The sequence below is a fragment of the Arachis stenosperma genome, chromosome 4 (assembly GCF_014773155.1).
Source record: "Arachis stenosperma cultivar V10309 chromosome 4, arast.V10309.gnm1.PFL2, whole genome shotgun sequence".
NCBI classification, from domain to species: domain Eukaryota; kingdom Viridiplantae; phylum Streptophyta; class Magnoliopsida; order Fabales; family Fabaceae; genus Arachis; species Arachis stenosperma.
This window is the reverse complement of record NC_080380.1, coordinates 41,453,239-41,517,595: the sequence shown is the minus strand read 5'-3', so window position 1 is coordinate 41,517,595 and position 64,357 is coordinate 41,453,239. Positions and strand designations below refer to the sequence as shown.

The window sequence follows — 64,357 nt, the reverse complement described above, 5'->3', positions numbered from 1 at the left end:
CTCTGGAGGTCTCTCTCGCCTTCCTGTTGATGCTCGGCCTCTTTTTCGAGCTGTTTGAGATGATCCTCTTCAGCTCGTAGGGCATCTAAAATTCTGTGTTTGGAGAATGCTTATCTCCGTTTGGCTGAGACGTATCTTTCGTTGCGACGTCCGTGTTTTTATGCGGTGTCATATTTTCCAGATCAGAATCGTGGTCGTTGTCAAGGTTGTCCGCCATGATGATGGGATGACTTCCAGGTTCCCCGGCAACGGCACCAATGTTCCGAGGGTTACCTGAAATTGTAGGTCGATCTGAGACGAGATCTGTGGTAGTGGTCAGAGCTGACGTGTCCGACTTGTTGGACTTGGTGGTGCTGCTGATCCTTCGTCACCGGAGGGTGGTTGTACCTGCAAGAGACTCCGATGCTTAAGTTAGCACGTGCTTTAAGCAGGTTTTTAGTAGAATCAGAGTATGAGTTATACCTGGGTGCTCCAATGTATTTATAATAGTGTTGAGTGACCTTTCTGGAGATAAGATAGTTATCTTATTTTATCTTTGAGTGAAGTCATGTTATCTTTAAGGGGAACCGCTCTTATCTTTCTAGGCCTTGGCTGCCTTTAGATTTGGGTTGTGTCCCTTTGTCTGGGACTATTTGGGCCTTTTAGTCGATTTGGCCGACCTCTTTTTATGAAGAGGTCGGGGAGCCTGATCTGAAGAGGCCGGTCGACTTATCTCTAACCAGCCCGGGTCATACAGCTCGACCCAGGGCATGAACATCTACAAAATATATATATATATATTTTAATTCATTTTCACTTCTCTTGTCCGTTTATCATTTTCTTCTTCTTTTGTAATAATTTTTGTTGTTACTCATCCGTGAACTTTTTATGTCCCTCCTTATTTTCAGTTTTTCTTTGCTTGAGGACAAGCAAACTTTTAAGTTTTGTGTTGTTGCTTCGCTTGTGGCTTTTCTGTTTATTTTAATGGCACCAAAGAGAGGCGAATCATCTTTACAGAGAAGCACAGCCTGAAAAACGAGACGGCCACTAGGATAACTGAGGTGGTTAAGTTCCTTTCATTCTATATTTCCCTTCGTTCTTATTATGTTATATTCCTATTTTCTGCTATTTTACTTGAATGTCTGCATGATCTTCAGTAATCCTGAGTCCTAGGTTCTAGTTTAATTCTGTTATTTTGAAATTTCAGTTATTTATCTTTTAATTGAAGAGATAACTCATGTACCGCTCACTAAGCTTGAATCTAAAAAGAAAAAGAAAAGAAGTGATTTATTGCATGAAAAATTGAGTTTATATTAAAGATTACTCTTATTTACTTAAATGTGGTGATGTTATCTGTGATTTTGAATGCATGATATGAATAGTGCATATTTGAATTTGAATCAAAGGATGTTGATGTATTAGGAATAGGAATTTAGAGAACTATTATGAATTCTCTGAAGTAAACAAAAGCTTAATCCTTGAAGCAAAAGAAAAATAAAGCAAGGTCCAAGGCTCTGAGCATCAATGACTAGGGAGGACATACATGATTAAAAGCTCAAAGAGTTGTTTTCCTAGTCACATGTTTGTGGTGTAAATGTGTCAAGTAATGCTTGAGACATAGCACTAAGAGTCGAGATCAAGTGCATTTAACAGAGTATGCCAAAGGCTTTGAGAACCACTATCTGGGAGTAACTAAAAAAAAAATCAGAACCAAAAGAAAGTTCCCCAGTCAAGTGCTTGTGGTGTTTTTGTGTCAAGTAAAGCTTGAGACAAAGCATTTAAAGTCACGGCTAGGCTCAAGGTGCAAAGCACCAAAGAAAAGAGAATGAAAGAAATTTTTCTGTGTTCAAGGATTAAACCAAGGTATAATGGCCAGAGAATTCATAATATTATCCGGATTCTAATTTTGAATGACAGTGACATTCCTCTTACTCAAAGGATAGTGAGATGCCAAAACTATTTAGGATTGTAGGGTATAAACCCCACTTTAAGAGGAGACAGGAGCTTAATTGAACACTCACTTCTCATCCAAATTCACATCCTAAGCCTATATTAGTTTTGGTTGCTTGAGGACAAGCAACAATTCAAGTTTGGTGTTTTGATGCGTGAGCATCTTTTCTATCTTTTCCTAGTGAATTTGCATTCAAATTGTTAAGTTTAATCAAGATTTAAACATCTTTTAGCCACTACGGATGCTACTTTGAGTCATGTGCAATTCTATTTATTTCAGGTAGCATTCGGATGGATTTTATGGAGTTTTTGTAGAAAAAGAGAAGAAAGTCCAATTGACATGGTTCTAGTGGCATTGGAAAGCTAACTTCCAGAGCTTTTCAATGATGTATAATAGTGTACACTTCTTCTCCAGAAATTCGGCAAGGGTGGCGCCTAACTTGGGATTCTCCAAGTTAGGCGCCAAAATCCCAAGTTAGGTGCCAAAGGAAAGCTCCACACGCCAAAAGCATGTTGTATAAGTGGCGCCTAACTTGGCTTTTCCTAAGTTAGGTGCCAAGACACAATCAACACACCTAATTTCTTGCTGCCCCCTTTATGATTGTGAAGTTAGGTGCCAGCCTTTAGTGATTGCCATGGTCCCCACGTAGCAAGAAGCATTCGAATATCCTATTTTATATTTTGATTAAGCTTTTATATTATCTATAAATAGGAAACGATATTATTTAGTTTTAGAAAATATAATTTACAATAATTAGGATTAGATATAAAAGGGAAAAGAATCAGCCCTTCGGACTGATCTCTCTTCTCTCATACCTCATTCCGCACTTTACAGTTTTTCAGAACCCTTGTTTTCTCTCTGAACCATGAGCAACTAAACCTCCATTGTTAAGGTTAGGAGCTTTGTTTATTCTATGGATTAATACTATTACTATTCTATTTTAATTCATGTATTGATTTCAATTTCAAAAATTGTTTTTGTTCTTTATCTTATGAATCTCGATGGAACAGAAGTATGACCCTTGTTCTAATTGAGTTCTTGTGAAACTTGGAAAAGCTATTTGCTTGAACAACAGCTTGAAAACAATTTCTCCTAAATTTCTAATTATCTGGACTTAACGGGATACGTGACATATAATTCTCTTATATTTGGATAATTAGAATTTTTGTGGCATATAAACTAGAATTGAACTTAACCCTCTAATTGGAATCAAGTGACCAAGGAATTAGCGGTTGATGAAGGTTAGAGGAGACTAAAAAGGTCTAAGGAATTAGGGTTTAGTCACATATAGTTTGCTATGAATTGAATCTTACATAATTAAATTAGTTGGAAAGAAAAGTTAATCCGGAAAATAAATATCTTTAAAACCATAACTGTTTTCACTATATATTTCACAATCAGTTTACTGCCTGCTTTCTGATTTTGTGAATTTCTATTTGATGCAATTAAACTCTCAAAACACCATTTTCTGTTTGTCTAACTAAGTGAATCACTCAATCATTGTTGCTTAGTCCATTAATCCTCGTGGGATTGACCCTCATTCACTTGAGGTGCTACTTGATACGACACGATGCAGTTGCCGGTTAGTTTGTGGGTTATAAATTCTGCACCAACCAGCAGGCTCAGGAGCTTAACGATTATCGGGAGAGGTATCAGAAGATCCTCACCCGCCTGACATCTACGGATGGGCTCAGGCTGGAGTTTAGGGAGTCGCTAGAGTGGATATAGGGTATAGAGGCTCAGATGGAGGTGTACCAGGCCCAGATGCATGCCGCTGGCATCAACCCTGCTGGTGGCAGCACCGTTGCCATGGCACCGGTCTTGCTGCAGGTGGCAGAGATAGCGCTGGTGGCACACGGATATCGTCATCGCCTCCTGCACCGCCGACTCAAGGCCACAAGACTGACGATGACGACTACATGAATCTGTAAATATTAGGTTTTTATTTTATTGTTTCATAGATTTATTTAGTGTACTTGACATTTTTTAATTTGCATATTGTATTATTTATGAATTGACCATTTATTTTCAAAATAAAAAAATTTGGCATTACCGTCGGAATTACCGTAAGAATAATCTGAGGATAACATGGCGCAAAACAACATGTTTTGGCACCAACATTACCATCAGAAAATTCCGTCGGTAACTAGTTAGTTTCCTAAGCTAGTAATCCGTCACAAAATCTGACGATAATTATCGCCAAACAAAATAATCCAATGGTAAATAGTTACCGACGAGGTTTATACCGTCTGATTGTTTCTGATAAAAAATTGATTACCGTTGGATATATTAGAAGAATCCGACGGTACTCAACATTTTTCTTATATTGTCTGGTAAAAAAAGATTCCATTGAGGAAGAAAATTAGGAAATAAATCTCTTAGCCGTTAGTAATAAAAAAAATCTTATTCCAAAGTCTAATGCCATTAATTTGGAGAATCCAGAACAAAAAAAAGAAAGTCCCTTTTAACCTTGAATGGTGTCAAAAAACCTTAAAGAAAAAAATAAGGATCAAGGGAATTAAATGTACCAAGCAAAATAGGGAAGGTTACAATACCCGATTTGATGCTCTTTGCAATAATGAAGATAATCAAGAAAGAGAGAAAATCACCAAGCATTCAAGCCAATCAAACCAATCAAGTCGAGGTAAAAAAAAGGAAGTTATCACAAGGACAAGTCAGCAATATGACAAGACAAATTTGTAGAGCAAAAATAAAAAATTCATGTTAAAGACAATCCAACAAAGAATAATCAAGGAAAGAGTGCAGAGATCATTGTTATCAAACTCTCAAGTTAACTCGTAAACTCGTACGAGTTTATGAGTTTAGGTAGTGGAATCGAGTTAACTCGGACACAAACTCGTTTATGGGTAGAGTCAGGTAAACTCGGGTAAACTCGCATAAACTCGGTCAAACTTGCGAGTTTACGGGCGAGTCAGCGAGTTTGCTTTGTTTGGCCTTTTTTGCAAAAACGGAGCTGTTTTGACCCCAAAAAAGATGAAAAAAGGGAGCAACATATCAACGTAACTCTAAACAGCTAAATCCCTCACTTTGATCGCCGCACTCACTTAGTCACTCTCTTCTCCAATCCCTCTTTGTGTTTCGTCTGTCCCTCGCCGCCGTTTGCCATTTGCCATTTCCCAAATAGCTCTTCACTCTCTCTCTCTCTCTCTCTCTCTCTCTCTCTCTCTCTCTCTCTCTCTCTCTCTCTCTCCCGCTATTCTCTCATTCTCAGTCTCTCATTTTTCTCTCTATTGACGCTGTTATGCATCAAATCTCGTGGACTTGTGGAGCCTCTGCCGTCGCCACGCTACCGTCATTCGTCACATCCTCTTTCAGTTGTCGCGTCCTCTGCTGGTTCATCGTGTCCTCTACTAGTTCGTCGTGTACTCTGCTATCGTTCGTTCTTGTCTGCTTGCACAGCACAACAATGCCTGGTTCCTCAATTGAGCCTACTCTATTCAGCCATTCAGATTCATTATGTTTTAAAAAAATAGTTACTGAATTGATGCACGTTGTAGTTGTTACTTGTTAATGTTAGTTTAGCCTATTCTTAATTACTACTTCTTGCAATTTGTAATTGTTACTTGTTAGTGTTAGTTAATTGTTACTTGTTACTGAATATGAATGTTTGAAACTCTGAAACCTCAAATCTGAATTTACCAACTTTGATAGTCGATAACTTTGCAACTGTTAGTGGATAAATATGTAATAACTGAAGGATTTGAATGCGTGTTCTAGAGTACTTGTTATAATTGTAGTATTATGTTAATTTATTATGTTTTTTTACGTTAAATTTGTTTAGTTTTAATGCCTATATTTGAGTAAACATATATATTATACACGATATATATATTTTTTACAAAAAAATTATAACAGATAAACTCATACGAGTCTACGAGTTGAGTCTAGGTCAGCTCCACGAGTTTACCTAGACTCGCGAGTTTGACAACCATGGCAGAGATAAGCACAAAATAACCTAATGCACAACTCAAATCGGCAAGTACTAACTAGATTCAACAAAGGAGCAATATCAACACTGAACCAAGTCATAACATGTAGGAGGCAAATAAAAAGAATTAGAAAAACCATCACGAGTATTGGAACCAGTTCCGAAGGCTTACCAAAGAATTTTACACAAAACATCAATAAAAAAACTATATTTCTACCAATGAAACTTTTGATCCTCTCTCTAATGCTTTCGTAACCATGGTTATGGGTGGGAGCAAGCCAAAGGAATATTATGTCCACTACAAATATAAACCACCTGAACTTGGGGAATAGGGTGATGAAAGTGTGAAAATGGCGATTGACATGAATAACTTAGAAGATTTTGTTTCTGATGGGAATGCAGCTGATGTAGAAATGGTCCCTAAGACTATAGAAGCCTGATTGAGGTAGTTTTTGAACCAGGGAGTTCTTTTCTCCTCACTTTTAACCTTTTAACTCTTTTTAGTTTATTATGAATATTTAGTTTGGACTTGTAGAGAGCCTCTATGAAAGGCTTTCTTTATTTGATCAAAGACCTTATATTTAAATACAAAACTAAATTGCGCATTCGTTTAGAAACTCGTGTTTCAGGAGTGAAAGTTGATTCCATTATTAAAAGATTGGGCTTTGTTGCTTGGTGCACCAGTGAGGCTTAAGATTTTTCAAGCAGTATTTGGTGCTTTTGGATAAAGGATTCATGGAATATTAAATCTCTCATCACCCACAAACAATTTTTCCATACGGGCGTTCAGTGGAAAAATGATACTCCTTGGCTTTTCACTGCAATTTATGAAAGTCCAGGAGTAGAAAATTGAAGAGAGCTCTAGAAAAGTCTAGAAGACATTGTTGCCAATTCCAATGGTCCCTGGTGTCAGGAGGAGATTTCAACTCTGTGATGTGCCTCAGTGATATAGGGAGTTCTTCTAACCTTTTCCTGGACACAAATATATTTAATAATTGTGTACATAAATGTGAGCTCAAAGATTTAGGCTTCTCTGGACCCTCCTTTACGTGACAGAGGGGTAAAACCAGAAAAAGGCTAGATCGTTTCTTAAGTAATCTTGATTTTTCTAATGTTTTTTCAGGTATTGGTATCAAACACTTACCTAAACTAAAGTGGACCACCTTCCTATCCTTTTTGATTTTCATATGGCTCAACAGAATGGAGGAGAACGACTTTTAGATTTTTGTTTCCTTGGGTTCTTCACGAGGACTACAATAATATGGTAAAAAAAATAGTTGGGACAGTCAAAGTGATTTCTTGCATAATATAACTAGTTTCATGGAGAAAGCAGAAACTTAGAACAAAGAAGTATTTGGAAATATTTTCCAAAAAAAACAACGTATTCTTTCTAGATTGGAGGGTATTAACAACAAGTTGTCCTTCACTTCCAACTCTTATTTAGACAAGCCCCAAAAGGACTTATGGAAGGAATATGAAGTTATAGCTATCCAAAAAGAAAGTTGTTGGTAACAAATATCAAGATGTAATATTGTTCAATTTGGAGATAAAAATTCAAAATATTTTCATCAAGGGCCAACGGAAGAAGGAAGATAAATAAAGTCATAGCCTTGAAAGATGATAATGACGGGTGGGTTAATTATGTGCACAAATTGAAGGCTTGGGGTGTTGATTTTTTTAAATCCTTATATTGCTCTAGTTTTTATTTTATTTTTTTTCTGTCACTAACAAATTTTCTAGCAAGTTACAGGTTGCTGTTTTTAAAGAAATTGATAAGGATGTCTTTATAAAGGAGATTAAAAAAGCGGTATTTTTTATGGGTAACTAGAAGGATCCGGGTAATGACGGCTTTCCATCAAAAATTTACCAACAAGCTTAGAGTGTGGTGGCTAACTCCCTCATTGATTGGATTAAGATGATTTTTAGGGATCCCAGCAATATTACAAACGTTAGTAGAACTCTAATAGCTATTATTCCTAAAATTCCTTCTCCAAAAATTTTTGGACATTTCAGAACTATTAGTTTATGTAATATTTGCTACAAATTTATCACGAAAATTATTACTTCAAAGCTGAAAAATTTTATGCCTATCCTCGTCTCTAACACACAATCTAGTTTTGTTCCTAGTAAGGTTAGTGTAGACAACATCCTAATCGCCCAAGAAGTCATACATACCATGCAAAATAGAAAACAAAGGAAAGGTCTTATGGCGATAAAGATCGATCTAAAGAAGGCATATGATAGACTAAACTATAGCTTTGTGATGGATACTCTTAAAGAAGCGGGCATCCCAAAAAAGATAATTAGTATCATTGCTCATTGTATTTCAACAATTACAATAAATCTTCTGTAGAGTGGCTCACCGTAAGAGACCTTTCCAACCTACTAGAGAAATTAGACAGGGAGATCCTCTCTCGTATTATCTCTTTGTTCTTTGTATTAAACAGTTTTTCCATTTAATTTATAAGTTAGTAGAGGATAAAAAATGGAAACTTATTATTTTATTCAGAGGTGGCCCTAAAATCTCTCATATATATTTTGCAGATGATTTAGTTATTTTTGCAAAGGCTGACACCCATCAAGTAAGAGTCATGAAGGAGGTGTTAGGACACTTTTGTGAGTGTTCTGGACATAAGATAAGCTTTGGAAAGTCTTGCGTTTTCTTCTCTAGAAATTTGAATGATAACACCAAACAACACTTGAGTTAAAAACTTGGGATATCTCTTACAGCAAACTTGGAAAAGTATATCTAGGTGTCCCTCTTATACATAAAAAATGCAACCAAAATTACTTCCAATTTATTATAGACAAGATGCAAGCTAAGTTCTCTAGCTGGAACTACAAGACTCTTTCTTTAACAAGGAGATGCACTCTCATATAGTTCGTACTCTCAACTATCTCTAGCTATGGCATGCAGACGAGAAAGTTATCGACAGTTGTTTGTAATAAAATTGACAAGATTTATAGAGATTTACTTTGGGAGAGTGGCGAAGAGGGAAAGAAGATTCATCTTATTAATGGGATAACATCTGCAAACAAAAAAAGAAAGGTAGACTAGGTATAAGAAAGGCGCATGATTCTAATTTCCTTTTTCTTATGAAATTGGCTTTGGGGTTTATCTATAATAGAGAATCGTTATGGGTGAAGGTTATGAGAACAAAGTGTGGGTGTGGGGAAGACAACCTTCTAAAGGTTCAACTTAGAGCCAGTAATTTTAATGCTTGGTGAAGGATTACTAGAAAAATTTAGGAGTAATATATGATTTGGAGACTAGGTGACATTTTTGGACTGATCAATGGATTCCAGGCTTTATCGAACTAAAAGAAGTTGCCTTGATTAACCTGGATGAGAATAAAATCACAGAGAAAGTTGTTGATTATAGTACTACTGATGAAAAATGGAATTGGGATGCTTTTTATCAAGATCTACCAGAAAAGGTCACAGAATTACTACATACTATTGCAAGACCAAATGGTCGTTTACAACGACCAGATGCGCGCTGGAGGCAACGGCACTGCTAGTGTGGCACCGACATTAGCACCTAGTCTGCCGCCTCAGTAGGAGGAAGACGACGACAAATATCGTGATCCGTAGGGTTTAGGGATTTAATTTATTTTATATCTATTTCACTGTATTTTACTTCTTTGACTTTTTATTATATTCAGACCCTTGATATTTAATAAAATCATTAGTTGATTTCTGGAAATTTTAAATTTATGCCTAATTTTGTAAACAAAAATTTTAATTTGACTACTAATCGTGCAAAAAAAAAAGCATACCATCAAATTTATCGATGGAATAATCCGATGATAATTGGGTGCCACAAAACATAATATGGCGCCAAAATTACCGTCGAAAAATTTATACTGTAACCAGCTGCTTATTTTCGTCGCATTAATTGCAAAATCTAATGCTGCCGGTAATTAGTGTCGGACGAAATAATCCGCCGATAAAAATTTTTCAGCGCCGTTTATACCGTCGAATTCAATCCGATGGTAAACTAATTACTGGCAAATTTATTTGATAATTTGCCGGTAAATCCAATGATACTCATTATTAGTTGTAGTGAAATTTCTCTAAATCAGACAACCAGTTTCTCTACCATTTTATTAACTGGGAGTCAAAACCTTGATAAAAAGTTACAAACATATAGCGTACCAAGACCTAAAAAAAATCTTGTCTCTCTTTGTCTTCTCTATCCATCTACTTCGGACAATTTCTGCTTCATCTCTCGCCAGAGCCACCACCCCTCTCTAGTTCGCCGCACTCTTTTCTCCTTGCTTCTTCCACTTGCTATTGCTCTTGCCACCATTATATCTGCCTCTTTTCCTCTATTTTTTTTCATTGCAAGGTGTTATACTTCTACTCTTTTTTAATGTATTTTTTTAGCTTATTAGCTTTTCAATCTTTATTATTATCTTATACTTTTTTATTTGATCAACTCATATATAGCTTATTTGCGTTTCCCTTAACTGCATTAGACTAGAAATTGGAAGAATTTGTTTGGATTTAATGTTGATTTAGAGTTTTAAAAGTATTTTATCTATGTTTAATTGTTGATGTATGTCATTGAAGTTGATTATGGTAATAATGGATTGTTTGGATTTGATGTTGATTTGAAATTTTTAGATTTTTAGATTTTTTTAATTTGTGTTTAATTCTTGATATTGTTGAAGTTGATGATGGTGGTGGAGTTTAACTGATGTTATAAAGGTTGTAGTGGCAGTCAAGATGTCAATAGTAGTATTGATTATATTGTGGTGTTGGGTGATAGTGGCGGTAATTATGGTAATTTGAAAGAGTGAATAATAAAGCTGAAATAAGAGAGGATAAAATTGGTAATGAAGAGACGGTGGTGTTTTGAGAATGGAAATGACGGTGGTAGCTGCACTATTATTTAAGGAGATGAGAAGATGAAGGAAGAAGAAAGGGATAAAAGTAGTTGGCATTCAAATGTTATGTTTTGTCTCTGAAAAAAACGATGTCGTTTTTCTTCTCAGCATAGATACTGATTTATCTTCTTCGCAATACGTGAACATTTAACGGTGATATGTGTGCGTAATTAACGCTTCAAGCCAATATTTTCCGTTAGTAAAAAATAAAATAATTTGATTGGGGGCTAATTTGACCAATGAATAAACATCGGGCTCATTTTGTATGTTTAAAAATTTAAGAAACTAAAATGTTCAACTTTAAAGATCTCAGGAACTAATTTGGATAATTACTCTTATTTTATTATTTATTAATAATATTATAATTTTTATTTTTTTATTAAAATTTTAAATTTTATATAATTTTATAAAATTATTTAATTATTATTATATTAATAATTTGACTAATAATTTCTTAATTAAACTACTGCTCTAATAATTTGATCGGTTGATTGTCGGTTCGGTTTAATTAACTATGCTTCGCCGTTTCTTAGCGGAATTCCTTGGTTATTTATTTGATTAGTTTACCAAATTTTATGAATGTCCAAAGCTCCAGCATGAGCACTCACTTTCAATAAATTAGGTTGATGCCCTCTAAAAAGGGAAAGAAAAGTCTTCCTCCGCGAGGATCATTTAGTCTACGTTTCATTTTGAAAATAAAATAAAAAATATTAAAAATAAGATAAAAAAAAACGAAGACATTAAAATTTATATTTTTATATTTTATTTAATAATAAATTAAAATAAATTATAAAATTTTAATTTATTCTATTTTTTTATTTAAAAAATTTTTAAAAAATATAATAATAAAAAATTAATAAAAATGATAAAAATATAAAAATAAATTTTATCTTTTGTTAGAATTTTAATATTTTTTTTATCAAAATAAACACAAAATATATTAATTCAATATCTTTAGACATAATATTTATATTCATATCTCATCTATCAGATATAATTTTTTTGAAAAAATATAAATAACTAACAATATTTTTTAATAATGTGTGAACAATATAAATTATTAGGATTAAAAAAATAAATTAATCTTAAATTTAATTAATACATTAAATTAGAGTGTACTATATTTTTATTTAATTAATAATTGCTCATGTTATTATTTAAAATAATTATTATTTACTTAACACTTCCCAATTTTTTTTATATGTCTGTGTTCCTATCTCAATATATTGTCCTTACAAACAAACGCGCTTTATATAGCATACATTTATATGATGGAGAAAGATACAGAGGGTGATGCGACGTATAATTCTTCCACGCATCCAGGAAAAAGATCTCAATTAACTTAAAATGAGACTCGTCAAAATGTCTTTTATAACGATGAAGTAGTAATTAATAATTTTAAATAAACACACAAATAATAAGTCATTTAACTACTTTTCTCTATTAATATTGAGTGGAAACAAAAATTAACAAAATTCTCAATACAAAATTATTGATTATTATCGTACTAAGAACTACTGTAAAAAGTACTTTTTACTGAGAAAAGATTCTTTTAAAAAACAAAAACTATGCTTTCAAATGCATTGATGATGTGGAACAAAATTTTAGAATTTTTATTATTGGAAATTAGTATTACAGAGAAGTAATTTTTTCCAATTGATCACATTCAAACAATTTAATACCCTTATCATAATAAGACTTTAAAACACACTTGTATACATTATGATCATATCTTTTGGTATGCTGTGATGGCGAGAACGAGGTTGAAGGTGCTTTCAACCCTAGACACGGCTAAGACACAATACTATCACTTTAAGGCCATCATAATTACCGGCATGGGGCTCTTCACCGACGCGTACGACCTCTTCTCCATCACGGTCGTCATCAGGATGATTGGAAGGGTGTACTATAGCGACCACCATAACGGCCAAAATAAGTACAAAACTCCTCCCGTTGTGGAGTCTGCTCTAGTGGCCGTTGCTCTGATAGGCACGGTCATTGGGCAGCTTGTTTTTGGTAGACTCGGCGACCTCAAAGGGCGTCGTTGGGTCTATGGACTTGCCTTGCTACTTATGATATTTGGCTCCTTGGGGTGTGGCTTCTCCATTTGCATTAGAAGAGCATGCGTTCTCCTCAGCCTAGGCTTCTTCAGGTTATTTAATTCTCATTTTTCACTTTAAATAGAATATTAGGTGATTATTATTTATTACCTAGGCGCATCAATCGAGTGATGAAGTGATAATTTATTGAATTTATATATCTTTCATCCTATATTATATATTATATTATATATTATCTTTTCAGTAAATGCTCACTCACTAATTTTTAGGTCATTAAAATGGGTTAAATTTTTTTTTTTTGTTTTCAACTAAAATTAAGTCCATTTAAATTTTGGGATAAATGAGTTAAATTCGATTAATCCAAAAAAAATAATAGATTAAATAGGTTAATTTATAGACTAAATAGGTGATCTGTTTATTTTTTTATTTATATGTTTTAAAAAATTTAGCATTTATAATCGATATTTCTCTTTACCCAACTTAAAAATCTAACCTATTAACTAAAAAAATAGTGTTTGTTTAAGGTTTTTTTATATAAAAGTGATACTTTTTTTAAATTTTTTTTAAAAAATAAAATAAAAAGATAAATAGGCCAGCCCGTTTAATCCATCGAATTAACTATAAACGGTTCGAACTAAAAAATTATTATCTACAAATAAAACGAATTTAAATAAACTGGACCTAAAAGATCCAGGCGGATCCATTTAACGGCCGTACTAATTTTTAAAGAGAAAAATTTAAAAATAAGCAATTTTAATTTATAGTACTTATAGTCAACAATTTAACACTTTTAATATAATTCCATACTATATTTTTTCAATATTTTTAAACTTTAAATAAAATAAATTCTCACTGTTTTTGATTAATTTCTTTTGATGATCAAATATTTTCGATTTTTAAATATTATTGATTAGTTATCAGCAAAAATAATAAATTATATTGATTATGTGTCGCTATTAATTTCAAAATTCGATAATGATGCATTAAACTTTAGAGTTCAACTTTTATAATGCGACTGTGAGATATATGTCTGTATATAAGTAAATAATTTTTACATTATTTGAAGGCTTTTAAATTAAACCCTAAAATTTATGCATGTAACTACATTTTAAAACATATACAGCTTTCATTTAATTTGAAGTTGTTTATATCTCATTGTATAAGAGACTAATTAACATGTGAATGGCCATGAATTCATTTCAATTTGAAGTTAATTTTCTTGTAAATTAGGTTCTTGTTGGGGCTAGGGATTGGAGGAGACTACCCTCTATCATCAACAATCATGTCTGAATTTGCCAACAAAAAGACAAGAGGCTCTTTCATAGCGACCGTTTTCTCCATGCAGGGTTTCGGCATATTGGCAAGTGCCACCGTCACCATAGTGGTGTGCTCCATATTCCGCCGTGCAGCTGGCTCGGATAACCATACTCCGGGACGGCCACCGGCGACGGCTGACTTTGCATGGAGGTTGATACTTATGTTGGGTTCAATTCCGGCAGCCTTGACTTACTACTGGCGTATGTTGATGCCCGAAACAGCCAGGTACATATATACCCCTTTTGGACATTTCACATGCATTTACGCCCTTATCTTTTTTGTTATCTAGATAATTTGATTTTGTTCATTATCGAAATGGTTGGATTAGAAAATACATCTATTTGTGAGTATCACTTTCATCCATCTCATGATCGTATAAATTGGATTGGAAAAGTTGTGTAATTAATTACTAACGTTATTTTTGCCATTAGTATTCGACAATGACGCTGATATATTTACATGCATATAGTTGAACCTCTTTATTAATTATGTACGTATAGTCAATTAGTCTTAATCAGTGGTCCTTGTCTCATAGCTAGCTAGCCTTTAATTTCCAGGAGACAGATTAACATGTTATTAGACATCTTTATATCGTCTAATTACCTATTAGTATGTATTAAGAGTTTAATTTTGATAGATTAATAGTCTAAAATATTTGAGACCTGCTACACATACAAGTCTTTTTGACTTACAAGTCTTACAAGTTGGTACAAGTCCAACAAAAAATACACGTTACACTCCCACATTCAAGAGTAAATAAACGCACGTTATTCAGACACTTTCTGTTTCCAAAACGCGCTACTCACCATGCATTATAAACGACTCTTCTTCTTCTTCATCCATAAAAACGAGTTTCTTGCCAAATTTGAAGATAATGGAACTTCAGAAATACACCCAAACAATTACAGAAATACACTCAAACAATTACAGAAATACACCCAAAGGATTACAGAAATACACCCAAACGGTTACAGGAATTCACCCAAACGATTATAGAAATACACCCAAAGGATTACAGAAATACACCCAAAGGATTACAAAAACTACACCCAAAGGATTTAAGAAATACACCCAAAATTCGTTGAAGTACACCTTATGCATAATTCATAATTCTTTCTCTTTCTCCTCCTCGTCTTTTACTGCTTCTTCTTCTTTAAAAATAATTTCAGAGCTTGATATCAAAAAATAATGGAAATCGAGAATAACGAAGAAAGAAAACAGAGAGAAAAGTGCGTAAATGAAGAAGGAGAAAGAGAAGACAAGAAGAAGAAGAAGAAGAAGAAGAAGAAGAAGAAGAAGAAGAAGAAGAAGGTGCAGTGAAAACGTGCAGTAACGGTTGAAGAAGGAGAAAGAGAAGGCAAGAAACGAAAGAAAAGAAGAAGAAGAAGAAGAAGAAGAAGAGAAGAAGAAGAAGAAGAAGAAGAAGAAGAAGAGGAAGAGGAAGAAGAACGTGCAGCAAGAAGAAGAAGAAGGTGCAGTGAAAACATGCAGTAATGGTTGAAGAAGGAGAAAGAGAAGGCAAGAAACAAAAGAAAAGAAGAAGAATAAGAGGAAGAGGAAGAAGAACGTGCGCAAGAAGAAGAAGAATGTGCACTTGTAAAGACTTGTATAAAAAAACACTTGTATGTAGAGAATTTCTCAAAATATTTTTAGGATTGTCCAATTATATCTATTTATTTAGATAATTATTCACATAATCAATATAAAAGATAATTATATTTTCTTGACCTAGTATTATGATGGACTTTTTATAAATTCGGCAAGTGCATCGAATCATATCAAGTAACACCACAGTGAGTGCGTGGGTTATCGTTCTCACGAGAATTAATGGACTAAGTAAGCAATGATTAACTTATTATTCTAGTTAGACAATTAAAAATTAGAGTTTAGAGATATTCAGTATCTAAAAACGGAGAATTAAATGAAAGCAGTTTGTAAACAGTTAAGAAAGTAATATGAATAAAAGCATTAAGGTTTTGGAGATTTTTAAACTTCAGGAAGAATGCTTTTCACTAGCTATCTTGATCATGCAAAGATGTATATATGGCAAATCATAATTAATCAAACTCCAATCCTTTGGTGATTCAATTTCTCTTAACTAACGAATCGTCAATTCCTTAATCAATCGATTATGATAAGAGGTGAGGGACATTTATTGATTCAAAACCACATAATTCTTAAAAACTAAACCTAGTTGATTTAATGTCACTTATCAAACTAATTTTAAAGCTTAAAGAATTACAAGAAGAAGTATTCATGCTTAATTCCAATAACTAACTTTCCCAAGTTAATAATAAAATTCAATTCTGATTAGAACTATTTTCCAATAGATTCAAACCCTTGTGTTAAAGAATGAAAACTTATTTCTTAAGAAAACATCAATGCATTGATCAAAAGTAGAAAAAAAAAAGCTATAACATTAGTCCATTAGAATAAGCAAAGCTCCTAACCTTAACAGAGAAGATTAGTTACTCATGGTGCAAAAGAAACAAAAACTATGAATAAAAAATGGCTGAAGGAGAAAGCTCACATGTGTGTCTCTTACCATCTTAAATACTAACCCTAAACCTAAGATTTAGCATTCAAAGCTCAATCAAAATAAAACAAAATCAAATTTAATCTAATTAATATTTCTTATATAGTTTTTTCTCTCAAGTTAAGCTAAGTGATTCTCTTTATAACTGACAATCAATGCTTGATATCATGAGCTTGTGCTTAATCTTTAATCATCACATCAAGTGGTTAGAGGTGTGGAGAGATTAGTAAATGACTTAGGAGGCCCTGGAGGTTGACCAAGAGGTACGTTCAACGAATGGAGAGTGAGTTGAACGCATGCCCAAGATTTGAGACCCTTGAACCTCTGTTTCAGCCGCGTTGAACGCATGAAAGCTTGAGTTGAACGCATGGAGGATAAGCAGCCCCTGGAAGTGTAATTGGATGGTGCGTTGACATGGAGTGGCAAGTTGGATGCATGGCTTGGCGCATTAGCCGCACGGCTGCCCACATTGAACGCATGGAAGCTGGTTAGCTACTGGAGGGTGTAGTGAAGTGGTGTATTGAACGCAAGCTTTGGTGCGTTAGACGCATGGGTGTCTTGGCATCCCTCGGAGTCACTGCTTAGCTTGCGTTGGACACAAAGATTGGTGCGTTGAATGCACAACACTCTGCTTGATGCAAGGGTTTCTCTATTTGGTCCAGAAACTTCTCTGTTTGCATGATGTGTTGAGCAGAACTTCTCTGTTTGGCTCTCCCCATTCTTTGCTTCTAGTATTACACTCGCTTGCCTCTCTCCATCCTTGGTATTTTCTAACTTTCTTTCACAATCTCCTATAATCAAAGAATTCAAAGCAACTCAAAGTATATTCGCTAAACCATGAAGTAATTGCTTAAAAAAAGAAGAATCATTAACTTATTGAATGAAATTCTAAGTGAAAAACCACTAAAGATGTGGATACATCACAACACCAAACTTGAGACTTTACTTGTCCTCAAGTAAAAAGAAAAGAAAATAATTGAATTCAATGAAGAATAATTAAATCTCTTGAAAGTTCATGTCCATATTAACAATGGGGTTTAGTGGCCTTGTGATCATAAATCGACTTTTCTTTCTTAATAACTCTTGAAGTCTTGAGAGCGACAATTCTCAAAAACTCAAGTTTGGATGATATTATGAGATCTCTTTTCTTAGTTTTTGGTTGATCCTTGAACCTTTTCTTTTCTTCCTTTTCACAGAGAGAGATATTTCAATTGTTTAACTCTTAGTGCTTCGTCTCAAGACAACTCTTGATTATGGGCTTTCGATCGATAATCCCGAGCTAGTTGGCCCAAGTTACTAGATGACAGAGCACCACGCGGATCTAATTACCCAAGCCTCTCCTTGACACGGTTGCATCACAAGAATATATCTAGAGATTTGATCCCAGACATCAATGTTTCAGATCAAAAGGCACTTCAGCAATGACCTTTTTTTACTTATTGAATTGTAGAAATGGTTCTCATAAAATTTGGAGAGAAACTGTGTTGCATCATGTGAGGGAGCAGTAGGTTCCTTTCCTTTTCTCTTCTTTGCTAAGGAGTCTTGAGACTTGGGTACCATTTCTTTTGTGTAGAGCTTGCTCAACCAAAATAACACTAAACTTAAAAATTTTGCTTGTCCCCAAGTAAACAGAGAAAAAAATAGTGGTAAAAAGAGAAGAAAGAAAGGATGGTGGTGGTTGTATAGGAAGGAATATGGTGTAAAAGAAGTAGGGTGGAGTTTGAAAATTAAGATCCAAGGATGTGCATGTGGGGGGTGTGGTTCGAAGCTAGTGAAGGAAAAAAGATAAAAGTTGTAAGAGAAAAAAGAGGTAAGATTGGATGGTGAAGGTGGTTCTTGGGATTTTTGTTGTGATTAAAGGTGGTCTTTGATTGATTGATGCATGGCTAGAAGTGACCCATACATGTGGACAACTGAATGCTCTTCATTGTTTCCTAGAGGGGTAGGTCACAAGCTTCTTTAATTCATTACCTTCAAAATTCAAACAAAAATAAAGGAAAAAAAGCACAAAATAAAGGCTAAATAGTATGAATGCATGCATGCATGGAATGAAAGAAGAATGTACATGCACAAGACAAAGAGGGGGTGTGCATTGGACACATGTTCTCCTGCGTTAGACGCACCCATACCAAACTTAAGTTTGGTTGTGGTGCGTTGAATGCACCTCTCTATACGTTAAACGTATGGCTAAAGTGATAGCCCAGTTGGCTTTGTTGGGGTAGCGTTAGACGCATGGTCCCTGTGTTAGACGCATGGTAAAAATTGAAAGTCAAATTAACTCTATATGGGGTGCGTTAGACGCACTATGCCCTGCATTAGACGTATGGGCTAGATTGAAAACCATTTGGGTTCTGGTTGGGGTGCGTTGGACACAACCTCTATGCGTTGGGCGCATGGCCAATGTGTATGTTCTAGAGACCCCTGTCTTGTGTATCTCTAAATCAAATTGCTTGCATGAATCATAAGTAAAAGAAAAAGTAATGAAAAGCTAATTAAAACAATAATTCAAAGGATATTAATGATTGGGTTTCCTCCTAACAAGCTCTTTTTTAACATCACCTGCTTGACAGTCAACTCTTTAGGTCAGGAACGGATTTCTGACGATCAATGCTGCCTCCAAGATAGTGCTTCAATCTCTGATCATTCACAGCAAACTTTCTCTAAGAATTTTCCTCAGTAACTTTAATATGGGCATAAGGAGACACCTTAATGATAGTGAAGGGTCCAGACCATCTTGATTTTTCAGGAAAGAGTTTAAGCCTTGAGTTGAATAGAAGCACCTTTTGTCCAGACTTAAAGGTTCTTGTTGAAATCATCTTGTCATCCTATATTTTGGTCTTCTCCTTGTATAGCTTGGAATTTTTATAAGCTTCAACTCTAAACTCATCAAGTTCATTGAGTTGAAGCAACCTCTTCTCGCCCACAACTTTGGCTTTAAAGTTGAGAAACTTGGTTGCCCAATAAGCCCTATGTTGTAACTCCACTCGTAAGTGGAAAGCTTTGTCATAAACAAGTTGATAAGGAGACATGCCAATTGGGGTCTTGAACACAGTTCTATATGCCCAAAGAGCATCCTCCAATTTCCTGGCCCAATCTTTCCTTGAAACTTTCATAGTCTTCTCTATTTAAGACCTTCACTTGGCCATTTATTTGAGGGTGATAGGGACAGACACCTTGTGCTTGACCTCATACTTGTGGGGAAGAGCTTCTAATTGTTTGTTTGCAAAAGTGGCTTCCTCCATCACTGATTAAGGTTCTCGGAATATCAAACCTACTGAATATATTCCTCTTGAGGAACTTGAGTACCACTTTAGCATCATTGGTGGGTAAGGGCACTGCCTCCACCCACTTAGAAACATAATCCACAACCACTAAGATGTAATTGTTTGAGTATGAAGGTGAGAAGGGTCCCATAAGGTCTATCTCCCACACATCGAACAATTCTACCTCAAGAATGAAATTTTGTGGCATCTCATATTTTTTTGGGTAAGTTGCATGTTCTTTGGCATTTTTCATAATGCTCCACAAATTTTCTAGCATCCTTGAAGAGGGTTGACCAAATAAACCACATTGGAGGACTTTCGCAGTAGTCCTCTCTCCACCAAAATGGCCACCATAATTAGAACCATGATAATGCCACAGAACTTCATCAGTTTCTTCATCGAGGATGCATCATCAGATTGTGCCATCCGAACATCGCTTGAATAAGTCTGGATCATTTCATAAGAAGTAGCGAGCATCATGCTATAACTTCTTCTTTTGGTGCCAATTGAATTCTTTTGGAATGATCTTTCCAACTTTGTAGTTTTCCATATTCGCAAACCATGGTGCCTTGTGTATTGGAAGAAGTTGCTCATCAGGAAAGCCTTCATTCACAAAGACTTAATGAGCTGGGGCTTCTATGGGTTCAATTCTTGAAAGATGGTCAACCACTTAATTTTCTGAATCTTTTTTTATCTCTAATTTCAATGTCAAATTCTTGAAGGAGAAGCACCCATCTTATCAGCCTTGGTTTAGCATCTTGCTTGGTCAAAAGATACTTAAGAGCAAAGTGATCAGCATAGATAATTATTTTTGAACCAATTAAATATAATCTAAACTTATTAAAAGCAAAAACCACTGCTAAAAGTTCTTTCTCTGTCGTATAATTCTTTTGTGCATCATTTAAGACACGGCTTTCATAGTAGATAACATACAATACCTTGTCTTGTCTTTTTTCTAAAACCGTACCTATGGCAAAATCACTTGCATCACACATTAATTCAAAAGGTAAAGTCCAATTTGGTGGAGCAATAATGGGTGCAGAGACAAATTTAGTTTTAAGAGTTTCAAAAGCATGTAAGCATTCATGATAAAAAAAAAAAAAAAACATCAGTGACCAAAAGATTGCTCAATGGTTTACAATTTTTGATAAATTCTTTATAAACCTTCTCTAAAAGCCAATATGCCCTAGAAAACTCCTTATTTCTTTCACACTTACTGGAGGTGGTAATTTCTCAATTACCTCCACCTTAACTTTGTCAACTTCTATGCCTTTGTTTGAAATCCGGTATCCAAGAACAATGCATTCAGTAATCATAAAATGACATTTTTCCCAATTCAAAACAAGATTTATTTCTTGGCACCTTTTCAAAACTAAAGCTAGATGTTGTAACCAAGTATCAAAAGAATCACCAAAAATAGAGAAATTATCCATGAAAATTTCAATAAATTTTTCAACCATGTCAGAGAAAATAGAAAGCATACACCTTTGAAAAGTGGCAGGGACATTGCTTACCCCAAAAGGCATGCGGCGATAAGCAAAAACATCAATAGGGCAAGTGAACATCATCTTCTCTTGATTCATAGGGTCCATTGCAATTTGGTTATACACTGAATAGTCATCCAAGAAATAATGGAAAGCATGCCTACCCAATCTTTCAAGCATTTGGTCAATGAAAGGTAAAGGAAAGTGGTATTTTCTTGTGACAGTGTTGAGTTTCCTATAATCAATGCACATCCTCTGACCAGTGATGGTTTTTGTTGGAATGAGCTCATTCTTCTCATTAGCAACTACTGTGACTCCTCCTTTCTTAGGAACAACTTGTATCGGGCTCACCCAAGGGCTATCAAAAATGGGATAGATAATTCCAACCTCGCACAACTTCATTATTTCCTTTTGAACCACCTCTTTTATCACTGGATTGAGCCTCCTTTGTGCTTGCACCACCGGTTTAGAGTCTTCTTCAAGTAAGCTTTTATGCATGCACATAGTGGGATTATTCCCTTGAGATCACTAATGGTCCATTCAAGGACAGTTTTGTGGTCTCGCAGCACCTTAAACAATTCTTGTTCCTCAAACATTTTCAAAGAGGAACTTATGATCTCTGGATAAGTGTCATTATCTCCAAGGAATGCATATTTGAGGGTTGTAGGCAGAGGCTTTCATTAAAGCTTGGGTGACCCCTCTTTCTTACTTCGGATGTGAATAGCTTCCTCTTTTGGTGATGTAACTTCTCCTCTTTGGCCAAATTGATATCTTCAGGGACCTCTAGAAAATTGGTGAGCTCCCCCTCTTCTAAAGCCTCTTGAACCAAAGGAACAATCAAATTAATCTTCATGCAATCCTTTGAGTCACTTGGATATTGCATGCCTTTGGACACATTAAACACTATTTGCTCATCATGAACTCTCAAAGTTAGTTCTCCTTTTTGCACATCAACGAGTGCTCTCCTAGTGGCAAAGAATGATCTCCCCAAAATTATAGAGTCATTTGTATCACCCTCTATGTCAAAAATCACAAAGTCAGCAGAAAATATGATTTTTTTCACTTTAACCAACAAATTTTTTACTACTCCGTATGGGAATTTGATGGAACGTCAGCCAATTGGAGAGAGATTCTTGTGGGCTTTACTTCTTTAATTTGCATTTTCTTCATCAATGAGAGAGACATTAGATTAATGCTAGCTCTCAAGTCACATAGAGCTCTTTCAATAGTGATATCACTAATTGTGCAAGGAATTAAGAAACTTCTAGGATCTTTCAATTTTTAGGACAAGTTCTTTTGGATGATTGCACTATATTCCTTAATGAGAACCACTGTTTTATCTTCTTTTCAATTCCTCTTCTTTGTCATTAACTCCTTCATAAACTTGGCATAAAATGGCATTTATTCCAAGACCTCAACAAAAAGAATATTGATTTGTAATTTTTTAAAAACTTTCAAGAACTTAGAGAATTACTTGTCCTTGGTCTCCTTTTGTATCCTTTGAAGGAATGTAATTCTAGACTTGTATTCTTGCACTTTTGCCTCCTCTGTTGCTTTCTCTTTTGGAGCTTGAATTGGAGGTGCAGTGGCATGTTTTTCCTGATGATTAGTTTTCTCCATGGCTTCTTCAGATTGCTTGTCAGTGCTTATGACTTCTTTACCCATCACCTCTCCACTTCTCAAATTAATGGCCTTATACTCTTCTCTTGGATTTGGAATGGTGTCACTGGAGAAAGCATTTGTCGGTGTCTAAGTAAATTGCTTGACAAGTTAGCCCACTTCACTTCTAAATTTCTAATGGAGGCTTCTTAATTCTTGAAATTGGCTCTAGTTTCTTGTATAACTTTTGAGATTTTTTGGATAAATGTGAATGTATTGAGAGAGTTTCTCCATATCACTTTCAAGAGGGAAGGGCTTTTGAGGGTTTTGGGATGGTTTTGTGGGAGGTGGTTGTTGTTGGTAAGGAGTATTAAAATTGTTAAAGTTGTTGTTTCTTTGGCCTTGATTACCCCACCCAAAGTTATGGTGATTTCTCCATCCAGGATTGTAAGTTTTGAAAAATGGGTCATTGTGTGATGGCCTAAAAAAATTTTTCATGTAGTTCACTTATTCAATAGAGGCTTTATCATGGTTGAGTAGCTCACAATCTTCACTTTGAAAGACTTTACTTTGATGGGTTTATCCACCTATGTCACAGGTGATGCCTTGTGTTTCCACTGCTAAACTTGCATGTGTCCTAGTTGTGTAGTGAGTGCACTGATTTGTTGGGACATAACTTTATTCTGTGCCAAAATAGTGTCTAGTGTGTCTAATTCTATCACTCTTTTCTTCATTATTCTTTCTGAGGAATACAAGTATTGATTGTTGGCCACTATCTCAATTAATTCCAAGGCTTCTTCAGTTGTCTTCATGTGTATGGATCCTCCAGCTGAGGAGTCCAATAAATTCCTAGAAGCATGAGTGATTCGATCATAAAAGATTTGGAGTTGAACCCAATCAGAGAACATATCTTGGGGACACCTCCCTAGCATTTCTTTGTATCTCTCCCAGACTTCATAGAGAGATTCTCCATCTTTTGTGTGAAAGTATAAATATCATATCTCAACTTTGCCAACTTCTATGGTGGAAAGAATTTAGTTATGAATTTATTAACCAAATCATCCCATGTTGATATACTTTTCAGAGACTGGGTCTGGAGACACTATTTGGCTCGGTTCCTCACAGAGAATAGAAATAGCCTCAATCGATAGGCTTTGGCAGAGACTCCATTAGTCTTGACTGTGTCACAAATCTGAAAAAAGGTGGAGATGTGCATATTCGGATCTTGTTAAGGGCTCCCACTAAATTGTCTTTGTTGCACCAAGGAGATGAGTTGAGACTTCAATTAAAAGTTATTAGCCTTCACAGCAAGTGCAACTATGCTGCTTTCACAATTTTCAAAAGTGGGTTTGGTGAAAGACCCAAGAGTCCTCCTAGCATTGGCATTATTGTTGGTATTGTCTGTCATTGTGCCTTGCTCCTCAAACTCTTCTACTTCTTCCACTACTTCAACTTCTTCTCTTTGATCTCTAGATTTCTTTCTTATTCGCAATAGTATTCATTTAATCTCTGGATTAAAGTGGAAAGTTTTTTATGCTTATTACCCTGCATAAACACACATACAATAAGAAAAATTAAAATTTTCTACGTCAGAGTGAAGGAAATTCCCAGCGAAGTGATAAACACAAAAGAAAAAAAAGTCTAATCTAGGTAATCAATTAACTGGTTTGTTGTTAATCTCAATTAATCCTGGCATGCCAAAAACTTGATGGACTTTTGTCAAACTCGACAAGTGCACCGAATCATATCAAGTAATGCCACGGTGAGTGTGTTATCATTCTCACGAGGATTAATGGACTAAGCAAGTAATAATTAACTGATTATTCTATTTAGACAATTGAAAATTAGGGTTTAGAGATATTCAGTATCTAAAAACAGAGAATTAAATGAAAGTAGCTTGTAAACGGTTAAGATTTTGGAGATTTTTAGACTTCAGGAAGAATGCTTTTCACTAGCTATCTTGATCATGCAAAGATATATCTATGGCCAATCATAGTTAATCAAACCCCAAGCCCTTAGTGATTCAATTTCTCTTAACTAACAAATCGTCAATTCCTTAATCAATCGATTATGATAAGAGATGAGGCACATTTATCGATTCAAAACCACACAATTCTTAAGAACTAAACCTAGTTGATTTAATGTCACTTATCATACTAATTTTAAAGCTTAAAGAATTGCGAGAAGAAGTTTTCAAGCTTAATTCCAATAACTAACTTTTCCAAGTTAATAATAAAATTCAATTTGGATTAGAACTATTTCCTAATACATTCAAACCCTTGTGATAAAGAACGAAAACTTGTTTCTTAATAAAACATCAATACATTAATCAAAAGTGAAAAAAAAAAACTATAACATTAGTCCATTAAAATAAACAAACCTCGTAATTTTAACAGAAAAGATTAGTTACTCATGGTCCAAAGGAAACAAAAACTATGAATTGAAAATGGCGGAAGGAAGAAGCTCACATGTGTGTCTCTTATCCTCTTAAATACTAACCCTAAACTTAAGATTTAGCATTCAAAACTCAATCAAAATAACACAAAATCAAATTTAATCTAATTAACGTTTTTCGTATAGTTTTTCCTTTCAAGTTAAGCTAGGTGATTCTCTTCATAATTAACAATTAATGCTTGACATCATGGGCTTATGCTTAATCTTTAATCATCCCATCAAGTGCTTAGAGGTGTGGAGAGATTAGTGAAGGACTTAAGAGGCCCTGGAGGTTGGCCCCAAGAGGTGCATTCAACGCATGGAGAGTGAGTTAAACGCATGCCCAAGATTTGAGATTTTTGAGCCTTTGTTTCAGTCACGTTGAACGTATGAAAGCTTGAGTTGACGCATAACGTAATTCACTTGCTAATTTCAAAATCTCACTTTTTACATAAGAAGCTAGTTTGTCACATCATTTTTTTTCCGTTAACATAAAACATTTTAGTTTATGAATGTGCATTTTTATCACGTTTTTAAATAATTTGATGATAATTTTATCTATAACAAAATTTAGAAACATTTTTGTCAGCAACAGAATAATTCGAATGCATTTTTAGTTTTTTATTGGTTTACTCTTCTTTTAAATAAATTTTGCTCCAAAATTGAAAAGAAATCCTATGTGACCCATGAATTACACCAAAGAAACCCACAATAAAACGAATGGTGAATTACTATTGAATTTGTAACTTTCGTTATATATGAGTCCCACTATTTTAATATAAGAGTAATTAACCACTTATTTATCACTTTACCAACTCTCTCCTTTACACAATAGTAGATTTGACTCAAGTATAAAATTCTAAAGTAGAATGTGATCATCAGGTACACAGCGCTAGTGGAACAAAACGTGATGCAAGCAGCAAATGACATGGAGAAAGTGATGGATATCTCACTCGCTCAGATTGTTGAAGAAAACTTACGTCCACGCTCTAATTACGCTCTGTTTTCTAAAGAATTTTTTCGTAGACATGGTTCTGATCTCTTTGCTTGCACCTTTAATTGGTTTCTGGTGGACACTGTTTTCTACAGCAGCATTCTTTTCCAATCTAAAATATACAAATTCAAAAACACAGATAAGCTAGATGTGTATCAAGAAGCCATTGATATTGCTAAGCTCCAAGCAATAATTACTGCATGTTCCACCATCCCCGGCTACTTCTTCTCGGTGTATTTCATTGACCGTATCGGAAGAGTTAAGATCCAAATGATGGGTTTCTTCTTCATGGCATTGGCATTTTTTGCCATAGGGATTAATTATGATTCATTCTGGACCAAAGAAAGGAACAAATATGGTTTATTGGTCCTGTATTGTGTTGCTTTCTTTTTCGCTAATTTTGGACCCAACACCACGACATTTATAGTCCCAGCGGAGCTTTTTCCGGCCAGGTTTAGGTCAACATGTAACGGTATTTCCGGGGCAGCTGGCAAGATTGGTGCGATCATCGGATCGGTAGGGTTTCTATGGGCGTCTCATGGCAAGAATGAAGATCGAGAGGGGTTTCCTGTAGGAATTGGAATGACTCCATCATTGTGCATACTTGGAGGAGTGTGCATAGTTGGTGTGGTTATCACCACTTTTTTCACCAAAGAAACTATGGGCAGGTCTTTGGAAGATAATGAGACTGAGCCTCTAGAAATTGAAGAAGTAAATGATCTTTGAAATTTAATGAAAGGTGGGGTGGGTGTATGAAAATTTAATGAAGCCATCTTTGAAATGAAAGCATGTAAGCTAGGTATCTTTATACGCACATACTAATACTTGCAAATGAAAATTATCATAACTATGTCTTCCTCTTCTTATCTGTCACTAATAGTCTAATACTATGGTCGGGTTGCTTTAAACCTGTGTTTGTGATGGATAATTGGAGATATTTCTAAGAAAATAGTGGAGTACCTCCCTTACTCCCACAACCCAATCCACCTTTTCAAAAATATACAGATAAATATAGTTAGTGATGCAGGTTTTTGAGCATGCCTAACTCTCTTACAACACAATTGATGGTTTCTACCGGTTAACACCAGAAGCTACAATTTTGAAACTGCAAATGGATAACTAGGGCCAAGTACATGTTTCTCAAAATTTCATGCCTACCTGAAAAATTCAGTTATCTTGATCTGACAAGTTAGAGGGGCTGTCAAGTTCTGCCATGCTAGCAGAAGCAGAAGCAAAAGACTCTGTAGATTCCATTGTAGATAGCGACGAAACAGTATCTGAATCTGAGACAACTTCATGAACAATGATGTGATCTTCATCATCAATATCAGACGCCTCTGATTCCGATACCCCAAGCAAGAGCTTGTTTATTGCGGACTTTGCAGTTTCGACAAACCATTCATCCTCAGGAAGAGCACTTCTGGTAAATGACAAACTGTTGATATCAGAATCTAAGGAAATGAACAATATAAAAATGAAAGCCAGAGAGATGAATACCTTTGTGGCTGAATACCCCGAGCTGAGAAGGTTGTGATGGCACGAGTTATAATAGCTGAAGCTATCTGATGGACATGTCGAGATGGATATCCAGCAAAGCGGGCAATTTCAACAGTAAAGTGCATATCAAGAATTAACTGCCACAAAAGCAACCTAAGGCTAAGAGGAGGGCAAACAACGTAGCCTACCCATAAAGTTTTTCCAAAAATAATATTCGCCACTACTCTCAAATGGGAATTAGAGCCAAATATTACATATTTTTTATTATAGAGAGTAGGCTTATATCATATACTACAGACAAGACAAATGAAATGGAGTTGTTCATAGTTTCAATTAGGGTTAAGTACGATTTTGATCCCTAAGGTATACGCCGAAAAATTTTTCGTCTCGAACCTTTTTTTGCATACAAAATCGTCTCTAAGATTTAACTTGGTTTTAAAATCGTTCTTACCTTAGGAACCAAAACCGTACGGAAGTGGCGACAGAAGCGGAGGCAGAGGCGGATCGTAGACAACTTCTTCTTCTTCTTCCCTTCCCCCTTCACAAGAGCAAAAACGCTCTCTTTTCTCTTCTTTTTTCTTTTTTTTTTATTTTATAATTTTTTTTATTATGAGTAACTTGGTCCAAAATTTTAATATTTAAGTAAAAAGAACGATTTTAAAACTTAGTTTTAAACCTTAGAGACGATTTTGTATGCAAAAACAGGTTTGAGACGAAAAGAAATTTCGACCTATACCTTAAGGACCAAAATCATACTTAACCCTTTCAATTACAACTGAAAATAAGCATTTCAGATGAAATCAGAGACATTGATAACCACAACAATCACTTATGGAAGGAACTGAAAATGTAACGCTATTTGTAACAAAATCTGATGATAACCATAAAACTAAGACCAACTTACAGTGATCAATTGGGAGTCATGACTTTTCAGTAACTCATATCGGTTTTTCAATGTTCAAAAATGCATTTTATCATCTAAAACACCATATTAAATCTCCGACAGCATTTTGACACTACAGTATTCATATTTCCTGTAACATGAGATAACATGAAATTATTAGCACATTATGCATGTAAATAAGTACCTGCTGCAAACCAAGTGGTTGCAAGGGAGCTGAATTATCTTCTAATACACCCCAGAACTCTTGCTCATCAGACAACCACATGACAACAGTCTCGGTCAACCTAGCAAGCAAAATTTTCTGTATTTTCTCTTTCCCAAGCAATACATCTCCAGCCACAGTTGCTAATTGCTGCAGCTTTGCAAACAATGCCTGCAAATATAACTACACATCAGTATTGTAAAACAACACAAGAATTATATTACATATAATACATATAGAGACAGATGACTGATGCATGCACACACTTCTGAAACTAAATAAATATCAGAATGAAAGAAATAAATCAATTAATAATGGCTACAGATACATTCAGGAACTCATGCAATCAAGTATCTGTAGTTAATATTGCCATAAGGGAAGCATGGAAGCAAAGAGGTATTATCCACACAGCAGATAAGAAAAAGTAACTAGAAAACACAAGACAAGTTCAGCAGCAGAAACAGAAGAATAGGATAATGACCTGAAATGGAAGTGAAGGCAATGGGCCCGAATCGTAAAGATCATCTCTGTTATCACTCAAGTAAATATGTGCATTCAACCGTGTTTTTCCCTCTCTTGAATAGATGAAAGTCAAAACGTATTGTCGACAGAAGTGATCTCGAAGCTTGTCAAAAGAATGCTGAAGATGTTTCTTCCACTCCTTTAATTCCACACTAGTATTTGTGTTGAGCACGACATTCTCTGAAGGTTCACTGTTTAATTCCTTACTATCACTTTTCCGCATCCATGTTGACAATACAGCATTTGGTAACAATTCATCCAATATGATAAATGCTACCCCTAATATTGCAAGTTGTTCAGAGTCTGTCTCAGCTCTGAAAGGCACAGCCTCTTTCAGCTCAGGAAGATTGTCATCATCCGATGGACCAGGCAAAGCTTTGATAAGAGCATCCATGTATTTATCAAATAGTTGTAAAATTCTGCTAAGTACATTTCCTCCAAAGTGCAAACTAGCCATTGGTGTTAACTGTTCCAATATCTCCTGTAAATTGCACCATAAGTACACCATTTATGTTACAGCAGAACGAAGCAAATTCAAGCAAATCAACTTAGGGGAGGGGAATTTATGTAGTACTCAACTACTCATGGATGCAGGAAGGCACATAAAAGTCAACATGTCGAGATAGCTACAAAACTATTCACATATGTTGCATGACAAGCACTTGTAAAACCTTCATTTTTCGTTGCAAGTTTTGAAGACTTGGGATATCAAATGCCAATGCTGCTAAATAACTCAGCATAATTGTTTCCAGTCAGAGATATAGGATGGGGAAATGGAAAAGGAAAAATGGGGAAACTAAAGCAAAGGATATTCGTAACAACTTTAATTTTTTCTTATCCATCCTACAACCGTTAAATGATTCAACCATGTAAAAGAGAAAGCATAGGCCATATATTAATAATTTTCCATTTGCTAATAGATATATCATGTTAAGTGTACTTACTTCAACTATGCGCATAAAACGCATTCCACTCTCAACAAGCATGCTACTAGATGATGTTGCTATAGCAGAAAGTGAAGATGCAAATTGTGGCGACAATGGGAAGCATTCCGTAGATTCAGCCATGTCAAGAACTAGTCTTCTAGCGCGTCTAAAGTTTGATTCTAAAACTTCTTCAAAAGAAGGACGAAGTAGTACCAACAGCAGTTTAGACATTTTCAATCCTAGTGACTCCAAGATTGAGCAGTAGTTTAGACTAGCCTGTATACATATGCTAACAGCACGTAAGGCATAAACAGTATCCGCAGATGGTGCATTCTCTTTCACCAACCGTACAAAATATTCAATTTCCCACTCTGCCCACTGAACAATTCTGTTGGTATAAACAGGATTATCTCCAAAAATCAAAGCAGATTCCTTTGTTGCCAGGGAAACTACAGAAAATACAACCTTAGATAATGTATAAGGAAATGTTGCAGGACACAGAGAACTTGACGGAAGCAAAGCTTCGATTCTCTTTTGGAGGTGAGCCCCAAAAAAATTCAGCAGTTGTTGATGTGCAGTAGGACCTTTTCCAAGTTTTATTAAACCATTTAAGGCCTTCTTCAGCTCAGGGAAACTAACTGAAGGTTGTTCGGTGATTCCAATAAGCTGTTCTTCAAGCATTGCCTTTCTTTCCAATAAATCAGACTTGCACGAGGAAATTTCATCAGGTGAGCTATTCCCTGAGCCTTTCAGATCTGCAGAATTTCTTTCTTCGGCATCTAACGCATCCAAAGCTTCTTCAAACTTATGCTCGGCCAGAAGAACATCAAGGTTTTCTAAGAATGTTGTTTTCCGGTCAGTTCCCTCGCTTGGTAACGGCTCAATAATTTCAGATATTTCAGGTTCCAATTGAATTTCAGCAGGATCGCGGCTTGACTTATTCCACTCTTCCAATTCACGGCAGACACCTGTCATTAAGTCCTGTACAAGAATACCTTGAGCTGAGATATGCTTTTGCAGCTCAATCAATTCATGCTTCACTTCTACAGCCTCCTCAGATATCCTAAAAAATCAATAACAAAGGGAAAAATGTCTTATACCCCATAAAGTATGCATGTTGCTACTCAATTAAAGCACTACACACACATAAATATAGAGAAAAACTGGCAATCCTTAGTGGTCAATTTCTTGGAATTTGATAGCACATAAATGTTACCGGATTAATGGATTAGGAATGAAGAATAGATATTGTTTTTTATGTTTACCTTAAGAAAGCCAAGAACTTGGAGTGCATATTGCCACATAAGTTCTCCACAGCATCCTTCAAATCTAAGAGCTCACAGCAAAGTTTTCGAATCCCCTGGTCATATCATCCAAACACAAGAATTAGAGAATAGAAAGGGCTCGTTCAGTGAAATTGAAAAGAGGAGAGAGAGAGAGAGAAGAATGAAGGAATGGAAGGTACCTTTTCGGTGTGAGACTGGTAAAGAGAATCGACCTTGGATTGGGGGATGATGCTCTCAATGGAAGGGAAATCATCTTCTTCCTCGCTGCTCTCCATTACTAACTTCACTTCTCAGCTCACTCAACACTGAAACAAAGATCCTCAACCGTTTCGGCTTTGGACCTCAAACGAAACGGAAAAGACCTCCTCCTTATAAAGTTTCATTCTTTTATCAAGAGAATTTCCAAATCTTTTATCCCTTATTCAATTGCCTTTTTCTAAAGTACTTTTAAGAAAGTACACTTTTAGCTCCTAGTTTTTATTATAAATTAAGATGATAAATACTTCAGAAATTATTTTTAATATGAGAATGGAAATAGTGTTTTGTTTAAATATTAACATTTAAAGTGTATTACAGTAATATGAAAATATTTAACACGCTTCTGAAGTGTTTTAACACGCCCCCACGTGATGGTTGGGATGTTGCCACGTGTTCAACACGCCTTTTACATGTTGACTTCTCACCTCCAAAATCCACCTATTTGTAATTAGGGATTGATCCAGAAATGATATTATGGGAGGCCAAAAATACATATAATATTAAAAATTATATAAAAAAATTATATAATATAAGATGTATTACAAAAATATACCGACAGAGAATATATTTTAAAGTAAAAAAAATATGTGTATACTTTTTATTAACGAAGTGGTCGAATTTTCGTATCATAAAATTCACCGATAATAGAATTTATGTCAAATTTTTCAGTAATTTTCTTTTCAATATAATTAAAAGACAATTAGTAAGAAATTCATCTTTTATTTTGTTTCTAAGTTATTTTTCACAATATTGATAGTTGAAAAAGATCTCTTAATTGTAGCAGTTGAAACAGAGAGAATTAATACCAAATGAATAAAAAAGACTGCCACAAGAAGAAAAAGAATTCACTTTATGAGATTTGAAAATTTTTATTTAATTAAAAAATATTAGTAATAATATCTTTTTCAGATTTTTTTTAATATTGTTACTTATTTTTTAGATATTAAAAATTATTAATATTTAAAGTAGACTGAACTTTCATTTATACTAGACTAAATAATAAATAATTTTTTAAAAAAATTAAATTATACATAATAACTTATTACTATTAAAAAAAGTTGGGGGGCCGAGGCCGCCACTCGCCCCCCTTATCTCCGTCCATGTTTGTAATTACATCAAATAATCATATTTTTAACAAAAACACCAATTTTTTTATAAAAAAAATTAGCCACTTCCCTATTTTTTTTCAAAGATAATACAAGTATTTTATTCAATAAAAAATAAATACAATATCCAAAAATCAGAACAAAAAAATAGAAAAAAATATTTTAAATATTCACAAACAGATAAAATTGTAAAAAAAAATATAAAAAAATAGATAAGAAAGAAATATTAAGACATATGCATAAGGCAAAATAGATAACTTCTTGTTCAACTTAGGCGATATTGCTAGTACCTTTTTTCGGAGGCTCCTGAACATACTCAAAGACTCGCCGACACCTCTCCTTCCAAATATTCCAAGATATAATCAAAACCAGTCGAGCTCTTTGAGGACTTGTCCCTTAAACTCCAGTTTGTAACATCGAATCCCTCCACCAATCGAAGAACAAGAAACATCTATGGTCTGGAACGAGGTAAGTCAAAGGACTCTTCTTCCACAATAGATTTGCGTCTCCACAGAAAAATAGACAGTGCATAAGTGATTTTGGAGCTGACTTGCAGATTGGACAAGTTGCCGGAGTGGATGGGAACCTTTGGTGAATGAGAAACAGAACAGGAAGCTTACCATGGGGAGATTTTTCACAGAAAGAGCAAAATCTTGTGAGGAATTTTCATCTTCCATAAATGGCTCCAAACTAGCCTCTGTTGCATGAAGTTCGAACAAAATTCGGTGGAGATATAATAAAATTGGTAAGCAATCATGTACCCTAATACAACATCATATGTTTTTGCTCTATTCATTACCCATTGAATTTTGTCTTCAACTTCTCCTGGGGTTATGGAGAAGATTCGCTGAACAATTTATAGAGGGAAAAGGTTTGAGATTAATACTTAGTTCTACTATTTATTTGACAAAAGCAGGTCTTTCACCCATAACAAATGGTAACAATCTGATAGTACTGCCAAAAATGGTGGAACAGTGAAGGGGTAAGGAGGAGGGAGCCATGGTTCATTGAAAATTCGGATATCACTAGAACTTACTTTTCAACTAATGCCTTTCTCAATAACTCGCCTCCCTTCAAGAATACTTTGTCAACCCCAAGAAGAGAAAGTTCCTACTTCTGCTATAAGGATAGAATTAAATCTGAAGTATTTACCTTTAAGTATTCTAGAAAGAAGAGAGTTAAGTTGAATCATAATTTTTTAGCACTGTTTATCCAAAAGAGCCAGGTTTTGAGCCTTGAGATATTTGAAACCAAGCCCGCCTTCTTTCTCAGGCTTAGTCATCTTATCCCAACTAATCCACACCATTCACCTTTCAGAACCTTGCTGCCCCACCAGAACTGGGTTAGAATACTATGAAACCAAGCCCGCCTTCTTTCTTTGCCCATTGAAATTCTCATAAGATTCCGATAATTCTAGAATAGAGGCACAACTATTTTTCAAGACTTTACCGAATAGAATAGAATCATCAACAAATAGCAAGTGATTTATAGTTGGCCATCTTCTATTTATTTGCTTTGTGTAGCAAGAAGGAAAGTCTTTCTACATATAATAAGAAAAAAAAGGACATATTGGGTCACCTTGACAGATGACTCTATTTGGTTTAAAAAGATCATAAAGTTGACCTTTCACAATAACAAAGTAAGAAACGGTTATCAACAATTTATGAATCCATTCAATGAATCTCAATTCAAAGCTCATTTTCTCCATAATAAACCATAGAAAATGCCACTTAACCCTGTCATAGGCTTTACTTATAACAATCTTGAGTGTTATTTCGTATTCCAAGGCTCGCTTCTTTTATTTAAGGTAGTGTATACATTCGTGTGCTATAAGAATATTATCATAAATAAGTCTATCTTTCAATAATGCACTTTGAGTAGGACTAATTACCTTGTTTATACACCCTTGAAGTCTGTAGATCAGTACGTTTGAAATCATTCTGTAGACAACCGAAGACAAACTGATGGACCTTATCTGAATCATATCGCTCACATCTGGAACCTTTAGCACTAGACAAATATTGGTGTGATTAAAATTTTTTAAAATTCTACCTCCAGTAAAAAAATGCCACGCAACCCGAAACACATCTTCTCTCACCATATCTAAATAGAATTGGAAGAATTTAGCCGTTATACCAACCTCTCCTGGTGCACATTGAGGGTGGATACTAAAAGTAGCTCTTTTTACCTCTTCTATAGAAACAGGTCTTCTAAGCCTACGGTTCATGTTAGCTGTAATCTTAGACTCAAAATCTATGAAAAAAGGCCCAAAATTCGTCTGATTAGAAGATGTGAAAATACTCTTAAAGTAGTCATCATCCACCTTAGCAATATCAGCATTAGTTGTTACCATATCCCCATTATCCCTTCGTAGATGTCATATCTTATTTTTTTGTTCTAGATTTAAATTTTTTATGGAAGAAATTTATATTTTGGTCTCCTTCATTTAGTCATTTAATTCTAAATTTGTCTTTCCAATACAGTTTCTCGTCTAAATATGCTTTTTTAAGTCATTTTTCAAACTTAAGTAATTCAGTGTCTCCCATGATGTCTGATGCTTGTTTTTGTCTAGAAGAGCAATAACTTATACAATCTCCATTTTAGAATTAGTAGAATTATTCTTTTGCCAGAGAATCAATCGGTGTCTAACCAATTTAAGCTTCTGAAATAATTTCAACATCACTGAACCTTCTATATATGAGTTTCAAACCTTGCTGATGAAATTACAAATTTGTTTTTCATTACACCAGCGAAATTGAAACTTGAATCTCCTCTTTGATCTCTTCGGTTGGTACTGTGTGTCCAAAGAAAGGGGTGTGATCAGAACCTATCTATGATAATCTAAAGACTATGGGATGAGAGTATAATTGGGACCAAGATTCATCAACAAGCACTCTGTCAAAACTTTTCTGAATTAGTTCACCTTTTCTGCGTCTGTTACTCCAAGTAAATGGTCTACCCGCCATTCCCAAATTAATCAACAAGTTATCTCCAATAAAGTAATTAAAGACAACAATAGAAGAATGAGATTTAAGATTACCACCAAGTTTCTCACCTTGATCAATAATTAAATTGAAATTACCAATAATAATTGATTTATCTTGGAGTTGGGAGAGCACCAAAGAAATTTCTTAGAACTGGGATAGTTGAATATTCTCATTGCAATTTAAATAAATACCTATAAATCTCCATTCAATGTTGAGAGGGACATCTTTTATCAAGGCAGCAATATAGAACTCAGAACAATTGAAAATCTGAACAACAAAGTCATCCTTTCATGTCAACACAAGTCCACCCACACTACCAGAAGGATCAACAATAATTTGCCAATTAGAGTAGCTACAAGCCTTGAATTTTTTTTCCACCTATCGAGATTGATTTTTTGTTTCACAAAGAAAAATTAACTTAGGAGAGTGGGATTAAACAACCCCTTTAAGGTTATAAATTGTCAGAAATCTTCAGAAACCCCGACAATTCTACGATAACATTCTCATGGGTCTTAGGGTGCTATTGATCGGCTGACACTCTCCACCCTATGATCAGCAATTAATTCTTGTTCAACACATATCTTCTTGGTCACAAGTTCTATACATGCCTCTAGTCTTTTAGAGAAGTCTTTCTCTGTTCCAAACATCAATTTCTCCTCTTCTTCCTTGCTCCTTTGGTTCGGATGTAGATTTACTCTCCTTTTGGATTCATAATACGAATAAGGATGTTATGATAGAATGAAAAAAAGATAAGAAGAATAAAAAGAGTGAAAAGAGAGAAAGTTATAAGGAATGGATTCAGATGAAAAAATTCGAAAAATAAAAAGAAAATTAAAGAATAAGGTTGAAAAGAAAGAAAGAAAAAGAAAATTTCTTGAAAGAATAGTAAAAATCCTAACAGAACAATTTAAAAGAATACATACTCTTCGTACTCCACTTATTTTTTATGTTTTGTTAAATACTTCCGTCATTAAATCAATGATTTTAGGTTAAATTAATTGATCCATTCTTAATAATTTTTTTTAAATTAATATCTTTTGTTATGTACATTTATTAAATAAAGGTATTTTCTAATTAAGATTTTTAAAAGATAAAATTTTAAACAAATACAACTTTTATTAAATAAAGAGTTTAATTTTGATATACACATAGTATAAAATATTTTATTTTTACTATATGATATTATATAAATAGATATTAGTAAGATAATAGTATGTCTAAGATCTAATATATTATAATTGACTCTCATGTAAGTGAGAGATTGTTAAAAATAAATAATATAACCACATTTTAATCTATTATGTGTCAAATAATTTGTTATTATTATTATATTACACTACAAGAAGCAGTATAATTATCGACGCTAAAAATCAATGGTCAAATCTTTGTCGATAATTTTTGACGATTTATTGTCGACAAAATAATTAAAAAAAAAAAAAAATAAAATATTAAAATCGACGACACGGTCGCCTATTATTTTAAAAACTTAGAACATTTCAGTGTTAGCGTTGCATTGCCGAAGGAGGATGGGGTGCGATAATTTTTTCTTCGACAAAAAAAATTGTCAATTTTAATATTTATTATATCGACGGCCAAAAATTTAAACGATGAAGATACTTTTTAAAATTAAATGGATAATTTAAATTTATTATATAAAATAGATGGGTGCATGTTTTTTTTTTTTTTTCAAATAAAATCGAGGAACGACCGTCCATTTTTATCAACAAAATTTTTTTTCCGCGTTTACTCCCGCGTCACTCGTTTCGCCCCAATTCACCTCAATTTACCTCAGAAAAGTTAACCCCAAATCGCGCTTCTCCATTTCACCTCTACCATTTCACCAACCTTCCCTCTCTAATGCCGCCGCGCCTCTTCGCTCTGCTGCCACCGTGACGTTGTTCTGCTGCTCCCGCACCCGTCATCGCCCCGTCACACTCGCGCCGCGTCTTTCCGTCCCCTATTTCAAATAGAAAACACGTCGCAGCACCTCCTTCTCCATATGAAGTATTACGAGTGCTACTTTAATTCGCAACACATGATTTCACAGTTCCATTAGTCTTGCAACATCGAATAAGGTTCATTTTTCCTTTTCTCTTTACTTTTCTATGTTGTTTTTCCTTGTTTTGTGAATTGTGATTCCAAATTTCTGATTTTCATTCTTCTTCTCTGCTCTGTGAATTGTTGATTTCTTTCTTTTTCTTTTTGTTCTCTGATTTTTCTCTTAGCTGCACAATTGACTGAGTTTCGTTTTCTTCTCAAATGATGTGATTCGTTTTGTTAATTGTAACTTGTGAGCATGTGATTTCAGTTAATATGCGATTCGTTTTATATTTCATGATTCAAGAGCTTAGTTACATTAACTGGAATTCTCTTTTCTTACACAATTTCCAGTGCTTCTACCTGTCCTGCAGAAAATCAATTTACCAGTCCTCCATTGTTCTGTTCCTCTGCACCTATCAAGGTTTGCACAAAAATCTTATCCATTTTTTAGCCTAAAGAAGACCCAAAAAGATGTTTAACAATAACTGTTTTTTCTTTCCTTTTTGTTTTATATTTTTTCAATATCAGTATGCAAATTTCTCCAGTCCCAATTATAGGAAATCAGGAAAAGATTACTTGAAGCTTCAGTTGATTAATCAAAGATCAAATTTCTCATTTGCTTTTTTCAAAGGTGGCTTGACAAATGTATTCTCCTAAACTCTACTAAATTTTTTGTTTATTTGTTTTAATAAGATTAGTCAATTTTATCAAACCTGAAAGTTTGCCTAAACTTGTGGAGCCTAAGTAAACTTGAATCATGAAACTCAAATTGTAAACTTGCAAGTGTTTATGAGTTAACTCTAGAGTTGGATATCTTTGAATTAGTTCTTATTTGAAACAAGCTTACATACATCATGTTGAGTTCTACTGCAAATTCTATTGAGAAACAAGCCAAGAATTCCGTAGCTACTCACCCCCAGGTTATTATAACTACATATCCTTTAATTGAGATATGAGCAAAGTATTGAATAATTTGTCAAACTTGGAGTTGTGCCTTACAGGATGGACCGAAATTCATGGCAGAAGAAGCTAAGTTGTTTAGTTATCCTTTTCCATACTTGTATGATGGTATGCTTCAGCACTTAAGTGGCCTTTTATTAAGTACCGTACCTACCTACATGTACATAACCAACCGATTTGTTTGCCATTTTAAAAGAATGTTTAGAAATTACTAATGATTGTTAACATAAAATAATTGATAAAATGGGACGATCCAAGTTCACAGGAGAGAAAGACTCAAGCCAAAGCCATTCTCCAACTTCACAAAATGCTAGTAAAAGACTAGTTGGCCTGGGAGGGTAAGGTTTAAATCCTTAGCTTCTTTGTCCTTTTCTTGTTGGTGTTAATTATTATTGGATTAATCTATGGTACAAACATTAGTGCATATGGAGAAGATGATGGTTATGAGGTAATAAAAAAGGCGATCATCAACCTATCGCTTGGTCACAAGGAACACATTATTGCATATGGAGAAGGAAATGAGAGAAAGTTGACAGGAAAGCATGAAACAACCAACATTGATACTTTTTCTTGGATATGTAACTAGGCATCAAAATCATAAATGCCTATTCTGATTGAAGATTGAAACTATCATAAACTGTACTAAAAAGATTGAACTTGCAGGGGGTGGCTAACCGTGGTTGTTCAATCAGTGTTGGAAGAGACACTTAGAAGAATGGAAAAGGTAGGATTAATGCATTACAAACAATACTTTTTGTTTGCAGGTATTTGATAAGTCTAACTGAATGATGAATAGTGGAAACGTTTTGAATCCTTAATCTTATTCCAAAGATTTTTCAAAATAAGCAATGTAATAGCAAGGTCATATATTTACAATTTACATTTTCTTGGTCATCATAGGTTACATGGAGGACCGGCGCGCCCGGCTTCAAACATGGATCCATGTTGTGACAGCATTACTGGCAGAAACTTCCATATTATGGGAACCTACTCGAGGCTGAAGCTCTTGCGGCTCAGAACACGATCCTTGAAGGTCTAAAATAAATTCATATTCTGAATTATTTGTAAAAGTATATCTTGTTAGTAGTTTCATTTGTATCTTATAAGACTCTTTATTTCTATAAACATTACTTTTTTGGTAGTGGCATAATTAGTGTATGCTTATTAATTTGTTACAATATGATATGGAAAAAACTATTAATATATGGCTATTAAAATATATTAGAGATCTTGTAAAAAGAGAAATAAGACATGAAAAACTAATAATATATGGCTATTAAAATCGATCGCAATGTTATCGCTTTTTAAATTTAATATAGACAAAAATCGACGGCAATGTTGTCGATTTTAATGTAAAATAGACAAAAGAAAATGAAAAATATGTCGGTAATTTAATAATTAAATCGACAGCTAATTTGTCAATTTTAATAAATCAAATATCGACACAAGTGTCATCGGTTTTAGATAATATTATCGACAACAAAGGTGTCGCTTTTATTAAATATGTAAAAATCTTAAACCTATATTATCGATACAGTAGCTGTCAATTTTATTGAAAGTTTATAGACAACCCGAAAAGTCGTCGATTTTATTAATTTTTTGAAAAATCGACACGTTTTAAAGCGATGGCTAATATTGTCAATTTTATCGTCGATTTTTAATATTATCGACGGTTTTCTGTTGATTTGACCGTCGATTTTAACAATGTTTCTTGTAGTATTAAAGGGTTAATATAATAAAGTACTTGATTAAATTTAGAGATTTATCATTACGATAAGTAATTATAATAATGCGAGATAAATCTTTTATAATTTAATTTAAATTATTTTTGGTCATAGAATTATTAAAATAGACATTAATAATTCGGATAGATCAATATGTATATAATGGTATTCATTGGTTGAAAATTAATAGATCTCATTTATTATATATATATAGTGCATATAGAGATATGATCATTGAATTGACGCACTCTCAAGAATTTCTAATGGTTATAGCTACCGTATGTATATATATATATATATATATATATATTTGTCAATTGGATATTCTCACAATGAACATAATATTAGAATTTTTCTTTGACCTGCGATTATCATAGTAATTAACAAAGTATTTATTATCCTTTGATTCCGGATACCTAATACCTTAGGGTGCTAGTTGGATAGATATTGAGTATGATTTAAATTCTTGTAAAATTAATTATTAGTCAATAAGAAATCCGTCAACTCTCGGTAAAGAGTTTGAGCTCTATAATTATAATTACTAAGATGAAAACTCTTGGCCAAGAAAATTGAATGAATGAATAAATGAGTTTTTGAAGTCATCACAGTTCATTATAATAATGGTAACAAGTTAGAGTTTGACAATTAAACCATACTATAAGGATTGACTAAGAGTTAGAAAAATGGAAAGAATTATACTTTATTCTTCTTGAGTTCTTATAGCGTGCAAAGAGTTGCAAAGAGATTTCTTAATTTAGCTCAGATACCCATTGATCAAAGAGTTGATAGCAAAAGTTGATCTCGGTGTAAATATGCAGAGTCTTTGTACAGTCGAAGAATAAAATTTTTATTAAATCTAGTGAGGTATTTGTATTTGATCTATGTTATTAGAATAAAATTTAAGCACAAAATAGATCTTTAAGATTATTTTATTTTTTTGTTACATGTTATGAACACATAATAATTTTTCAAATGTATGTTAAAATTATTTTTATATTGACGATGAATAAAATTAAATTCTTAAATAAATTATAAATTCATAAATTAAAATAATATCGAAAGAAAAATTACTCCTCCTCTTCCATTTATATATAAAACTTTTTCTTATAAAATACCATACACAAATTAAAAAACGATAATAAACCAACACACATAAAGTATGTTAGAAACAAGAGATTGAGAAAATGATGTGAAAAGTGTATTATTGAGTTGTGTGTCAGGTACAATATACAAGGGGTATTTATAGGTGCTAAATGAATCAAAGTAATAAAGACATAGAATCCTACAATTAATGTACAGATATGCTATATAAATATAGACGATGCTAATTGATCTAAATTGATTCTAATGATTCTCTAACATCCCCCCTCAAACTCAAGTGGGAGCTAAGGATACCAACTTGAGTTTGGATAACAAAATCCGAAAGCGAGTCGGGTGATGAGCTTTCGTGAAGATATCAGCAGTCTGATCCAGTGTCCCAACAGCAATGAGACGAACAGCATCAATAAGGATTCGTTGCCGAACAAAATGACAATCAATCTCAATGTGTTTGGTGCGTTCATGAAACACATCATTATGGGCAATCTGAATAGCACTACGGTTATCACAAAAGACATCAGTGGGGGACGACTGAGGAGCACCCAGATCTTCGAGAAGCCAACGAACCGAGATAACCTCCGCAGTGGTGTCAGCAAGGGCACGGTACTCAGCTTCTGTGCTTGAGCGAGCAGTGAACGTTTGCTTCTTAGCACGCCAAGAGATGAGAGCGTCGCCAAGAAACAAACAATAACCAGTAGTAGAACGACGATCAGTGGGATCACCAGCCCAATCAGCATCAGAGTATGCCTGAAGGGTCAAAGAGGAATGGGCAGAAAAATAAAGGCCATGAAAAAGAGTGCCTTAGACATACCGAAGAATGCGAAGAACTGCCGCATAGTGAGTAGTACGGGGAGCAGACAAGAACTGGCTGAGAACATGAACTGGATAGGCAATGTCTGGTCGGGTGACAGTCAAGTAGACGAGACCGCCAACTAACTGGCGATAAAGTGTCGGATTATCCAAAATAGTGCCATCCATAGGGGTAAATCGAACATTAGGCTCAAGAGGAGTAGATTCGGTGCGACTATCTGTAATCCCAGCGCGAGCAAGGAGATCTGAAGCATACTTAGCCTGAGAGAGATAAATGCCATCATCTGTGGAGATGACCTCGAGACCAAGAAAATAGCTGAGAGAACCAAGATCCTTCATTTCAAAGGTACGCTGAAGTGAGGTCTTGAGATCGGAGATACCATCAACATCATCTCCAGTAATGATCATGTCATCAACATACAAAAGTAGAAGAACAACTCCACGGTCGCTTTTACGAATGAAAAGCGCATTCTCATGAGGACTAGAAGTAAAGCCAAGACTACATATGGTAGTGCTGAACTTGTCAAACCATTCACGAGGAGCTTGCTTAAGTCCATAAAGTGCCTTGCGAAGGAGACAAACCTTATTGGAAGGACAAGGATATCCTGGAGGTGGTTTCATATAGACTCTCTGTTTCAAATCCCCATTAAGAAATGCATTCTTCACATCCATCTGACTGAGAGACCATCTTTTAACTGCAGCAATGGCAAGGAGAGCTCTGACAGACGTAAGGCGAGCAACAGGAGCAAAAGTCTCTTCATAATTAATACCATACTCTTGCGTACAACCTTGAGCAACCAAACGTGCCTTATAACGGTCAATAGAGCCATCAGAGCGAGTCTTGATCTTGTATACCCATCTACTGCCCACAACTTCCTGATCAGAAGGAGGATCAACCAAATCCCAAGTGTGTGCTTTTTCAAGTGCCTATATTTCTTCCTGCATTGCTTGTTGCCAATTTAGATTTGTGGAGGCTTCTCTGAATGACTTAGGTTCATGTTGATGAAGAATAGTAGAAAAGCAATGATAATCAAGAAGATGAGGAGGGGGATTCCTTACCCTAGAAGAACGAGTGGGAGGAGGAGGCATGACGCTAGGAGTGGGATCGCCGTCCGGACTGGAATCATCGGGAGATGGAGAAGGTGAAGGATCAGGAGCCTCGAGTGGTGGACTTGGGGTAGACCCTGTAGTATCATCACTAGGAAAGAGATCAACATTTGGGTTAGTAAAAAACGGTGATGGAGTAGAAGGAATGGACTCAAAGGAGGAAAAACTAGAGAACATGTGATGTTCCCAGAAGACAACATGACGAGATATACGAATACGGCGAGAGATAGGATCCCAACAACGATAACCCTTATGTTCAGAAGCATACCCAAGAAAACATGCGAGCCCGAGGTTCAAGCTTATTATGTTCATGAGGCTGAAGAAGGACAAAACAGACACAACCAAAAACACGGAGAGAACTGTAATCAGGAGAAGTACGATAAAGACGCTCAAAGGGAGTAGTGTTACCAAGAACAGAAGAAGGGAGTCTATTGATAGCATGAACAGCAGTGAGGACAGCTTCACCCCAAGCACGCTCAGGACAGGAAGAGGAAATAAGCATCGCACGGACAGAGTCAAGAATATGACGGTGTTTACGCTCAGCTCTGCCATTCTGTTGAGAGGTACCAGGACAAGAAAATTCGGACAAAGTACCCTGTTCAGCGAGAAAATTTAAAAGTTTGGAGTCACGATATTCCATAGCATTATCACGTCTGAAAATTTTAATGACCTTTGAAAACTGAGTTCGAACCATAGTGGCAAAGTTAATATAAATCTGAGGCAACTCACAATGATTAGTCATCAAATAGACCCAAGTAAAACGGGAATAATCATCAATAAAGAGGACAAAATATCGAGCCCCTCCCATAGAAGCGGTGGGAGCGGGTCCCCAAACATCAGAATGAATAAGATCAAAAGGAGAGCATGCAATAGAGGAATTATTATTAAAGGATAGGGCAGGTTGTTTTGCAGTGCGACAAGAAATGCAATCTAAAGACTCATTTTGAACTTGACCTAAAACACCCGTAGATATAAGAGGACGTAATTTGCCTAAGGAGCTATGGGCAAGACGTCGGTGCCACAAGTGAAGAGTAGATAGAGAGGAAGCAGCACAGAGATTGGTAGAGGGAACATGAAGGTTCTCGAGCTCAAATAAGCGTCCAACCTTACATCCAGTCCCGATGATCTTTCCCGTCCGACGATCCTGCACACGACATCCAGAATTTGAAAAAATGACATCAAAACCAAGTTCAACAAGCTGACCGACAGAGATAAGATTAAAATTCAATTTTGGAATAAAATAAGCATCAGAAAGATGAATATTGGACTGTGAAATAACCCCATGATGTGTTGCATGCAAGAGGGAACCATTAGCAGTGTTAACAGAAGGTGCATTTGTAGCGGGAGATAACGACGAAAAAAGATGACGCAAAGGAGACATATGATTGAAACAACCAGAATCAAAATACCATTTAGAATTACCTGGAGGGGTGGAAAGAGTAGCAGGGGTATTACCAGAAAAAGAGAGAAGTTGCCAAAGAAGGGTTTCAATATCTGATGGAGAGACAGAAGGTGTGTTGAGAGAAGTGGAAGAGGTGGACTCAGTAGCAGCAGCAGCAGAAGAGACAGGCACATGCGAAGAGTTGTTGGGACGAGGTTGATACTTGTTCTGATCTGAGCGAGGTGGTCGAGTAGGACAGGTAGCAATCAAGTGACCCGAGAGCTTACAATAATTGCAGAACAGTTTCGGACAGTTGGAGCCAATGTGGCCTTTTTGTTTGCACTTACGACATTCAATAGAAGGACAGTCGGAGAAGGAATGCCCAGGCCGATTACAATTGCGACAGATTTTTCCCTTTCTGTCGGTGGCAGCAAATACAGTTTCACTTTTAGAACGAAGCAATCCCAAGCGCGTTTCTTCAGACTTAAGACGAGGAAGAGCATCTTCAAGACTAGGCAAGGGATTCTGATGAAGAAGAGAAGCCCTGACCAGCTCATAGTCATCAGTAAGTGCCATCAGAAATTGGATGAGACGTGTCCGGTTCCGATAATCCTCATATGCCTTAGCATCAGCGGGATCTTTAAGAACAGGCTCACAGGAGGTCAACTGATCCCAAATAATCTCCATCTGAGCAAGAAAATCAAAAACTGCTTGGCCACGTTCTTGCTTAAGGCTATGAAGTTCCTTAAGCAGTTGGTACTGATGAGAGAGATCAGAGATAGTGTAACGTTTCGCCAAATGATCCCATACCTCTTTAGCAGTTTCAAAACGCCCAAACTGTAAGTGAATGCCCGGAGTAGAAGTGTTGCGGAACCAAGTGATAATCTGATGATTTTTACTATCCCAATCTTCCAATTTCTCTGCATAGTCCTTCTCCTTCTCAGCATCCTCCTTGGATTTGGAGGCACCATCTTTGGATACAGTTGGCTTAATAGGACAAGCAATATCACCAGTTACATATCGCCATAATTTTCTCCCTTTAAGAAATCCTCGCATGGCTTCAACCCAATGTGCATAGTTGGAGCCATTAAGAATAACAGGGATAGGCTGAAAGACATCCGATTTTTCCATAGTAATAGAAGAAATAGCAAAGAAAGAAGAAAACTGCAAATTCGGGGCAGAGAACGAGAAAACAGAGCGCGGAATCGGAAAGAGCTCACCAAAAAACCTTAGGAAGGGTCCACTTGCCAGCCACGTCAGTGCCACGTCAGCGATGCGTCAGCGCCACGTCAGTGAGGGACGACACGTGGCAGCACCGGATAGGCGGAAGGAGGCACGTTGGCGCACAGGTGGCACGCGGGTCAAAGGGCGGGTCGGGTCGGGTCGTCGCGGGTCAGGGTTGGCAACCAGCTTACCTGGTGACACGTGGACGCTCCAGGGACGTCCGATCTGCACGAAGATCCAACGGCTGCTGAAGCCTCTGGATGAGAAAGAATGGTGGTGGACAGCAATGTTCTGACGGCGCGTGGAGGCGCGTGCGGTGGTCTTTGGCGGCGATCTTGGCGGCGTTGGAAAGCTGACGGAGAGAAGAACACGATGATACCGGAGGTGACGAACCAAAGCGTCAGAAACAGCTCGAAAATTTCGAGGAAAGAGGCACGGGTGGAATCTGGAAGGAAGATCAAGCTGGTCGTGGCAGCGTCTTTCGGCGGCGCGTGGCGGCGCGTCCGGCGGCTGATGGCGACGATTATGGTTGCGTTGGAATCACGGCGACAAGACGAACAAGAGGGTTATGGGGGTGACGAACCAAAGCGTCAAAAAAAGAACGAAATAGGAGGCCAAAGAACACTGCCGTCAAGGAAAAAACAAAGGGGCTATGAACTAATATTCATTAAAAAAAAGGACCTAAGCTCTTGATACCATGTTAGAAACAAGAGACTGAGAAAATGATGTGAAAAGTGTATTATTGAGTTGTGTGTCAGGTACAATATACAAGGGGTATTTATAGGTGCTAAATGAATCAAAGTAATAAAGACATAGAATCCTACAATTAATGTACAGATATGCTATATAAATATAGACGATGCTAATTGATCTAAATTGATTCTAATGATTCTCTAACAAAGTATATTGTTTATTTATTTATTTATTGTTGTTATTGCTGCTAGTTGATTGAATTGTTAGTTGATAGTGTGTATCTTAAATAAATCGAACTTTATACCCCATCCAAAATAGATATACAAGATAGATTAGGTTAATAGTCGAAATGATTTTTGAAATATCACACTAATGAGTTAATTTGGTCATTGAAAGAAGTTTTAAAATAAAAATTATTCTCCATATCTAACCAATTTTAACATCTAAATTCATTTAAGTAATTTAGAGTTACACGCTTCTTTTTTCTGCTTTTTTCTCCCCTTGCGCTTCTTCTTCTTCTTTCAAATTCACGCATGTGTTCTTCTTCTTCTTCTTCCCCCCTAATGCTACGTTGTCTTCTTCTTCTTCTTCTTTTTTTATTATTTTTCACTTTTATTACCATCGACACCAACACCACTTCCTCCTCCTCCTCCTCTTTCTTCTTCTTTTATCATTGGAATTTCTTCTCCTCCTTCTTTTTCATCATCATCATCATCATCATCATCATCATCGCCATTGTCATTGTCGTATTCTTCTTATAGATATCGTCGTTATCGTTATCATCGTTATTGTTATTGTTGAATTTTTGCCATGTTGATGATGTTGTCTAATCCAAAATTAATTTTGGATGTATTTTTGTTCACAATTCAGTCTTGTTTATGTGTTTATTTTCGAACTGAGTTTATGTGAGGGGTTGAATCTTGGCCATTTTTTCTTTTTCGTGTAAACTTGCTTTCTGTTGAGAAAATATATGAGATATTTTGGTTTTGTCTCTTAATACGGTAGGAGATACTTTTGTTTTGTCTCCTATAGTACAGAACCAGAAATAGAGAAGAGAATAGAGATTGACACACAGATGTATCCTAGTTTAGCTATCTAGTGCAATGTAGCTTACATCCAGTCTCCATCACAATAGTGATGGAGTTTTACTATCTTTTCAATAGATTACAGTCACCAATTCTCCCTAGGATCTACCCAATCCTATTTGGGACAAGTCCATATTCTAAACCCTACTTGAACTTGACTAGGACTCAACCTAGCTTTCAACAGCAAAGTGCTAACCCAACTTGTAAGGGAATCCTCTCAGGATCATGACACAAAACAGAAAAATTTACAAAGAATTTCTGAGATAACTATGGAGCAGAAGATTCATGCACAATACCATGTAATTCACAAAAGTGATCAAATTCATTAGAAAAATATTCTCCACCTCGATCACTACGAAGAACTTTTATTTTCTTATCATGCATATTTTCTACTTCCATTTTATATTTTTTAAACATTTCAAAAGTTTCATCTTTATTTCTAAGCAAATACACATAAGTAAATCTAGAACAATCATCAATAAAAATTATAAAATATCTTTTTTCTTCTCTAGTAATATTGTCATTTAGTTCACAAATATCACTATGAATCAATTCTAATAAATGTGTATTTCTTTCAACTTTAAGAAAGGATTTCTTAGTAATTTTGGATTGTATGCAAATATCGCATTTCTTATTAAAATCTTTGTTACTAAGATCAATATAGTTATTTTTTATGCATATATTCAATTGATTTGTAATTTAAGTGTGCTAATCTACTATGTCATAAGTCACAAGAATCAATAACATACAAGGAAACATTCACTTTATTAATACTAAGTTTAAACATGCCTTCAGTATAATATCCTTTTTCTATGAATACATAATTCTTAAGCAAGATCACTTTATCGGATTCCATTACAACTTTGAATCCTTTTTTACACAAGAGACTAACAGAAACTACATTTTTTCTCAAATTTGAAACATGAAGTACATTTATTAAACTTAATGTCTTTCCAGATGTAAAATTCAATTCCACAGTTCCTTGACCATAAACTTTGGTTGAATTGTTATTTCCCATCAAGATTTCTCTATTGTTCACTTCTTTATATGTTTTGAATTTGTTGCGATCATTGCAAACGTGAACAGTAGCCCCATAATCTAACCACCACTCAAGTGATTTTCCTTGTGTTGCTATGTTAACTTCTGTAACCATGCCAATATGCATGTTTTGTATTTTTTTCTGCAACCATAGCAATTAGATCCTTCTCTTACACTAAGTTGGTCTTTGATGCTTTCTTTTTCAGAAGTCTACATTCTTTGATATAGTGTCCTTTCTTGTGACAATGATAACACTCTCTTTGTCTCTTCTTATCTTGTTTTGAATCTTTAGAAAACTTTTTTTTCTTCTTATTGGTGTTGCTTTCACCAATGTGATTCACTTTTAAACTTTGAGAAAGATACAGCATCACGTTTTCAAGTTTCCTCCTCCATACGTATATGCCTTAGTAATTTTTCAATTGTGAAGTCCTCACCAAGATGTAAAAGTTTCTTCCTATAACCATTCCAAGATGAAGAAAATTTTGAAATAATTGCTCCAACTTGTAATGATTCAGAAATCACCACTTGTAAATCACGAAGTCTACTTACAAGGATTTGTAATTCATGAATTTGATCTATGACAGACATAGTATCATTCATAATAAATTCAAAATATTTCATCATAATAAACTTATCTATTTTTTGTCGTTCGGTATTGTACTTTTCTTCCAAAGACTTCCAAATCTCCAATGGTGATTGAATTGACATGTAAAGATCTTAGAGTCGGTCGGATAAAGTGTTGAGAATATGACTTCCACATGCGAAAGTATCTTCGTCACGTTTCTTTTTCAATTGAATAATCTTTTCTTTCTCTTCCGGTGTGAAATTTTCAGCGGCATCGTCAATTGGTGTAGTCTTTGGATCAATCACATATGCTAGATTGAGAACCGAAAGAAGGAACATCATCTTGTCCTTCCAACGGTTGAAGTTTGTTCCATCAAAGCGATCTAACTTAACAAACTCTTGATTCGTGACCTTGAACGTTGTGTTTTGATCTTGTGCCATCTTTAACAGATATCTCTCTAAAAATGTTGGGTATATGAAGATGGTAAGATGACAAAATCTATATTGTGTTATGGTTTCAAGGCACGATTAAATCGCTTTCTTTAGAGAGATATTTGTTCCCACACTTAGTTGCTATAGAGTTGATGATAATACTCTCTCAAGATATAATGAAACCAATGAATTTTTTAATTAGCAATAATAAAAAATTCTCAACCCTTTGTTGTTGTGTGAATAGTCACAACCCTTTATTTGTTGTTAAGTGAATAGACATAAGGTATCATTTCACACACTAACCATCACATACATACATATATCACCGGTTAACAATTAACTAACTCAAAACCGGTTAAGATTTTTAATCGTTTATTTAAATATTAACATTAATTATTAATAAAATTAATATTAATATATATAAAATTTGTAGATTTTAGTATCTAACGTGATTAAGAGCTGAGTAAATCATATGAAGCTAACATAAAATAGCAACAGAAGGATTTTTCTGAAAGTGAAAGAGAAGTAACTTTATTCTCTAATATTTGCTTTGGCCTTGTGGAAGCTTTATCCTTCTCTAGTTAACTCATTGGGTAGCTTGAGTGCTACTACTTTCTTCCGTATTGCCTTAATGGACTTGCAGTTTGAATAATACTTTTCTCCATGTTGGTTTATTAATGTTAAGATCTGGCTTGGACTGTTTCCTTGGCCTACCAAGAATTTATTGTTTATGAATGATGTTGGTTGCTGGAGATGCATGTTTATCTATTCAATCCATAAGAAAACTGCAATTAATTAAAATATTTTATCCTACTGACCACATTATAGCTATAAGCTGCATTTATTCATTCCGAACTGTGTCGTTCTGCCACGTCTTAAAGTTTACTGAATTAGATGATATCCGAGAGTCTTTTTTCTCAATAAATTAGGAAAACCTTTGGCTATTTTGGATTGAGTAGCATGACAATCTTCTTGTTTCTGTTGTTTCCTTCATTAGTTTCCTTCTATATATTTAGGACTTCTTGTTTCACTATGGCTGTACCTTCATCGCAATGCTTGGATAACACTATTTATATCTTATTAGGCAAACATGGAGTCTATGATGAGAAATCGAGAGTTAAAAGAAACAAGGATGATGCAGGTAAGTTGGTTCTCCATTACATGCTTCCTATACATGTATGATATTTTCTATTGATATGATAAAGCTTTTTGCATAAAAAATCTGTTATCCTCATAGGCTCTAAGAGAGGAGCTAGCATCTGCAGAACGAAGAGAAAAAGAGGAACGTGCAGTGCATAATGCTACCAAGATGGTTTGTATCTTGAATTTCTTATTTCTTTTGGTCTGGTGTATTTGCCTTACATGCAAGTGATTGTGTGATTGGTGTAACAGGCTGATATGGAAAAAGAAGTAGACTTGAAACAACGAGCTATTGAGTCATCTACAGCACTTGCAAGGATACACGTAAAGTAAGCATTTACTGCATTTTGTTTAATTTTTAATTAGTGTACATGTCCTATTGAAACTATTTTTTTTGTTTGTTTTAACTTTCATTTTGGTGTTCGTCACTGGTTTCTGTTCTATTTTTGTTTCATTGTGTTTAATTTTAAATCTCTAGGTGTTCTCATTCATTGGATTAGAAATCTTTGAGAATACAAAAGGATCTTGTATAGTAAATTTTAAGATTATTATAAAATGATTTTCATCATCAGAAAGTCTTGAAAGCTTTTGTGATTTATTAAATTTGAAAGAGGAAAGGGAGATCCTTTCAACTCATTCAATGCTGCTATTCGGTCTTGCTTTTTTAAAATTACTAACAAGGTATCTGTATTACAAATTAATCATGAGTAGTGGTACCAAATCCACATGGAAATCATCTATGTAAATAAGGCTACTACTAGTCTCCCTTTTCAATCAAGGTTAATACATTGAATTTAGTTGCTTCTCTTTTATGAGAATAGCATATGAGAGGATAGCAAAGGCCACTGAACTTGAGCAGAAGGTGGCACTTCTTTGAGGTACATAGAACAATTAATCTTTATTTATTTATTTTAAACCATGAAGGCTGGTTAGTAATTAATAATCTACCATGGAGATCTACTGAAGCTTTTGTCAACATTTTTTTAGGTAGAATGTTCATCTTTAAATCAAGAGCTTCAAGATATGGAAGCCCGGCTTCGTCGTGAACAAAAAAAAGTCACCAGAAGAAGCAAATCAAGTTATTCAGGTATATTGTTTGCATACAAGCTAGCCATATGCTTTAAGGATTTGGCTATGGTGGTGAACGTATCAAGTGGTCTTTAAAGGACACTTTAATTTGATTCTAAGTGTGTGGTTGTTAATCAATCGTACAAGTTAGTATGTGTATTTATATTCTTACCCAAAGTTTATAATAATTATAAAGAAGCCTCAATCATTAATGAAAGCATTGTTATTTAGATGCAATTAGGAAAGAGTTGAGTTTATGGATTTTTTGTAACTTGAGCTTTTAACAGACGTGTATAAAGAACAAATATTTTAAACTAATATTGGACACTAGTTAACAAAATTGTAACTTACTTTTTTATGAAAAAAAACTCATAAAACAAATTGTAAACAAGAAAAAAAAACTCACAAGCAAAAGTGTCCACTATTATAATAATAATAATAATAATAATAATAATAATCCTTGATTATATACATTGTTTCATCAAAGCATTGATTTCGGCCAAAACATATAACAATTCCTTGAAAATAATTTAAAGAAGATTAGTATATTATTTTTTTAAATTTTGAAATGACTAAAATTAGATTGTGAATAATATATGTGTAGTTCAATTATTTTCTGTTATTATATTAATCTAACCGTGATATTATATAATAAAGATATTTCGGTAATTAAGTTTAATTAAATTGGTTTAATAGCTTAGCTCTATTTGGTTTTGAAAATAGGATAAGATAAGACTTTGAAAATAAGACATAAAATTAGTGTTATTATATTTTATTTGGTGATAAACTAGCACAATTTATAAAAGTTTAAATTATTATCACTTTTTAATTAATAAATTTGGAAAGAAAAATATAATAATAAAAAATATAATTATAGTAAATTAACAAAAAATAATAAAAATAATAAAAAATAAATTGTGTCTCTTGTTAGTGTCTCTGTGTCCTCTTGTCATAGTGGACACAAAAATAATTTAAAATTAGACCAAACTCTTAAAAATAGAACGTTTCAAATAATAAGAAAGATGAACGATTTAACATAATAAAAAAAGTTAAACAGTCTATTTTAAATAATAAAAAAATGAATCATCCATTTAAATTGGTAAATACGCTACAAATAATTTATTTTGATAATTAAAATAAATAAATTATTTATTTTAAAAAAAATCCAGTTAAAGTGAGCATAATATTAAAACATGAGAGAACTAGCGAAAAGAAGGAATGGGAAAACAGACAGGCACTATTCCCGTCATTCGAAAACTCAAAATTTCATTTTCATTTTTTTGAGTGAAGCAACCCAAATTTTTCTCAACTCATCTTCATTTATAAATCAACCCCTACAACTTTTTTATTTTATAAAACCTCCCAGGTAAAGGACCACATTATTCTTTCCCTGTAGTAGAACCAGCCTGCTTTAATAGGTTTAACAGAAAGTTACTTGAGCTATTGTTGCAAAAAGACCAAAATAATTCTGGCACCAACTATTGGGCCATTGACACACATCATATGATGAGACTGAAATAAAATCCCTTGAGTATGTCTCTTCATATGATGTTAACACATAGAGATTGTTTATCTGTATTGCATTTTAACTTATAGGCCTATCAATAGGGAGCAAAGTTACTGCAAAACCTTTAAAATGTATCAATCTTTCGTAGAACTAATTTGTTTACATCCCCATGATAAATAATCTCTGATGTAGCTGTTTCTCTCTTTTTCTTGGTTCTTCATCTTCTTCCATTCTACTAAAAAAAAAAAAGAAAAGAAAAAAGAAAATGAATAGTTGGTTGATAATATCACTCAATTATTCAATTATTCAGTTATTCTTTGTGATGCGCACAGTCACGTTAGTGATTTTGGATACTAAACTGCTATCAAGTATTGCTGACTGCAGCCTTACCTTTTTGCCCCCTCTGCAGGAACAAGACACTCTTTCAGTTAGACAGGTTGCAGAATCTATGCGGCTTTCTACCCAAAATTTGCATTGAGTTATCCAAGCATTCTATTTAGGCTTGTACCTGGTGTTGATCTTTTATTAACTATATATTTTCAAATGCACATTTACAATGTGGCTGCTTAGAATGCCTTCGAATTGATTCCCCAAAATAACTAAGGATGCCATGTGAAAGAGTAAAAATTTTAGAGCATTTGCTGCAGTTACAATTTAGAAAATATGTTGGGATTTGCTGAAGCTAACTCAGTTGTATCACCATGTTTATTGTAAATCTGTCAAGCGAATCCAATTCTTTCATGACATGTTTTATTCGTTGTTTTAACTTTTAAGTGATAATGTATTTTGAGTCAAATGTAAGATACTATCCCATACCCCTTGGGTTACAGCTCATAATCTCGGCTGCCGCGTAGTGTTTGAATTATTAGCACAATTCCAAGCATGGTTTTGCCCTTTAGAGCATAGAGCGGGGTGGGAGAGGTGTTTGAGTGGAAAGAAGCTGTTATAGCCTTGTTGGAAAGATTTAAATAGTATAACTGTATAAATAGCTCATCATAGTCAACTAAGAAAAAGAGTGACACATTAGCAAGTTTGATTTTGTCATCAGCAAGTTTGTATGCTTTCTCCTTCTTGGCTGTTTATGATTTCATTCATTGATATTATCATCCATGGTTTCAACTTAAAATTTTATTATATATTTTTGTTTCTTGTTTTTATTTTCTCGAATGCATTCCTCACTTTCCTATACAACAGCCACGGATCATGATGAATCATATGAACTTTTGAGTTTGGATACTGTTGAATCTGTTTGGATTCATTAATAAGAATATTTGAAGAATTTTTGCATGTCAGCAGCACCAGTACAACTCATCTGAACTGAATTGAACGTCTCAGTGAAAGCAATGATTTGAAATGTTTTTCATCACCATTTTCCGACAAGCATGTTTTAAAAGAGGCTTATCATTCCATGAGGTCCACTTTAGAAGTCATATAGTAATTCTATATTTCTAGACATGCTATATATTATACAAACAAATCCTTTTGTTGTATAGAAACAAATTCTATATTTCTATATATTATAGAAACAAATACTTTTGTTGTATGAATTTATTTTTGAATTAAAATATTTATGAATTGTTATTTTGTGTGACAGCTTCTTTATCAGTTGTTAGCTTTGGTTTTGGCATTCTACTTTATAAGAATGCAAAACAATTTTTTTTTTAAAAGAGGTAAACAAATTTTAATTAGTTAAAAAAATTTAGTAAAAAAATACAATTTAATGACTAAATATATTTATTATTTAAATATAATATTATGTTAATAAATAATAGATATTTATTAGAAATTTAGTTTATTTGATAAATATTTTAAAGGATAAAATGCATAACTGAACCAACGGCATCTCAAAATTACAGAAATTCCCCAAAACAAAAATCGTTATGTCAAAGTCCCATGCATATATCTATATAAATTGAATTGACCTAATTCGAATTAGCCTTTTTAGTAGTAAATCGAATTGACCTAATTCGATTTACATGGAACATAGTGAATACTAATAAATCAAATTGACCTAATTTGATTGACTACTGAACAACTCATATATAGTAAATCGAATCAGCTTAATTCGATTTAGTACTATTGCAGATTATTGACATTTACTACTTTTAAGTTATTTAACTTTAAAACATAAATGTCAATAAGAAAATATTGCCATTTGGATTCAAATAAAATATCAAAAAATCCAAAACGAATAAGAATAGATATCTAATTTTTATGTTTTAGTTCAAATTCCAAAAATTCTACATTTTTATAAACTTATGAATTTAAAATGGAATAATAAACGATTTCTAAAAATTTATATTTACTCTTATTTTTTTAAGGAGAAAGAAATTTGTTAGACTAGAAAAGAATGTTTGATATATATAAAATACATTTTTTTTAATAGAAGATGCTTACCTTTGTGCCACAGCTTCAAGGTCCTTCTTACAATTCTGGTTCAAGCTATCAAATATTGAGATAAATAACCTACCAACTATATCCATAACCTGCTCAAAAACTCAATATCAGTAAAACAGGTTATGTACCAAAGAACATATGCCTAAAAGTGAAATATACCTCGTGATAATGCTTCTTAATCTCCATTTCAACATCAAGACTAGTAAACTCACACAGATGTCTGTGTGTGAAGTAATCTCAAAAACACGGCCAAAATCAGCACATATTGCCATATGTTTGTGAAGCTGTGGTGATTGGGCAAAGGAAGCAGGGTGCCCTTTATAGTCCAGTCTGAAAACAACATCTCCACCCTCACTTGACCCAGCAATCAATTTTGGAGAATGGATTTGACAAAAAGCGTTCAAATAATAAGAATTGTCTGAATGCCTACCCAACAATGCAATGAAAAATAATGTGACCATTCAACTTGGCATCATGGGAAAAATATATTCTGTAAATGTCTTAGTATACATTTATTGCAGTAACTTTAGAATTTAAAGCAACCATGATGAACAACATGCAAATCAAGAATGAACACAAATAAGTAAACTCTTGAGAAGAAAATTCAGATGAAATGCTTTACATTTTCAACTTAATGGAGAAAATTCCTTGATTAGCCGGGTTCTGAGGTCAAGTACTCTAAAGTTCAAACGTGTATCCTGATTAACACAGAACTAGTTAACCAATGGATGAAAAGAAATAAAGTAAAAGATAAGATCCTGCAAACAAATCACCCTAACAAAGGAGTCAAACAGGCTGACAAAGACCCAACACCTCCAATCAATGTACCTGAAGGGCCTTCTCAATTTCAACTTCACTACAAGCAGCATCCTCGAGATTAATTGGTAGAGTTGGAAGGGCCCTGCTAACCCAATACAACTTCCTCACTTGCACCTCCACCTATCAGAACAAACCACATAAGCTATAGATCCTTAACAAAATGTTCAATTACTTGAAAAAAATTGAACTACAAATATACAAGTTAAGGAGAATAAGAGGAAGCCTAACCTTCACCAGCTGGCCACACATATTAGTATCTTAAACTGGCCTTTGGACAATTTGCTTTGCAAGGGTAAATGTAATTGCCAAAGGTGTTTAAAATAGTCGATTGATAACAAAAAAAAAAAGGGGGGGGGGGGGGGTGTTGTAAATAGCTTCTCCGGCATGAATGTGAGGCAAGTGTTAAACCCTCAGCAATACAGTGACTAGCAAGCGATATCTTACCTTCTTACCTTCGGGAAGTCATGGGCAGCATTAATGTATAAATCATCTTGGTGTGCGCTACAATTAGCTAGTCCTATCATTGTAATCAAGCAATTTTACCATCTCTATCATCAAAAACAACGCCTCCCGTTTTCAATTTGATAATAATGATGAAGAGTACAGTGCAACGTATGTAAAATAAGAAAATAGAATTTTCGAACTGTATATGGTCTGTTTTTCTAATCAATGTTTATTATACACTGCAATTGATACAACAAAATCAATGCCCTAATAAGCTAGGATCCCCTATATACTCTGCAATCTGTTCAAGCTTCACATTGAGCAGCTGATGAGTATCAGCATCCCGAACAACACCAACTTCCCGAGTCAAATCCCTCTCAACCAGGCTCCCAAAGGCGCCCTTATATTTACCAGATAGCACAAGAACTGGTCCCCCCCGTCGAGGAAGCGCGGTCTCCAGCATATCTTGGGACACTCCTTGAACAATCTCTTTGTTCTCATCCATAGATATATCACAAGTCAAAGGCCCAACAACATCCAAAACCTGTGCCTTTTTCAAATACAACCGCCCTCCTTTAATGTTCTGGCTAATAACCCTAACTCTAATGTGACTTGTGAGCCAAGAAACCTGTTTCCTACCCCGCTGCTGATCACCCCCATTAGCTTCCGCTCGAGTTGTCTTCTCAACCCCGCCTCGCTCTCTCTCACGCTTATGCCTTGAAGTCTTGTTATCTTCACCCTTGTGCCGAATCCTCAGCTCCTTCAATTTCCTCAAGCACGTCTCTTCCTCAGCAGATCCCAGTTCAGCAACATCATCCACACTCACTCTAGACTCCACTTCCTCCCCACTCCTTGAAACCTTCAAAACAATCCAATCCTCCCCAATTCTCCTCACAACAATACCCTTCAATCCAGCATCTTTTCCCCCAATAATCCTCACAATCTTCTTCTCATTAACAAAACCTGCATCATTGCTCCCATTGTCTTCCCTGCTTTTCTTCTTCTGGCTCCGAACAGAACTGCGATCATCGCCAACAAATCCTAACCCTTCCTTGGCAGTCCTCCTCTTGTACTCCACAACCTTAACGTCCTCCTTGGCATTCCTCCCTATTCCCATTCCTTCTGACCACCCATATCCGGCCAGCAAGGCCTTGCCGAAACCCTCAACAGGGACATCATTGAACTCCTCGAGCCCCTGGTGATCAGGCAGCCGCTTCAAGTCGTCCTTAAACTTCTGCAGTAACGCCATCTCCGGCCGTTGACGCGGAACCCTATCATCCTCATCATCAGCGAGTTTACCGGTTTTGCCATTTTTCTCGGCGTCTTGGCGCAGGTTGAGACCGTAGGACATGTCTGTGCCGAGTTCTGCATCCGCGGCATTGGACTCGTTCTCGAATTCGAGGGATTGATGGTCAGCGTTGGGGTCAGTGATGGGAAGCTCGAGGTTCTTCATCTTCTTGGTGGGGCGCCATTCGTTCTGGATCGGGGGTATAACGGTGGCGGTTTGTTCGGTTGGCGGTTTGGAAGGGTCGAATTCGGTGACGAAGTGCTTGGAGGGTGCCGCGCCGTTTTTGGAGGAGTCGTCGAGTTTGATGGGTTTAGAGGAGGAAGAGGACTTCGAGGGGATCGAGAAGGAGAGCTTCATGGCTTATCCTTCTTCGATTGGATTTGATTGGGATACGGAAAAAATTATAGTTAAAGCGTAACTTTATTTGTGGAGGTCCAATCTTATATAATTCGCTTTTTATTTTTGTTATGGAGGTGGGATTGGGGTGGGACGGGGCTATGGAGTGAGTGTGAGCATTATCAGGTTGTGGTGTTAGCTAACAACAAATCGGACGATTCGAAAAATATTGAACAAATTGAACGGTCCGTATTGCATTGAGAGATCGGAAGGTCCGAATTCTTTCTCCCGCCACATGTCGACTCAACTTTACTTCCTACAACGGTGGCCCTTAACCCCAATTAAACCCTCTACATGTATACTCAGTTACTCACCCTCCCTCTGAAATGAGTTTCATTCATTTTTCAGCAGCAACCATTCCTTCATTCCCTCCTTCATTTAAGTCTTCTTCTTCCCAAAATTAATGAAAAAAAATTATAATGTCAAGGAAATAAAAATCTAAAAATGTTGATCATCTTAAATTTTATATTACAAAATATCTCAGTTATTTTGATTATGTAAGTTTTTTTATTAATTTTTTTTAATTTTTTAAAAAATATAATTAATATTATCAAAAATTTAATTATAATTATTATTGTTAGTAGCCAAAATTAAGAACATCAGTGATATTATTATTTTTATTATTATTATTTTCATTTTTATTATTATCATTATTTGAGAGTTATAATAGTTGTTGTTGCTGTTAGTAGTTGAACTCAACGTGAACTAAGAATATTATTATTAGTGTTATTATTATGATGATTAATACTATTGTTAATATTAATTCAGAATTATTTGGTGTTGTTAGAAATTTAGTTATATTATAATTGTTCTTGTTAGGTCTAGTTATTAGGAAACATAAACATATATCAGTGACTTTATTATTATTATTATTATTATTATTATTATTATTATTATTATTATTATTATTATTATTATTAAAAATTTAATTATAGGTTGTTAGTCGTTTAAATTTAGGGTCAGTGACGGTATTATTATTATTATTATTATTATTATTATTATTATTATTATTATTATTATTAGGAAAAGTATAGGAAGTCAATGGTTTAAGCGTATAATGTGTACAATGGAGGTTTAGGCAGTAGATATGATTGTTAGTGTTACATTATCCTATCAGGTTACGTTTTTGGGATGAGTGGGTTCATAACATGGTATTAGAGTTCTAGATTCGAAAAGTCAAGAGTTCGATTCTTAGTGAATTCCAAAATCAGTTTAAGCTTTTGGGCTGCGTGGTTTTATGACATGAGATGTTTATTATCTCTGGTATCTGGATGGTTATTCTGGATAGTATATTTTGGATAGTATGAGTGATGTTTATTTTATTCATGGACCAAAGATTTAGCCCATTGTACACATTATACGTTTAGACCATTGGCTCCCTATCACTACTCTTATTATTATTACTATTGATTTTAGTTAAAAATTTAATCCAATAGTAATGTTTGAGTTAGACTAATATGATAGATTAATGAGAGGAATATGTTTAGAATTTATTGTAATATTTTTAGTAAAAAATACATATTTAAAAAAATACATTTTTGGATTAATATTGCTGATTAAAATCAATAATTAAGACTAGGAAAAATATAATAATACAATGTATTTGGAATTTGATAATAATTAATTATTTACTGTTACGTTTTTAGTTGAGCTAATTATGATGTTGTACTTGGTAGTAATCATTCCTGATAATATTGGTTGTTCTAGTTTTTGTTATTAAATTTTAGTAGTAAATTAGAAATTATTGGTAGTTTGATTAATAATTTTTCTTTCTGTTGAGTTCACGGATGTTGACGTGTAATCACCATCTCCTTCCGAATCGGTACAATGATAGGGTGGAGGAACATTTACGATTTACGGGTTTCTATCATGCATCTCAGATTGGAATAGTACAATGTCAGAAAGCACTCGTAAATGCTTTAATAGAAAGGTGGCATCCAGACACACATACCTTTCACCTTCCGATTGGTGAATGTGTTGTGACACTCGAAGATGTGACTATGATTCTTGGTCTTCCGACGGACGGTCTTCCAGTCACAGGGATGACTATCAGCAGTGTTGAGGCCTTAGAGGCGGAGTGTTTGGACCAATTTGGGGTTGCACCGAGAAAGACAGAATGTAGAGGAAGCGGTATAAAACTGACGTGGCTACGGGATCTAAAAGAAAGATTACAGTTACAGTTGGATAATGAAGAAAGTAAACAGAGGTACGTGAAGTGCCACATTATGTTGCTGATTGGTACGATATTGTTAGGTGACAAGTCTGGGGCATCTGTGCACTGGAATTTTCTGCCTTTACTTCGTGAATTTGGTAGTATTGTACAGTTCAGTTGGGATTTGGCTTGTCTCGCACATCTGTACAGAGCGTTATGCAGGACATCTCGTTTTGACTGTAAGGAGATTAACGGTTCACTGACACTGCTGGTCGTTTGGGCCTTTATGCGCCTGCCATTTCTAGCGCCGGTTCCTAGGGAACCCCGTAGTTTTCTGCTTGCAAATAGGTAACATTATATTATATTTACTCCGTATCTTCATATTTAGAATGCAGTTCTGATAATGAATTAAGCGATATTAGGTGGCGTAACTGGGAGCGTGGAGACCGACGCTTTAGGTATACAAAACTTGCTCACTTTAGGAAGGCTTTCGATGATCTGCAGGAAGGTCAGGTATATTTGCATTAAAGAATTATTTGGTTTCGTGGTTTGCAGTGTTATCGTTATTCCGATTGTAATCAGCAATGTATTTTATTTTTCACAGTTTGTGTAGGTTGCTTATGCTGTGGATCGCGTGGATCCGGACGTAATTCTTGCAGACATCTACATGCATTCGGTTGTGTGGAGTGCGACGGTGCCTTTGGTATCTTTTGAATGTATTGAGTGGCATGCAACCGATCGGTTTAGGCGATAGTTTGGTTTCATGCAGGGAGTTCCTCATCAGGAACGGAATCTAGACAAGGCACACGGTGAAGTCTTGACTGGTCCTAAGAATCTTAATTGGGCAACATCCACGAGTTATTCATTTTGGGTGATGTAATGAACAAACAGGTATAATCACATTCTGACTGAGCTTGATGGTCCACAGCATCCGTTAGATATTTACATGCACTGATACCGTACAAAATATGGCCATCATTTGAACTTGTCCGATCGTGTGGTTCAAGAGAATGTCGAGTGTGATCAGGATATGGATGATGTGGTTCAAGAGAATGAAGAGGCTGAGGACGAGGAGCCACAAGAGCAGCAACCTCCACCTCCACTTCCGCCTCCAGCTGCACAGAAGCAACCTCAGTGGTCAAGCCAGTATGTACCACAAACACATTTTACCTCAACATACCCGATACATCAGCCGTATTGGAGTGTGTGGTGGACGAAATTGTGATCAACAATAATGGCTCTTTGACATGTGCCTAAAAACTAACTCAGCACTTTCTTCTCACAACTCCGTTCAACTAACCAGCAAGTGTACTGGGTCATCCAAGTAATACCTTACGTGAGTAAGGGTCGATCCCACAGAGATTGTTGGTATGAAGCAAGCTATGGTCACCTTGTAAATCTCAGTTAGGCAGATTATATTGGTTTATGGATTTTCGAATAATTAATAATAAATAGAAAATAAAAAGGGATAGAAATACTTATGTAAATCAATAATGGGAATTTCAGATAGGCGTGTGAAGATGCTGTGCTCCTCTCGGATCTCTATTTTCTTATTGCTTTCATCCAATCCTTCTTACTCCTTTCCATGGCAAGCTGTATGTAGGGCATCACCGTTGTCAATGGCTACATCCCATCCTCTCAGTGAAAATGGTCCTATGCTCTGTCACAGCACGGCTAATCATCTGTCGGTTCTCAATCAGGTTGGAATAGAATCCATTGATTCTTTTGCGTTTGTCATCACGCCCAGCCTTCAGGAGTTTGAAGCTCGTCACAGTCATTCAATCCCAGAATCCTACTCGAAATACCATAGACAAGATTTAGACCTTCCGGATTCTCATGAATGCCGCCATCAATTCTAGCTTATACCACGAAGATTCTGTTGGGGAATCTAAGAGATATGCGCCCGGCCTAAGGTAGAACGGAAGTGGTTGTCAATCACGCGCGTTCATAGGTGAGAATGATGATGAGTGTCACGGATCATCACATTCATCAAGTGTTGTGTAACGTATATCTTGGAATAAGAATAAAAGAGAATTGAATGGAAAGTAATAATAATTGTATTGAAACTTGAGGTACAGCAGAGCTCCACACCCTTAATCTATGGTGTGTAGAAACTCCACCGTTGAAAATACATAAGTGAAAGGTTCAGGCATGGCCGAATGGCCAGCCCCCTAAAACGTGCTCAATGGCCTCCTAAGATGAAGAATAAAACAAAACTGAGACCAGAGATGAAACGTGGTCAAAAGACTCTAATACATTAGTAAAAAGTCTTATTTATACTAAACTAGCTACTCGGGTTTACATGAGTAAGTAATTGATGCATAAATCCACTTCCGGGGCTCACTTGGTGTATGCTTGGGTTGAGCTTGATCTATCCACGAGCTGAGGCGTTTATTGGAGTTGAACTCCAAGTTATAACGTGTTTTGGGCGTTCAACTCCGGATCATGACGTGTTTCTGGCGTTTAACTCCAGACAGCAGCATGTACTTGGCGTTCAACGCTAAGTTACGTCGTCAATTTCCTAATAAAGTATAGACTATTATATATTTCTGGAAAGCTCTGGATGTCTACTTTCCAACGCCGTTGAGAACGCGCCATTTGGAGTTCTGTAGCTCTAGAAAATCCATTTCGAGTGTAGGGAGGTCAGATTCCAACAGCATCAGCAGTCCTTTTGTCAGCCTTTTTCAGAGTTTTGCTCAAGTCCCTAAATTTCAGCTAGAAATTACCTGAAATCACAGAAAAACACACAAACTCATAGTAAAGTCTATAAATATGTTTTTAACATAAAAACTAATGAAAACATCCCTAAAAGTAGCTTGAACTTACTAAAAATTACCTAAAAACA

At 35.0% G+C, this 64,357-nt stretch overlaps 4 protein-coding genes, 1 long non-coding RNA gene and 1 other non-coding gene across 6 annotated transcripts; 3 read left to right on the top strand and 3 right to left on the bottom strand.

The window, feature by feature from the left end:
• The first annotated feature begins 12,452 nt into the window (after positions 1-12,452).
• On the top strand, positions 12,453-27,274 carry LOC130973892 (probable inorganic phosphate transporter 1-9). Its single transcript, XM_057898578.1, has 3 exons — positions 12,453-12,923; positions 14,062-14,373; positions 26,346-27,274. Exons 1-3 carry the CDS (start codon positions 12,520-12,522, stop codon positions 27,181-27,183), a joined length of 1,554 nt encoding a protein of 517 aa, XP_057754561.1. The 5' UTR covers positions 12,453-12,519; the 3' UTR covers positions 27,184-27,274.
• Positions 23,934-24,039, top strand: LOC130977934 (small nucleolar RNA R71). Its single transcript, XR_009085603.1, has one exon. It is a non-coding gene; the product is annotated as a small nucleolar RNA R71 (small nucleolar RNA).
• A 97-nt stretch (positions 27,275-27,371) lies between the features above and the next one.
• On the bottom strand, positions 27,372-32,188 carry LOC130973891 (exocyst complex component EXO84C). Its single transcript, XM_057898577.1, has 7 exons — positions 31,974-32,188; positions 31,774-31,868; positions 30,527-31,571; positions 29,542-30,063; positions 29,043-29,231; positions 27,955-28,091; positions 27,372-27,877 (listed from the first exon to the last, which is right to left on the bottom strand). The coding sequence occupies exons 1-7, from the start codon at positions 32,067-32,069 to the stop codon at positions 27,625-27,627; spliced, it is 2,337 nt and encodes a 778-aa protein (XP_057754560.1). The 5' UTR covers positions 32,070-32,188; the 3' UTR covers positions 27,372-27,624.
• Positions 32,189-33,611: 1,423 nt separating this feature from the next.
• On the top strand, positions 33,612-40,295 carry LOC130974908 (probable inactive purple acid phosphatase 1). Its single transcript, XM_057899747.1, has 7 exons — positions 33,612-33,626; positions 38,490-38,606; positions 38,714-38,830; positions 39,404-39,483; positions 39,566-39,682; positions 39,810-39,869; positions 40,046-40,295. Exons 1-6 carry the CDS (start codon positions 33,612-33,614, stop codon positions 39,817-39,819), a joined length of 456 nt encoding a protein of 151 aa, XP_057755730.1. The 3' UTR covers positions 39,820-39,869; positions 40,046-40,295.
• Positions 40,296-56,420: 16,125 nt separating this feature from the next.
• On the bottom strand, positions 56,421-57,516 carry LOC130973158 (uncharacterized). The gene is made up of 5 exons (XR_009084035.1): positions 57,461-57,516; positions 57,242-57,352; positions 57,036-57,111; positions 56,573-56,839; positions 56,421-56,502 (listed from the first exon to the last, which is right to left on the bottom strand). It is a non-coding gene; the product is annotated as an uncharacterized LOC130973158 (long non-coding RNA).
• Positions 57,517-57,783: 267 nt separating this feature from the next.
• Positions 57,784-59,399, bottom strand: LOC130973333 (protein MOS2-like). Its single transcript, XM_057897814.1, has one exon. The coding sequence runs from the start codon at positions 59,319-59,321 to the stop codon at positions 57,936-57,938; it is 1,386 nt and encodes a 461-aa protein (XP_057753797.1). The 5' UTR covers positions 59,322-59,399; the 3' UTR covers positions 57,784-57,935.
• Between the last annotated feature and the right edge of the window lie 4,958 nt (positions 59,400-64,357).

Coding starts and splice junctions, on each gene's coding strand:
- LOC130973891 (XM_057898577.1), bottom strand. CDS start 32,069: ATGGAGAGCAGCGAGGAAGAAGATGATTTCCCTTCCATTGAGAGCATC. Junction 30,064..30,526: donor GTTTTATGCGCATAGTTGAA/GTAAGTACACTT, acceptor TGCAATTTACAG/GAGATATTGGAACAGTTAAC. Junction 27,878..27,954: donor CGGGGTATTCAGCCACAAAG/GTATTCATCTCT, acceptor GTCATTTACCAG/AAGTGCTCTTCCTGAGGATG.
- LOC130973892 (XM_057898578.1), top strand. CDS start 12,520: ATGGCGAGAACGAGGTTGAAGGTGCTTTCAACCCTAGACACGGCTAAG. Junction 12,924..14,061: donor CTCAGCCTAGGCTTCTTCAG/GTTATTTAATTC, acceptor CTTGTAAATTAG/GTTCTTGTTGGGGCTAGGGA. Junction 14,374..26,345: donor TTGATGCCCGAAACAGCCAG/GTACATATATAC, acceptor TGTGATCATCAG/GTACACAGCGCTAGTGGAAC.
- LOC130973333 (XM_057897814.1), bottom strand. CDS start 59,321: ATGAAGCTCTCCTTCTCGATCCCCTCGAAGTCCTCTTCCTCCTCTAAA.
- LOC130974908 (XM_057899747.1), top strand. Junction 38,607..38,713: donor GTTCCTCTGCACCTATCAAG/GTTTGCACAAAA, acceptor TTTCAATATCAG/TATGCAAATTTCTCCAGTCC. Junction 39,484..39,565: donor AGACTAGTTGGCCTGGGAGG/GTAAGGTTTAAA, acceptor TACAAACATTAG/TGCATATGGAGAAGATGATG.